At 44.4% G+C, this 59,422-nt stretch overlaps 1 protein-coding gene and 12 non-coding genes across 13 annotated transcripts; 11 read left to right on the top strand and 2 right to left on the bottom strand.

The window, feature by feature from the left end:
- The first annotated feature begins 14,506 nt into the window (after nt 1–14,506).
- trnak-uuu (transfer RNA lysine (anticodon UUU)) lies at nt 14,507–14,579 on the top strand. Its single transcript has one exon. It is a non-coding gene; the product is annotated as a tRNA-Lys (tRNA).
- A 2,431-nt stretch (nt 14,580–17,010) lies between these two features.
- Nucleotides 17,011–17,082, top strand: trnat-cgu (transfer RNA threonine (anticodon CGU)). The gene has a single exon. It is a non-coding gene; the product is annotated as a tRNA-Thr (tRNA).
- A 3,952-nt stretch (nt 17,083–21,034) lies between these two features.
- Nucleotides 21,035–21,128, top strand: trnai-uau (transfer RNA isoleucine (anticodon UAU)). Its single transcript has 2 exons — nt 21,035–21,072; nt 21,093–21,128. It is a non-coding gene; the product is annotated as a tRNA-Ile (tRNA).
- A 9,644-nt stretch (nt 21,129–30,772) lies between these two features.
- Nucleotides 30,773–30,865, top strand: trnar-ucu (transfer RNA arginine (anticodon UCU)). The gene is made up of 2 exons: nt 30,773–30,809; nt 30,830–30,865. It is a non-coding gene; the product is annotated as a tRNA-Arg (tRNA).
- A 7,268-nt stretch (nt 30,866–38,133) lies between these two features.
- On the top strand, nt 38,134–40,048 carry LOC148664210 (zona pellucida sperm-binding protein 3-like). The gene is made up of 7 exons (XM_088630901.1): nt 38,134–38,691; nt 38,792–38,907; nt 38,972–39,078; nt 39,158–39,332; nt 39,410–39,527; nt 39,726–39,826; nt 39,907–40,048. Exons 1-7 carry the CDS (start codon nt 38,134–38,136, stop codon nt 40,046–40,048), a joined length of 1,317 nt encoding a protein of 438 aa, XP_088487027.1.
- Nucleotides 40,049–42,505: 2,457 nt separating this feature from the next.
- On the top strand, nt 42,506–42,577 carry trnah-gug (transfer RNA histidin (anticodon GUG)). The gene has a single exon. It is a non-coding gene; the product is annotated as a tRNA-His (tRNA).
- A 755-nt stretch (nt 42,578–43,332) lies between these two features.
- trnaf-gaa (transfer RNA phenylalanine (anticodon GAA)) lies at nt 43,333–43,405 on the bottom strand. Its single transcript has one exon. It is a non-coding gene; the product is annotated as a tRNA-Phe (tRNA).
- A 1,024-nt stretch (nt 43,406–44,429) lies between these two features.
- On the top strand, nt 44,430–44,501 carry trnad-guc (transfer RNA aspartic acid (anticodon GUC)). Its single transcript has one exon. It is a non-coding gene; the product is annotated as a tRNA-Asp (tRNA).
- Nucleotides 44,502–44,913: 412 nt separating this feature from the next.
- Nucleotides 44,914–44,985, top strand: trnad-guc (transfer RNA aspartic acid (anticodon GUC)). The gene has a single exon. It is a non-coding gene; the product is annotated as a tRNA-Asp (tRNA).
- Nucleotides 44,986–45,397: 412 nt separating this feature from the next.
- On the top strand, nt 45,398–45,469 carry trnad-guc (transfer RNA aspartic acid (anticodon GUC)). The gene has a single exon. It is a non-coding gene; the product is annotated as a tRNA-Asp (tRNA).
- Nucleotides 45,470–45,881: 412 nt separating this feature from the next.
- trnad-guc (transfer RNA aspartic acid (anticodon GUC)) lies at nt 45,882–45,953 on the top strand. Its single transcript has one exon. It is a non-coding gene; the product is annotated as a tRNA-Asp (tRNA).
- Nucleotides 45,954–46,365: 412 nt separating this feature from the next.
- Nucleotides 46,366–46,437, top strand: trnad-guc (transfer RNA aspartic acid (anticodon GUC)). The gene has a single exon. It is a non-coding gene; the product is annotated as a tRNA-Asp (tRNA).
- A 616-nt stretch (nt 46,438–47,053) lies between these two features.
- trnav-cac (transfer RNA valine (anticodon CAC)) lies at nt 47,054–47,126 on the bottom strand. The gene has a single exon. It is a non-coding gene; the product is annotated as a tRNA-Val (tRNA).
- Between the last annotated feature and the right edge of the window lie 12,296 nt (nt 47,127–59,422).

The following is a 59,422-nucleotide window of genomic DNA, read 5'->3' as shown; positions in this document are numbered from 1 at the left end:
TGCTATTGGTAAAGATTAATGAATACAGTAAGTGTGAAGTTTGCACACACACGAGAGAAAAAAACCCGTTTTAATTCACTTCATTAAACTGACGGTGTGTATAGCAGAGGATGGTTTCGATCCATCGACATCTGGGTTATGGGCCCAGCACGCTTCCGCTGCGCCACTCTGCTGACAGCTGTCTTGGTGTGATTCAACACAACTGCTCTATCTTTGCTTTCTAAAAGTGTGCCCGAGATGAAAAGTCTAAACGGTAAACGCAGACGTCACTTTGAGCACTTGGTCTTTTATAGTACAAATATCACACGCTGCACTACATGGGCGTGTCTTCAAGATCGTTGTGAACCAAAGCTTCTGCTTTCCAAGGCAACTGATTCTTTCGTCGTTAATTCCCAAATCTTCAATGAGAATCAGTGAAATGAAAACCAAACACATGTACACACTCGCGTCCTAGCGTGAAAGAAAAAAGATGAAAGCATTTGAGAAATAACAAGAGTAGTCTGAACATCTCCAGCCTGTCAACTGCTCTACAAAGTGATCACTACCTCCACACCCAGTTTATAACACTGAAAATGATTCAGGAAGCATAGCAAAGGTCTAAAACCAGTGGTTGAAAAGCGTCTTGATACATAAAATGACAATTTCTCAAAAGTAATATCTTCATCTTTGAAATATTGTCATCCATATATTTTCGTTTTTCTCTTTTTTACATATCACGCTTTCGAGAAATAAACTGTCTTGTAATGAAGGCTGCATTAGAAAATGTGTATCTAGCTTTGTTCAATTAAAACCGGCACATCCCAGTGGGCAAAAGATGTAGAATATACGACTATTAAACCCATACCTTTTAAATTGTAATCAACAAATGGCTAATCATCATAAAAAAACACAACTAGTAAACTTTAGTTACAAATTCTAGTAACATGGCAATATATATATAGTAATGACAAACACAAACTAATTACATGAACACGCTAATATTTGACTCAAAACCACATTTCGATTCAAATATAAATTAAAAAATTTACAACTTCTATATTTCCACGAAAATATTATTAATGTATCACAAACGCTACTTTCTAAAAAAGACAGAATTAAACTGTTTGTTTTGTGTCTCATGGTGATCCTCCTCTCGATATGAATGAAATGTTTAATATGATCCCTCGAGAAAAAAAAAGAGTCCATTTCCGCCTGGAATGATTGATGCCCCATCAAACATTTTGTAATATCCCCGGAAGTTCATACAGTAGAATCCTGGTTCGTGGGTAAACAAGACTAAGGAAACGAGTTGGAAACTTGATGTCGAACTGGGATTTAGATCACCTGAAACATTACGCTACATTGGGCAGTATGTGCCAGAGAGTGGCTTTATCACTCAGACGTTGATCAAAAGCTCAGTAAACGGCGAAGCAGAGGCTTTTGTTCCGAATTTAGCTCAGGTCTGATTTTCTTGTTTTGGCCAAGATCTGAACTTTGAATTCAGCGACTACTTGGTCTGCTTTGTAATTCAAATATAGATACAAATGTCACGGTTTTTTTGTAAATATTGAAGAAAGATGTGAAGACGGGGGTTTGAATTTAATCTTTTCTGTAGGGGGTTTAGACTTCCAAGTCACAAACTGGGGTTTATGGCAGGAAAGGGGGTTAACTGATAAGGATTGCAGATGCCAGCTAGGAACCCCCCTGGGTGTAATGTTAAACTGACCATTTGCCCAGAACATCGTAAACTGGCCAAATACCATGAACCCCCCTCTTTACCATCGGACCGAGTGACGTCAGAAACGGAGAAGAAAACTGTATATAACCCAAAAGTTTGTAACAGTACGGGGAACAATACTTCGGTTTTGTTGTTTCTTGCGGGAAACAAGACTTCGGCTTTATTGTTCCTTGCATGCAATAAACTCATCTGTTTTACTTCATCTCGGGATCAAGAACCTTATTTCTTCTGTTACAACAAATTTGGCGTAGTCGGCAGGATGCTCCAGAAGGCGCAGAACTTCCCATCGGCAGGAGAGACGGTCAGCGCGCACATAACTAAGAGGTAAGGACTCCTCTTTTATTTAAAAGTCCCGACTCTCTCTGACCGATTGGGAAATCTCTGCTCCCTGCGAGAATCGCCCGAGATGACGGAGTAAACGTGAGTTTCTGAAATCCTCTGGCCCGGGGAAGGCACCGGTGTATGTAATGGGTTGTTTGCTGTAAGCCCAGAATTTGGTCTGGCAGGGGTTCCGCGGTATTGTGTACAGGCGTTCGAAGCTGGTGTATGCCTTAATTGCGCGTGGAGTTTTGAACGGGTTTTGGACCCTTACCGTGAAGTCAGGACTGGTGTGGGTCTTAATTGCACCCGGAGTTCTGAAGGTCAGAACTGGTTTGGGTCTTAATTGCACCCGGAGTTCTGAGGCTCTGAATCGGTGTGGGCCTTAATTGCGCCCGGGGTTCTAGAGCAAGTGGTGCATTAAATGCACGTAGTTCAGGACTGGTGTGGGTCTTAGTTGCACCCGGAGTTCTGAAGGTCAGAACTGGTGTGGGTCTTAATTGCACCCGGAGTTCTGTGGCTCGGGATCGGTGTGGGCCTTAATTGCGCCCGGGGTTCTGGAGCTGAGTGGTGCATTAAATGCACGTATAATCCAGGATTGGTGTGGGCTTTAATTACGCCCGGGGTCCTGAGATTAGCTACGCCTTGATCGTGCACAGATTGGCGTGGCGTGGTTTTTTTTTGTTTTAAAGGAAACAGGAGTAGAAGAGATATATGTATGTATGTATGTTTTTGGTGTTTTCCTTGTTTGTGAAATACATATACACACGCACGACACTAACATAAACACACCTCATAATAAAAGAGCAAAGCATTAAGTAGCAGGATTTAAAGGACGTTGAGACCCGAGAATCGCCCTGATTGAGCTCAGTGCGTAAGTCCACCCCGGGGCAAAAGCAGCGATGCTGGCGTTCTGGGGATGGTGAATTACTGATCAAGAAAGGGGGTTTTCGAGGTCTCGTTTCTTACCTGTGAACAGTGCGGTGTAAGTCCTCTCTAAAGTCTCGGAGAGGCATTTAGATCTGGAGGTAACAGACGCCCTTAGCTGAATGAGTGCAGGAATGCACAGGTTTTTCCAAGTGAAAACATCCCCCTACTGAATGAGCTGTTACCTCACACACGACAAAAGTAAATCTTAAAGAAACCAAACATGTGTGCTAATTGGGTGTTTGAGAAAGTGGTGGAAGTATCTGATTACATATCAGAAAAGTGTAAATTGACTGAAAGGGAAGAGAAATATAGGAAGAAGCTGAGTCTGTCAGAAGGAGTTTGGGGCGAAGATGCCTGTAAAAAAGCGTACGAACATTGGAACAAAAACAAAGATTTAGCTGCAGCCCTGGTGATCGGCCGACACCTGAGGTGGCAGATTAGCATGAAGGAGAAATCAGAATGGGATAGAAAAGAGAAGGAGTTCACAGAAAAAATAAAAGCGTTAAATGAGAGGAAAGATAATTTATTCGCGGCAAAAGAGGTACTAGAAAAAAAACTAAAAGAGGCAGTACAGGAGAATGAGAAATTAAAGAAGGAATTAACTCCTGGTCACGCTGCACTGGTTAATGTGCTACAGCCGGCGACTAAGTTATATCCTGCTCTCCCACAGGGGAACAAACAGGCAGGAAACGAAAATAATTGGGATCAATTCCCTCAGTGGCCATATGGAGAAGGGGGGTCTGATTGGGATAACACTTGGTATGAGTGTGATAAAGACGGATCAGGGTCTCCCCTGTTAGAGGGAGGGCGCCCGCAGGTCTGTACTCTCACTCGAAGTGGGAAAGGACTTGATGTAGCAGGGGCTGGTGCCGTTGATGACAGCGCCACTCTAACTCCGTCTCGCACCCCGCCGAGGGGGTCAGTTCTCGCACCTACCTTCCCTGAACCCCCAATACGATCAAATCCAAAACCGGAGGATATTGACCGGTGGGCTAGAGAAGTACCGCACCCAAAATTAGGGATGCAGCGAACCTGGAGTGCGCTTCAGGAATTAAAAGATACTTATGGTATCTCCCCCCTGACTGCCGCTATGATCCTCAGAAGGACAGGGGAAAAGCGTGTCAGAGAACTTAAACAATTGTGTGAGGATAACGGCAGGGGAGGGCGATGGGAATGGGTTTGGCGATGGCTTAAACAAAATTATCCACCAAAGACAGATTGGAAAAAGATATCTGCGTGTCAGCAAAAAGAAAGCGAGGATGTGGCTGACTTCACTGACCGCTTCGTCACACACTGGCTGGAATGCTCAGGACTGAGTGACGAAGATGATGTGAATAGCGACGCCTCTGCTGTAATTAAACAAATTTATTTGGGCGGTCTTAAGCCTGATATAGCCAAAGCCCTTCAGTTAAAAGAGCCCGAAATAGGGCAAGATACGACTAAACAATTTGAGGAAATAGTTAAAATGGCACGGCAAATCGAGAGAAATATGTATGCTAAGGTGCGGGCAATACAAACAGGGTGGACACCCCCCATACTGAAGGGTGGAGCTGGCCCTGACACCCGACTAAATCCAAAAAGCGAAATTACAACTCGGTGCCATTATTGTAAAAATTTCGGACATTGGCAAAAGAATTGCAAAAAGCGATTAGCCAGTGAGGGCAGGTTTGGAAGATACCGAGATCCCCCTTTCAATCCCTCGAATCGAGAGGGGCAAAAAAACCTGTTGTCACAATTACAGGATCTGAGCGAAGCAGACAAACGCGCTATCAGGGAGCTTTTAAACTAGGACTCCCCCTAGTGGCCTCCCTACGCCTATCTCAGGAACTGAGTGAAAAAGAGCTCAAATTACAATGCACGATTAATGGGATTCAAATGTCACTTTTATGGGACACTGGGGCTCAATTATCGTGTTTATCTGAACAGTCAGCCAAACGGTGTGGTGTCATGTTCACAGGGAAGGAGCTGGAGGCCACTGGTGTAGGGGGTAATAGAATAACACTCAGAGAAACTCAAGAACTCAAGATTAGACTAGGAGATGGGGAGGTAACATTTAATGCTGTCATGTGGGTAGGATCTACCCCAGATCTGTTGGGATGGGATGCTCTGAAATACCTACAAGGGGTTACATTAACCGTACATGAGGAGAGGGTGGAGGTAAACATCTGGTCCCTCCAAAAAGACGAACTAAAAGGGCATCCAATTTGGACTATGGATAAGGACGAATGCGGGCTTCTGGATATGGAACCCGCCACATTTACTGGGAAATCCCCGCCATACACAAAGCCATATAAAATCAACAAAGAGGCGGAGGAAGGGGTTCGACCAGTAATACAAAAACTATTGACTCAAGGCATTGTACGAAAAACACATAGTACAAGCAACAGTCCAATATGGCCCGTAAAGAAAGCCAGCGGAGCATGGCGATTCACAGTTGATTACTCAAAAGCTAATCAACACATCAACCGTCTCACCCCCTTAGTAGCAGACCCCTCTGCTATTTTTCAACTACTGACCCCTGAGCACCAGGTGTTTTCAGTAATTGACATGGCTAATGGGTTCTGGTCTGTTCCTCTACACCCAGAGGTACAAGATTGGTTCGCCTTTGTTGTAGATGGAGAACAATATACTTGGACCAGGTTACCACAGGGGTTTCATAACAGCCCCACCGTGTATCACATGGCACTTCGGAGGCATCTCCGGGAGCTGCCTCAAGTGTCCTCCGTCGTTATCCAATATGTGGATGATATTTTAATCGCGTCTCCTGACGAGGAAACCCACAAGAAGGACCTCCAAATTATTCTCAACCATTTGGTTAAAAAAGGACACAAGGCTAGTTATAGCAAAGCACAGTTATGCCTAGACACCGTAATTTACTTGGGACAAAAGATTAGTCAGGGAAAAAGGGAATTGACAGAAGATCGGGCCCAGGCAATCCGAACACACCCTAGTCCCAATACGGTGAGAGAGCTCCGATCATTTCTGGGTCTGTGCAATTTCAATAGAAATTGGGTTGATGCTTTTTCTGAAAGGGCCAAACCACTTACAGACCTATTAAAGGGGGGAGGGAGGTCCCTTGATCCTATTGCTTGGAGTCCTGAAGCTGAACATGCTTTTAATGATTTAAAACAAGCTCTGTTACAGGCTCCTGCATTGGGGTTTCCTCAGACAGATCAACCATTCTACCTCTACGTAAGTGAAAAGAATGGATTTTGGACAGCTGTACTAACACAGGAACATGGGGGTAGGTACCGCCCGGTAGGGTATTACTCTGGATCCTTGGACGAGGTAGCCAGGGGCTGGGGACCATGTCTACGAGCCGTTCAGGCCGTCTGTCTAGCAGTACAGGCAGTCAATAACATAGTGCTAGATCAACAACTGATTGTTCGATGCCCACATGCGGTACACACCCTCATGTCCCTGAATCGGGTCAGTCAGGTTAATGCGATACGATGGAGCAAGTGGCAGGTCTTGTTAGAGGCTCCAAATATTACCATTGAACGTGAAGGAGCTCTAAATCCAGCCACATTGTTACCTGACCCATCAGAAGCCTACATGTTAGAACACAGCTGTGATGTTTGGGCAATGGGAGAAGATGAGGGCATCAAAATAGCCGAGCAACCACTAAGGAATGAAGACCTCATCCTTTTCACTGATGGAACTTCATTCATAAATTCTAGTGGGGAGAGGAAAGCGGGTTGGGCTGTGACTACAGAACATGATATCCAATGTGGGGGAAGATTTGAGGTACCCACGTCAGCACAGCGAGCTGAACTGAAAGCTTTGGTGGAAGCCTGTAAATTAGCAAAAGGCAAGACCACCACAATATACACAGACTCACGATATGCATTTGGAGTATGCCATGATTTTGGAAGGTTATGGAGTAATAGGGATTTTTTAACCTCTGCTGGCACTCCAGTAAAGAATGCAGATCTGGTGTCTGAGCTGCTTGCGGCTCTCCAACTCCCAAAGCAGGTAGCTGTAGTCAAATGTAAGGGCCACAGCAGAGAGGACACTCCCGAGGCCAGGGGCAATAAGCTAGCAGACTGGACAGCACGTCAAGCTGCCCTGGGGCAATGGGAGGAGTGGGCTATAGAAAAACCTCTTCAGATTATTTCAGTTTGCACAGTGAACATACAGGCACTCCGGACGGAACAGCTCAGCGAGCTCCAGGCCCAGGCTCCAAGGATTGAGAAATGGACCTGGATGGAACGCAATGTGGGGCTGCAGAAGGATGGGACCTGGAGGTGCCAGCGTACAGGCAGACCCGCCTGTCCCAAGCAACTAATGCCCTACCTGGTGCAGCAAATACACTCCACAGGGCACCCAGGTGTTAGCCAAATGACTCGACGCTTTGCTCAGAGCTGGGTGGGCACAGGCTTCACACCCTTCGCAGCTGATGTGGTACAACGCTGTGGAGAGTGCCAAAAAGCCTCTGGAGCACCGCCGGTTCGGGCTCCTAATCTTCGACGTCCTGCACCCAAGGGGCCCTTTAGACACTGGCAAATAGACTATTGTTCACTGCCACCCTGTAAAGGGAAAACAGGCCTCCTAGTGATGGTGGACCAGTTTTCTAGATGGGTGGAGGCTGTCCCTGTCAAACGAGAGACTGCGCAGACAACTGCCAAATATCTCGTGACAGAAGTAATTCCCCGATGGGGACTCCCGTGTCGCATAGACTCAGACCAGGGCACACATTTTACTGGAAAAGTGTGTCAGGTGGTGGCAGACCTACTAGGGATCAAATGGGACTTGCATTGCCCTCATCACCCGCAGTCCTCCGGCATGGTGGAACGGGTGAACCGGACTTTGAAAGCTAAATTGACAAAGTACCACCTGGGAGGGATCCCCTGGGTGGATGCATTGCCCGCCGTACTGTGCAGCATCCGGGCTGGGACAAATCGAATAGTGGGGCTGAGCCCGTTTGAGGTGATCACGGGGCGTCCCATGAGACTGAGTGACTCTCCAGGACATGACAGAGTAGGCTTGAGTATACTAACTGATTCTCTGTTACAGTATTGCAAGTTGCTGACAGAGGCCACCCAAGGAGCCCGCGAGCAGGTCCTGGAGGCGTGGGGACCACCACCTGAAGGAGGGCACGACCTCATCCCAGGAGAGTGGGTGTGGATCAGGAAATTTCCTTCACAGGTTCTCCAGCCCAGGTGGGACGGACCCTACCAGATCCTGTTGACAACCGAGTCTGCGGTTCGAGTGGAAGGAAAAGATCGCTGGATCCACGCGTCACACTGCCGACGAGCCTCATCCCCAGACCCAGAATGAAATCATTTCTGTCAATAATGATAATTGTTGCTGTAGAACTATGTTCCGCAGGGATTAATGATCATCTCTCCCACAAAGGAGAACATGGAATTAATTCCTTTTTAGGCCTCTCCTATCTGACAGCTAAGAAAACCAACCAAAGTGCCTGCTGGGTGTGTGCCGCATTACCCAAATATGTACAGGGAGGACTTCCTATGGGGGCCATTCCTTGGCGTCTCGAGGAAGTCATAGGCATGATCATTTGGAGGGATAATTTAGGAGATTTTAATATGACAAACTATGGGGGTTGCCATAACACGACTTTAACCTGCACAACATTACAATATCTACAGGAGCGAGGCTTAGAGCCCACGAGTTTCACAGGCTCTTATGCTCCTAAATATAACAGAAGCCATACACCACCATACCTGACTCTAAATAAGGAACGTGAGGGAAACATATGTTTTCAGCACACTGATGGTCTGCACTTGGTTGGATGGAGTCGTTGCAACCTTACCATCGCTGCAAATATATCCACCTCTACCTTCCAAATTCCAGGATGGGATCGGCACACCCCACAGTTCGGTATAAGTTTCTTATTTTCAGAGGCATGGGGAGCGCCAAACGGAACATATTTCATTTGTGGAAAACGAGCCTACCCATGGTTGCCAGCCCAGTGGTCTGGCTCATGTTATTTAGGATATGTGGTTCCTCATATCCGTGTTCAAACCCACACCCCCTTCGGACCTAACCACAGACCACAAAGAAAATTGGCTGATTGGGAATATTATTTAGGTATAATATTTCCACAAGCCGGCATGAACTTTCTGAGTCGAGAGTTAATTCAAATGGCCTTGACTTTAGAAGAATTAGCAAATTCTACCTCATCTAGTCTGAAGGCTGTTAATGATGAGATGGTAGCCCTCAGAACAGTGGCCATGCAGAACCGACTAGCTTTAGATTATGTACTGGCGGCCCAAGGAGGAACTTGTGCAGTAATTGGCACTGAATGCTGCACATATATCCCTGATAATTCTGAGCACATCTCAGATCTGGCCCAACACATTTACAATGAGGGACAGAAATATCAGGACTATTATACTGAAAATTGGGGAATTGGATCTTGGGTAAAGTCTGTGTTTGGGGCCTGGGGCGGAACTTTTTTACAGTGTTTATTTGTAGGAATAGTATTGTTTATATGTATAATTGTAATCATCACGTGCACAAAAACATGTATCACATCTTGCCATAACCGTGGAACGTACAATGTCATGGCAATACATACCTGTTCGCCAAGAAAGGAAAGATCTGCCCTGACATTGTATGTATAAAAATAGGCTACACTGACGTATGCCATATTTTATAAGGGGGGAATGAAGAAAGATGTGAAGACAGGGGTTTGAATTTAATCTTTTCTGTAGGGGGTTTAGACTTCCAAGTCACAAACTGGGGTTTATGGCAGGAAAGGGGGTTAACTGATAAGGATTGCAGATGCCAGCTAGGAACCCCCCTGGGTGTAATGTTAAACTGACCATTTGCCCAGAACATCGTAAACTGGCCAAATACCATGAACCCCCCTCTTTACCATCGGACCGAGTGACGTCAGAAACGGAGAAGAAAACTGTATATAACCCAAAAGTTTGTAACAGTATGGGGAACAATACTTCGGTTTTGTTGTTTCTTGCGGGAAACAAGACTTCGGCTTTATTGTTCCTTGCATGCAATAAACTCATCTGTTTTACTTCATCTCGGGATCAAGAACCTTATTTCTTCTGTTACAACAATATAAAGGTGTTCTCTGTTTTCAAAGGATAGGCACTTAATTGGCTTTATGATTTGGTTTTGATTTTGTATCATTGTGTTATTAAGTTTGTGCTTTTTGTGTTTTTAACGTATCGTGAACTTATTTTTGAAACAAATGCTGACAAAGGCAAACATGGCACGCATCTGTTTATACCAGCGATTAACCAAGCACTGACTTTATTTAACAACCACACCAAAAACCAAACACAGGATCAACACACACGAGGAGACTGACGAACACGTACACACATTTAGGGTGGTAATTACCTAACAACACTCTACTTTTACAGGACTACACAGGGCACTAGAATTACTAGGACATTATTTACACAGGTAGGGTCAGCCGCTGGTCATCGTGCTGACCCTCAGACTCTTCCCGGCTACCACTCCCAGCATGCCCAGCGGTACTACGAGCGCCTAAGGGCGCTTCCTCCTTACCACCAGGCGAGGGCGTTACACTGCCCCCACCTGAAGCGTCTGGCGTCTCGCCGACGTCGAACACCCCCCTCAGGCTGTACTCGTATTCGGCCAACTGCTGCGGAACCCTGCGTGAGCGGCCGCTGCGCCACGGTGACGGCTGGAGATCCACGGACGCCCCACTATCGGCCGGCTCCGGCCCCGGCTGCTCCTCTGGAGCCTCCCCACACGGCTCCTCCTCCCGGGCCCGGTAGGGGGCCAGGCGGTCTCGGTGCAGGACCACCACTCTCCCCCGTGTTCGCAACCGGACACGGTAGCAGACCTCGCCCACCACCCCGAGTACCTCAGCGGGCCCCTCCCACGACGGCGCCAGCTTAGGGCTGAGGCCTTTGCGGCGGCGCGGGTTGTACACCTAAACCGAGTCCCCGGGCTGGAAGGCAGGCCCCCTGCAGCGCAGGTCGTAGTACCGCTTCTGCCGGACCCCCGCCTGTGTCAGGTGGGTCCGTGCAAAGCTGTGCACCCGCTGCATCCGCTGCCGCAGGTCCCACTCGTAGTCCGGTCCAGCCGGTGGTGCCGACCCATCTCCGGGCGGCGGGCCGAAGACCAGGTCCACCGGTGTTCGCATTTCCTAGCCCAGCATGAGCGAGGCCGGGGTGCACCCGGTGGATTCCTGGACCGCGGTCCGATACGCCCAGAGCGCAAGGGGGAGGTGGCGGTCCCAGTCCCGTTGGTGCCGGGACACCAGGGTGGCCAGCTGGGTGGCGAGCGTCCGATTAAACCGCTCTACCAACCCGTCGCTCTGGGGATGCAGCGGGGTGGTCCGCGTCTTAGTAATCCCCAGGCGCTGGCACACTCTGGCGAAGACCTGGGACTCGAAGTTACGCCCCTTGTCACTGTGTAACTCCTCCGGCACCCCCAGCCTGGCAAACATCCCCTCCAGCAGTGCATCGGCCACCGTGGGGGCACTCTGGTCCGGAAGGGCATAGGCCTCCGGCCACTTCGTAAAGTAATCCATGGCCACCAAGACGTAGCGGTTCCCGGCCTCGGTGCGCGGAAACGGGCCCAAAACGTCCACTCCCACCCGCTCCATAGGAGCCCCCACCTGGTGTTGTTGGAGGGGGGCCCGAGAGCGCTCGGGGGGACCCTTCTGCGCCACGCACACTGCACACGTTCGGCAGTACCGCTCCACGTCCCGGTGGCAAAGACCCCAATAAAAATGGCCTCGGAGACGCTGCAGGGTTTTTTTACCGCCGAAGTGCCCCACACCCGGCTGGCCGTGCAGCGCTCGGAGCACCGCCCCGCGGAGCGACCGAGGCACCACCAGCTGCCACCGTACCTCGCCACTGGAGGGTACCCGCCACCCCCGGCGCAGCACCCCGTCCTTTACCTCCAAGGCCTCCCACAGGGCGCAGAGGGCCTTGACGGACTTCGGGTGCGGGGCGAGCTCCTCTCGCGTAGACCGCACTCCTGCTGCCCTCCAGCGGAGCACCGGCCCCACGTCAGGATCAGCTGCCTGACGCTGCGCCAGGTCTGGCAGGCCCACCCCCAGCGGCCCCTCCCGGGCCGTGGCCGCGGCGCTCACCCCCGCCACGGTGCGGACAGCCTCCTCACGCTGCTCCCGCCGGGCGCAGTGATGGCAGTCCGCGGCCTCGCAGGGGCGCCGCGAGAGAGCGTCGGCATTGAGATGGCGAGACCCCGCACGGTGCACGACAGTGAAGTCGTACTCCTGCAGGATCTCTATCCATCGCGCCATCTGTCCCTCTGGCTCCTTAAAGTGGAGCAGCCAGGTGAGGGACGCATGGTCGGTCCTCAACCGGAACCGGGTCCCGAACAGGTACGGCCTGAAGTGGTGGACCGCCGCCATCACCGCCAGCAGCTCGCGACGGGTCACGCAGTAGTTCCGCTCAGGCCTAGTCAGAGCCCGACTATAGTAAGCCACTACGCGCTCCCCATCCGGCCCTTCCTGCGCCAACACCGCCCCCACCCCCGAGTCACGATGTAGTCCAGGGCGTCATCTATCCTCGGCAGGGGGTAGGAATCTTTCCGGGTGACCTCGTTCAGCTTGCGGTAGTTGACGCAGAACCTCCACGAGCCGTCTTTTTTTTTAACCAGTATGGCTGGCGCCGACCACAGGCTCGCGGAGGGCTCAATCACCCCCGCTGCGGCCATCTCCCGGATCTTTTCCTCGGCGGCGGTCCGCTTGGCATGGACCATGCGTCCCGGTGGGATGCGGATGGGCCGAGCGTCGCCGGTGTTGATCTCGTGTTGGACCAGCGCCGCCGCCAGGTGGCCGGCCATCTCCGCCCGGCTCCAGCCATTCGTCCGGGCCGCGAGCTGGAACTGCGCCTCATAGGTCTCCCAAGGCACCTCACCATCGTAGCGACCTGGTCGCACCCACGCCGATGGGTGTGGGAACCGCTGATCGGCTCCGGCAGGGAGAGCATCCTCTCTCCGGGGCAGCCGCCCCAATTCTACTGGCGGGACCACTACTGGGTAGCCCTGGAACTAAAGAACAGTGGAGACGCGATTAACCAAGCACTGACTTTATTTAACAACCACACCAAAAAAAAAAACCAAACACAGGATCTACACACACATGAGGAGACTGACGAACACGTACACACAGTTAGGGTGGTAATTACCTAACATCACACTCTACTTTTACAGGACTACACAGGGCACTAGAATTACTAGGACATTATTTACACAGGTAGGGTCACCCGCTGGTCATCGTGCTGACCCTCAGACTCTTCCCGGCTACCACTCCCAGCATGCCCAGCGGTACTACGAGCGCCTAGGGGCGCTTCCTCCTCACCACCAGGCGAGGGCGTTACACTATGCATAGAAAAACAGCACTACTGATGATTTTCATGGACCGATGCACACTTGTTCTGTACAACTCGAGTGATAAAGCCCTGTCTGCAAATATTGTAGAAGAAAATAAAAGGGTGAAACAACGCCCCAACCACAGGAATGGTAACAGGAAGGATCGTGTTCTTATTTGATAAGTCCTTTTGAGATGTCTTGTCAATGCACACAGGCGTTAGAGCTGAATAATTTACTTTTAGTGGTGTTTTTAAACAAAGATGGAACATGTTATTTCTATACCAGGAAGAAAGGAGCAGATTTTAACTTTAAGAGGCAAAAACGACACCTTATCAAAGCTAAAATTAATTAAAATGACATCACAACAAAAGAGTGGAGCCTTGAGTGAATAAGATTAGTTTTCATTGGATGTCTGTGTCTCCATAACTTTGTAGGTGAGAGAGAGGATTGTGACAATTTGCAAGTGCTTCTCGGAAGTGCGTTGGTGGTACAGGCGCCTTCCAAATAATTGAGTCGGGTTTGAATCCCAGCCAGTGCAAACCCAAATCTTTTCAAGATAATTTGTGGTCCGCTAACACATCTTTTGAAACACTACAACAGGTAACTCCCCGTGTGAAACATCATGAACATCTGTTAAAGCCTGAGTTTTACATACTCTAACGTAAATAAACGTTAGTGTCTCCGGTGTGTGAGCCAATTTCTCCAAAAAAATATTTGTTAGTCTGCCGGGAGGCTGTGCAAGGTGTTATAAAATAGAATTTCTAAAAGACAGGCTCCCTAAGCTTAACATCAAGGCAGAATAAATGCTGTTTTCTCTACAGAAATGCTCTTTACATTTCAGCACTGTTGCAACTCCCTTTATAAAGGGTGTGCACACGTATACTACCAAGGCATTGAAAGTTTTTTTTAATTATTGTTCCAAAAAAATGTTCCATTTGTTTTCTTTTTAATTTTGTTGATTAAAAGATTTTATTAAATGTGAAAAAAATCTGAATGTGAAAAAAGGTCAAAATGCTATTGGAAAAAAAAAAACAGTAATGTGAGGAAAGATGGATTGTGGGAGCCCCTTAACTACGCATGTCATGCTGTATTTCTCACTCATTCTACTGGGAGTGGTGCCGTCGCTTCTGGATAAAGTCTGTCAGTGGTCATTCCAGACGGGTCCGGTATGACTGCTCTTCGGCACAAGAGACAGGTGACTTGCGAGGATCCCGACAGTGTCGACTTTCTTTCAGAGCCCGGGTAGCTCAGTCGGTAGAGCATCAGACTTTTAATCTGAGGGCCCAGGGTTCAAGTCCCTGTTCGGGCGGTTGTACTGTTCTTAAGTCTATTGTGAATGTCATTCTAAATAGTCTTTTATCTTTCACTCTTCTAGCTGTACTGTGGTTATTTTAAATGTCCATTACTTGTATTTACAGTAGTGTATTTAGTGTTTCATTTCACAAACCGAAAATGTTCAAGTAGATCTTGTCACTCTACTCCACGTAATCATCTAAATTAAATCACAGTAGAGTACAGAACACGCAGTGAGGAGCTCACACAGTGAGTACTCTTGAATACGACAAGAGGAAAGGCACACTGCACATCTGTAGAACATCACGTCCGAGTTTACAGTGACGACAGAGGTTGGAAGCGACGTAGTTTTTTAATACTCGCTCGCTGAAGATCTCTCAAGAAACCTCGGTGGAGATTTAACGGGTGTCTAATAATCACGTTCAAAAAGGTGAATATAAGTTTTTTTTAACAAGGTAGCCTTAATGGCAACACGGTGTGAGTAGATCTTAAAGCAGCTGCAGACAGAGTACCCGTAATGGCAAAACAGTGGTTTGAGTTCGGCTTTTCTTATTTCTTCTGCAGAACCAGTGGTATCGGATTATACTGATCCGCATAAGAAGCGCTTTCGGTTTATGATCATTTTTATTGAGCACTGCTCTAAGTACCACAGGCCAGATGGCTGGTGGTCTAAGGCGTTGCGTTCAGGTCGCAGTTAACCCTGGAGACGTTTGTTAAAATCTCACTTCTAATAAAGAGGTCTTTCTCGTTAGAGAAGAAACGATAGAAGCCTTAAGCGGGAAAAAAATCACAACATCTCGCATTTCACGTGTTTAATGTTAACTGTCTCAGTGGTTGCCTCGCAGATTGATGGCTCTTCTCCCTCGCAGGTTGACGGCAAACTTCTTCAGAGAGGGAGTCTCCCACGCACGGCTTTTCTTTATCAAGAGCTGAGACAACAGAAACAGACTTCAAACTGACATGAATTACTTCTTGAGCGTTTATGACCGTCTTTAAAAGCTGAGAGCAGGTGAAAAAGTCTTTGGAAATGAGGAAATGACTGCTGACAGTAAACAGAGCTGACAATCAGCTGCAGACAAGTGCTCCTCGTTAGTATAGTGCTGAGTACCCACGCTTGTTGCGCGGGAGACTGGGGTACGTTTCTGTGACAGGGCGCTGGTTTAATTTTTTAACAACCTGACTTCACTTAAAAAGTGTTTACTGTGTACTACGTTTCGGACTAGTTAGTGCGGTAGAATATGGAGATCATCTCCAGCTTTGAGCTCAACTGCAACAAGAAGTCATGCTAAATGTAGTATAGTGAGTAGACATCGCGAGACAACAGAACGAGAGTAGAAGGCAGGAATATAAGGTGTAAGGGCGTGATCTGTGTAGTTAACAAAATAGTTAAAATAATATAAAAACTTCTCTAAATTTAGATACACAACATTTATGGTGACCAGAGATGAGTGCTTGACGGACTCAAAGCGAGCAGATCACTGCAGATTTTAGTTCTCTTGCTGGTAGAAACGAACTTTTGAATTTTCGGACTTTTCGTTTAGCTTGCGCCATGGAAGATATGGCAGCCGCGCCGAGAAGCTTTGCTTATGCCCAGCTTTTTCCACCGCTTCTACTGAACCTCGGAGCTCCGTATTTGTATACGGAATACAAGATATGGATGGAGTCGTACAGATTTTTTTTAAATAGCCGGTGGATCTACAGAAGCTCAGGATGCCGTGAGACGTGCTACATTACTGCACTGTATCGGGGCTTCCGTGCAGCGGATTTTCGCCAACCTCCCTGGAGAAAAAGACTGTAGCTGCCTTAGACGCTTCCTTTACACCGCGGAGAAATGTGGTTTTGGAACGGCATAAATTTAGGCAGAGAACTTAGTCTCAGGACGAATCTGTTGATGCTTTTGTGACTGCACTAAGAGAACTGGCTAAATCTTGTGACTTTGGAGTATTGGAAACTGACATGTTAAGAGATCAACTTGTGGAAAAATGTGCACATAAGAGACTATAAATTGCTGCAGGAAGAAGGGCTGACTTTAAAAAGAGCTCTTACAGTCGCTAGAATTCATGAAGCAGCTCAAGCAGAATCAAGAATGCTTTCTGACCACAGTGACAAAGTGACACTGAACGGGGCGCTCGCTCAAACTTTACAAACAAAAGCCGAGCAGCAGGACGCAGTCATGCTAGAGAAATAGAAGAACAGGAGACGGCTGACATTACATGTTACAGGTGCGGACTAACAATGCACAAAGCAGATGAATGCGGAGCGTGAACAGCAAAATGTCTACACTGCAAGAAAACAGGACATTGTGCACATGTCTGCAGAACATCACGTCCGAGTTTAAGGACAAGTATCCCTTTTATTGTTGTTGCTGCCTCCGGTTTACATTTGGCGATGTAAACCGGATTCAGAAAAAAATAATTTGAACAACCTTATTCCCATGCTTACTTGAAGGCGCGGTGGCCAAGTGGTAAGGCGTCGGTCTCGTAAACCGAAGAGCGTGGGTTCAAACCCCACCCGTGCCATTTTCATTTGTCACCGCTTTCCTTTAGTTTCAAAGTCTTAAAAAAACTCGCAATGTAGGGATCTCAATAGTAAGAGAACATAACTTTCGCCAGTGATTAGTATTCTTCCATATCCTGCCTTGTTTTTTAGTCGACAAAGCTTATCTCTCTTCACCCCATCTTCCGAATGATCGCCTCAGCATTGGGAAGGAACGTGCGCTTGGTACAGCCCCCGACTCCATGGTCTGATCACAAACAGATCTGGTGAGCTGTCAGTCAGGTTGGAAGTAACGTTTGAAAGCACTAAAAATCTGACTTAGGAACGAGAAGACCGTGTTTTTTTTTATACGAGTAAACGATAAAATAATATACTGCCTGCAAGACTATCTCAAGTTCAAGTTCAAGTCCAAGTTTATTGTCATTATACTCATACACAGGTATATGGTATAACGAAATGCTATTTAGCTAGCTCTCGGACATAAGTAGTACAAAGAAAAAAACACAACATCAATACAATTGTATAACAAAAGAAAGACAACAGCCGATGTGCAAAAAACAACAACAGGCAGTGTGCAAAACAACAAAAATGTAACAGGTTATGTGCAAAAACATGCATCAAAAGAATGAAATAAAGGGATAGAAATGATGGGGAGTGAGCTTTTGACATGTATGGTAGAGATAGATTTTCAATGTGTGTTTGGGTTTTTGGTAAGAAAGAAGGCACTGTGAGGTTCAGATCATAGGTGAGAGGTGAGGAGAGAGTGAGAGAGGCTGGGAGTTTAATAGTTTGATAGTGCGGGGGTAAAATTATTTTCGAGTCTGGTAGTCCGGACCCAAATGCTCCGGTACCGTTTTCCATGTCATGCTAAACGCCACAAATTGTGTTCGTCCAGTCGTATCTATCGCCCTAAAGTTACGGAAAATCGCATGCGACTGGTGCAATCAGCACACATTTTTTCAGGATAGTCGAGCAGTTTAAAACAGCAAATTCACAGTTTCTTATAAGCTTTGTGTTTCACTCTCCAAATAGAGGCATAGGTTCAAATCCCACTCCCGACAGTCAGGCGTTTTACCCTGTCTTTTTTACCTGCCTTTACACTGTTTCAGTCTTGTTGTGCTCACTGACAATCACAGTACGAGGAAAACGGAGAAACTGCTTAGCAAAAACATAACGGACAGAAAAAAGCTTCGTAAATACGTGAATGTGATTAGCAGCAGTAAGGTATGCATTCAAATGTTTAAGGCTGATTTATAAAAGCAGCAGAAGAAAGGTGCAGCCTTTGTGAGAATTCGCGGGTTTTTATGCTGCTTGGACTTCTTTCAAGCATATGAGGTGACCCCCGTTTTTTTTTCATTTTCAAACTTCAGAACCGAATAACAAAGAGGTTTCATGAGTGACAGCATTCCGTTCCAAATACCGTTTCCACGATGTATTCAGCGACGGGAATGAAATATTTTAATGCTGGCTCAAATGCGAGGAATTTCAGAAAAACCTGGAAAAGCAATGCTTGCAGTAAACGACAAATTTAAAGCGTGTAGTCAGCATGAACAGAACAACGCAATGCTCTGTAAAAACGATCTGAAGCCGCAATTACTCTTTTATCTCGGGCAGTTCATTCCGATACGATGTTTCCGCAGAATAAATGAAATGCCAAACTCCAAACATGTTGTTGCCATTATTATTACTCCTGCTACTGTAGTTTTAAGCTTTAATCAGAGGGTATGTAATGTTGTAAAGGGGCTGGACTACTATGTTCAGTCCAAATTCCATTATGTGAATTTATGCTTTTTTAATATAAGCATTAACAATACAATGCGTGCTCAAAAACCGTTACTTATTAGCTTAAGAAGCGGCAGTGTTTTGACAAAGTGTGGTATTCGAACAGTAAATGCTGAAGTGTTTAATACTTGCTTGTGAGCAGATCTCCCTCGATTTAGACAAACTCTTGTTCGGCCGATGATTTCAGATCAAAATCTGAATCAAGTGGAAAGAAAGCTGAATTACGCTGGGTACTGGGTATCACTGTTACGCCATCAGGTCATGCTAGGAGGATTGGGGGGATGAAATTGACACAGAGGGACCCAATGTGGGGACTGAACCCACAGTTCTGAGATTAAGAGATTCTTGCTCTATGGACTGCGCCTATATAACTCTTGTGCTACAGCAGTAATGTTTCTGGGTGTGGATGAACATGACATAATAGACTGACAGCAGGAACACGTGGCCCACAGGCAGTGACAGTATCGCTATATTTGGCTGCAGTATATTGTGTTGAGAGCAGCAATAACTTTCCTGCAGAGATGGGAGTGCCTTTAATAAAGCTCTTTCAATCAGACAGAATAACAGGAACTGACCTAAAGTTTCGGCTGTGGATCCATCTCCACATGGGGGAAAGAGACAGTAAAATAGCGATGAAGAAACAGAAAGATTTGTGCTCGCTGCAAAGTAGGAAAGAGGTGGTCAGACACATAAAACAGCTTGGTGATAATTTCAAGCGACAGTTTTATGTTATTTAGTACACGGATTTCTCTTCATGTTCCTTAAGATGTGTAATTTGTATGTTGGTTGTATGAGAACAGTTTCTTCTCAAGTCCTGTCAATTGACAGTGAAGAGCTAGCTGGTGCACATCTTCAAGAAGACTCTCTTTAAGGCAATTACAATTTTCTCGAACAAATCTGTGTCATATATTTTTTAAATAGTTTAGCTAATGAGCAACGAGAGTATAAATGAATTCTCCCACCCTCCATTTGAAGATAAAACTCCATGTGCGAGTCTAAGTTTCCTTGAAGCTACTGATGTTCGTCATTATTGGACATTCCCGGTGATATTGACTAAGGAGCTCAATTTTGACGTGTCGTAGTTCAACATGTGCAAAACACTCGTATCCCCTGCAAATATCGGCAAGGTCAGTGATATTCTCAACAATTTGTGCCATTGCAATTCGTGCAATTCGTGCCATACTTTTTCTAAATGTATTCTGACATGCCAGGATCAGAGGGTCATATTTAAAAAACTGGTGCATTAAAATTTCTTGTACTTCAGGATTTTGATAGTTTGTTACATTGTCTTTCACACGTCGGTGTCAGAACTGTGAGACATTTTCATAATCGGGGGGAAGGCCGTAGCAATAAGCAGAAAGTGCAGTCACCTTTTCCCAGTGTAAGTCCGTGTTGTGGTGAGTTTTTAAAATTGGTTTGCGATTTTCTGAAATATTTCCATACAAAAATATAATTTGGACAGTCGCTATTTGGATATTCCCTTTCAGTGAAGATGTCTACAGTATTCCAGCCGGATTAGTACTGATTGAAGAGAGCCATCTACAGGCGAAAGGTGACATAACATCACAGCAGCACCATTTAAGGTGGAACGAAAAACACGCATAAGAAGCTACTGTAACTTCAGCCTCGTAGCAGACCCTGGGAGGCACGCTCAAAATAATCATCTTTCCCAGTACTTCAGAGTCATATTTAGATCGCTTTACTGCAATTTTATTTGATTGATGGGAGATGTGAATCCATCGAGCCTGTACTGCGCTTTCACGTTGAAATTGAAGCCATTTCTCCTGCTTTCTCTCAGTGTCCGGGCTGCAATTGCGTGTAAAGGAGGCGACTTGAAAATGAAACGTGTAATCACCTTACAGAGGGTCTTCACGACGGGGTGCGTCAGCTAGTTCTCCATTATTGTCAGTTTACTGGACTTCTGAAGAAACCTATCTACAACGAAGATACAAACTGCAAAGTTTAAGGCACATGAAGAGAAATCTGTTTGCTGAATGACTCAAAAAATGACGATACAAATAATCTGCCAGGCTGATTTACTTGTCCGACCACCTCCCTCCGTCCCCCTTTGCTGTTAGCACAATTCTTTCAGTTTCTTTTCTTGTATTTTCCTTGCTATTTTAGTGTTCCCCATGTATAGATGGATCCACAACCGAAACCATTTTCACCCTGTGTTTCTGCACACCTTGCACAGTTCCAGTGGTGCAATCGGTCAGCGTGCGGTACTTATACAGCAGTGCACAGCGGAGTCATGCCGAGGTTGTGAGTTCAAGTCTCACCTGGAGCAGTGTCTTTAGCTACTGAGAGCAACTGTCGAGTTTAGATACTATCAGGTATCTGATGGAGATAAATTAACATCAAACGAAGAAGCAAAGGTTTACTTCGAGTCACAATCAAATAAGGCTCCACAGCTGAAACATTGTTTCCTTCTCTTTTCAGCATGGAATAAACCTATACTTTTTCCTTTGAAGCCCATGCATGCTGACGCAGCTCCCTACTTAAATTACCATCAGCTGTGTACCTCCAGCTGAACTGTACACAAATATATGAGAGGTCTACTGAGACGAGAGGAGCTCTCGCATTAGACTCTGTGTTTTTGTTGTTCCCCAGATTTGTTTTTAATGTTCTTTTTCTTTTGAAGTTGTTGCGTTTGTTTGATTTTTCGTAGTTGTTAGACTACTACAGGGATTTACCTAGGTTCCTGGAAGACTTCTTGTTTTGTGTTTGTTGTGTTTCCGGGTTACAACAATTTTTTTTTTCTATTGATAGGACCCCACGCATTACTATGGGAGTAGTTAACTTTAGTTCTTACATTGCACCTGAAATTACCACATAAACTACTTCTCTGTTTCCTTTTTTTAAAAAGGCACAAGTGGTTTGTTTTTCCTTGCTGCTGATTGGTAGCTACAATGGGTCAATTGCAATAAACTTATATTCAATAAACTCCGCTGAAATTTGTCAGCAACTCTGTACTAAACCTGTTCTCAATTGTAATAAACCTAAAATAACAGCTGCTGCCCATTAGATGTTACTGCATTAGGAGTCTAGCTTAAACCACCTCTTCTTAGGTTTTAAGCAACTCAGTAGCGGACTAAGCAGAACAATTGATCACATTAGAACTGTCTTGAATGTAATGGAAATAATGTACTCATTAAGTAACAAGGTTATGCACCACTTGCTTGAAAATTATAATTATATTTAACTAAAATTGCTTTCCAGATGACATAAATATTCACAATGAATGTTTTTATTACACGTATAGATTAATAAAAGTGTTATTTATTAATAATTAAGTTCCATGTATATTTTTATTAGTAGCTGTATTACAAGTAATGCATATACAGTCTTTATTATAGTTAGTTTTCAGTTATCCTGGGGAGGGAAGAGAATGGAAATTAAGGAAATAAAAATTTAAAGGGCTTTTAAGTCTTCAATGTGTTCTGTCATAGCTGTGTGTTGTCATACCTGGGTGTTAATTTAGTATATTTGTTGTATTATTTATTGTGATTTGACACTAAACTTGTGTTTCTCAGGAGAAAGCAGTAAGATTTTTTTTTGAGGGTACAGAAAATTGTATTGTACGGCCAAATGTAAGGTTACGTTAAGAAAGCATTATTGTTACCTTTTGCAACATTATTTATTTAAGACGGTGGATCGGAATAGTGTCCCTTATGTATCTGTGACTGTGGTCCAACAATGTGTGGGAAGAAGATGGAGATGGAACAAGAGGCTTATTCAGTCGATAGAAAGGTTGTGTAGGACTGAACACGCTACGGTTATGGTATTGGGTTTAAGAGCATTACGATCCTACAGTCTCCTGATCTGTAATCAGATGAGTTATCCAATGCACCACTGGCCCTTGTACCGCATTCCTCAAGTGAACCACTGTGAGCTTGCGTCGCTACAATCATACATCGCCCCAGTCCAAATTTTCTCAATTAGGTGTATGTTTTCTATGTGAATTTAGTTAATAAGTCTTTCATTTTGTCTGTGTTAAAAATTGCATCTCTTTAAAACAGACAAACGAGTTTATGTCGCGCTGAAATTCACACATGAGGGAATTCAAATGAAAGAAATCACAGAAAAGATATCGCGCTAAAAAAGAAATCCAGAGTGGAGACGCTGGTGATAGAAAACAGAGCTTCATACGATGCATGAGATGCTTTACCTCTGAACTAAACTCAACTCTTTAATCGTGTTAGGAAGAGTGAATAGCCAACAGTGTACATTTTAAAAATCAAAGCAAGACAATGAGACACGAAGAGAATTCGGAACACGAGCTTCTCCTTCATTGTTTAACGAGCTTTTGATGAACGCCTAAGTGAAAGACAAATTCACTATTTTCACTTTGTGATTAAAAAACACTTTTATCACACGTTAAGCACTCCTGATGGTGTCGAATAGTTATCTTTTCTACCCTCATCATTTGAGGATCCCCAGCTAAAATATATTTTTAAACTACAACAAAATTGCAATATTTTGAATACAATTTAATCGCCTAAGTGATATTGATTTAGGCGCTCAACTATTGACTTGTGCCAAAAGTTTGAAATCTCTGCAACTATCAGGATGCTTAAGGACATCCAAAGAAACCCCATCACATTTAGGGGAGACGGTGTTGAGGTCGGATTAATTTGAAATGCGTCTCTGGGGACTTTTGATTTACCAACGTTATCTTTAACTGAAGGATACGCTGACTGACTGTGCCATAGAAACTAATGCACATCACCTTTCTTCTACATTCACAGGTTTTTGGCTAAAGACAAAAAAATCGTTTTCGTTTCCTTGCCAGCGGGCAGTAATTCATCTGCACTGACAAAACAGATGAGTATTTTATCTTTCGCAATTTGTATGGATTTTTTTAAAAACAAGTTGTTTCAAAAATTAAATGAACACTTCCATTAAATTTAATGTAGAAGCATGTTGCTGTCCATAATGATAAACTGTGCAGCAAGACAGAAAGGGAGGCACCACTGGGGTTCAAACCCACAATCTCCTGTTTACTAGGCAGGTGTTTTAACCAGCTAAGCCACAGCATTCTCTCATTCTAGTGTTAATCCCACATCAGCAGTGTCAGCTTGTCGGCACGCCCATCTCCATTTGGTGGTTTGAGCTGACGCTGCCATGACATTCCCATTAAATGCGACCTGCATCGGAGAACTAAGCCACGGCACTGGCATCAAATATCCCTTTTACAGCCACTTGCACACATCTCAATTGCTCTGAGACACCTGCATTCAGTGTGCGCTGAGCCTGCTCGCTGAGCAAGTGACGAGAAATGGCTTATGTCCAAGGAGCTCAATTTTCTTTTTATGTTCAACGGGGTGTCCACTACAGCCGGCACTGAAGTGCAGCACAGGCTCTGTGGTTTGACATCTCCCAAGGTAAATGTTGAAATTGTAGGTGGAAGAGGAAAATTACCCTCGTGTATGGGGAAAGAGCCAACTCATGTCCGGAAGGGGCTAAAGTGTGTATGGAGGTGGCCTAGTGGTTAAAGCAATAACTTCTTAATACATTATCCTCTGCGAAGTAGGTTTGAACCCCATCCTCCTTGAGGAAGGGCTTTGACACATTTTGACCTTTTTAAACTTGGTGTGCTTTCGTTTCGTTTCTTCACTCCTATACTGTAACAGTAATATTTCTAGATGTGCATGAACATGGTAGGCTGACAGCAGGAACATGTGGCCCATAAGCAGTGACAATATCAGAGGTGTCTGCAGTGTGTTGGTTTGTGAGCAACAGTAAAATAACTTGACGTGGAAGCAGGTGTGCCTGCATTAACACAGCTCCATCGAGCGGAAAAAGTAACACAAGAACAGACTTAAATTCAACAGCGAGTTTCTGTAGCTGAAAACAGAAACTACTCTTCGTGATGATTGAATTCACAACCTCGGCATAACTCCGCTTTAAAAGCACCCCAACCTGACCAATTGCGCTACATTCTGAATCATTAAGAATTCATTGTAAAACCAACAGAAAGTACAAACTTCTATAACTACAGTCCTAGTTATATAACAATTGTAAGTATAAGGATAAACTACTGCAAGGCAGTGGTCCACCTGAGCAAATAAGGTCGTAATAATGTTGACACCCCAAAACATAGATACTATGTAACGTGCTGTTCCTGGACAGATAGCCCTCCTGCACATCAAACAGTCCGATGTAGTAACTGTGAATTCGGGGTTAGTGTAGTTATCTGACCATTGACAAAGTACAACTATTTTTTACGGCGCAAGTTAAGTGAAAGTGTTCAAAAACTTTTTATCCAAACCTTTTATCCAAAACTGAGGGGGGTGGGACTGTTCAGTTGAGGGTGCGATTTTGGCATGCCAGTAACATTTTCAGAAAACGTCCTAGAGTTACAAAAACACTTACTTTGTGTATAAAGTGCATTGTGTACACACTGTAAGTTCACAATGTGAGAAATACTGCTCAATATGGGATCCTGTCCAGGAATATCAGGGCTGTAGGGGGTCAGATCTATAGATGTAGTAAACACATTAGTGGAGACGGTGTGTCTGCTCTCTGTGAGAGAGCCGGACAGGAAGAATAATCTGTGGTCTGGGAAGAAGAGACCCTCGTTGGAAGACCGGCATCCTCACAGGAGAGAATGAAAAAAAAACTTTTTCAGGGACGCTGATTTTTCTCCTTGGGGGAATTAAAAGCACTTCTAGGGAGTGGCCTCGTGGCGTAATGGTAGCGCATCTGACACCACATCAGAAAGTTGTGTGTTCAAATCATGTTGAGATTGGCTGATGTATTTTCAGGTTCTGAACCCAGACATTACACCATGCAGTCCAGTTTTATCTGTATACCACATAGATAATCGAAATGAAATAACAGAGCTGTACAAAACACGCATTCAAGAGATTGCACAGCAAGTCATTTTGAACACGACAAGAGAAAAGGCACACTACACATCCGTGAAACATCACGTCCGACTTTAGAGACAGTTACATCACAGAATGGAAGTTTCAGGCCCCTTTTTTATTACAGGTTCAAGCTAACCTGAAAGTTACAGAGTTTTAGGTCACTTTTGTATTAAATAAAATAAATATTATTTGCCCTTTTTTAAATTGTGGATGAAATCCACTCCCATGTATCAAGACCTTACAGTATATTCATGTTAATTAAAATGACTAACGCTATTGGACATTAGCTGGTGCTTTTTATAACGATTTGCTATTTCATGCAGGAAAGAAAGGAAACCTGACCCAATGTTTGCGTTCAGGTGCGGTTCATTCACATAATGGACATCTATTTCTGAGGAGCCTGATTTAAAATCACACGAATCCGGTAGAATTCGAACCTACAATCTCATGATGTAGAATCAGATGCGTTATCCATTAAACCACTGGCCAATCATGTAACTGAATTGCACCATGGTGAGTTCAGCACTGCAATACTAGTAATACACCACCCCATCTAAAATTTCTAAGTGAGAAACGTGTTTTCTACATTTTTATCAGTTTTAAAATATCATATCTTTAAAACAGACAAAGGGTTTGTGTGTTACTCTGAAATTCTGATTGATTTAGAATTCAAAGAAAAAATGTTTTCTTCAACAACGCAGTGAAATTATGACATCTTCACTCAACTTCTCTCTTGTAGTAAAGCAGACCTTGCAGTGTGAGCATTTGCTACAGTAAATTAGGTCATGTATCATGTTAAATCACTTCTTCAAAACAAAACATTTCCTGGTGCACGTTTTATCCATGAAAAAAATACATTTTTCCCTTACATGCTTTCTCGTTTTTTTTCCATCAGAGTACAGAAAGAAGAAAAAAGGGAAAAGCAGTGTCGCAAAAGAACTCCGTCACCCTTGGGAGATGTCAAGCTCATCGGATATGAAAAGTGCCCAATAAAAGCAACTTCTCTTCATTTATCTTAGCTTCAGGGGTGCTATTGTGTGTGAGGAGGCAACTTGCTCAGCCAGCAGACTCAGCGCTTACTGAATACAGGTATGTTTTGAGTGTCATGCTGATCGTCTTATAAATGCAAAAGAAACTTTTAAAGCTGATAAAGTAATTTGCATGTGGCTACAACATCCCTGGAAGAGAGATTTTATCAGTTGCACATAATCTGTATTTTTTACTTTTTTTTCAGCACTGGAAATATATATTTTTAAGTTTTCTTAAGAAGATCTCATGAAGTATTGACAGGACCTACCTTTAGCACTCAGTAGCGATATTAATGGAGTAGAAATGTAAGATAAATTGATGATCTGAGCTAAAATAGTCCTTACGCGCCTCATGTAACAGTTTTCGTATTAATAGCAAGTAATATTCTTTTTCAACCCCAAACGTTGCTATTGCATTAAGCTTTGTGCGACTATTAGAGGTTTCGGTAGCTTCTGGAGAGCGCACTTTTCCAAACTGAAACCTATAAGAACATTATTCAAGGTACACAGAATCCCAGAATCGTTCATCGGGACTAGGATTAATATCAATGGAAAGTACTTCAAAATAAAAGATTTAACTGAAATATTAAAAGAATAGAAAAGCATTTAAAATAGAAAAAATCAGTTCAGATGATATTTAATTTTTGAGAAATGGGCACATACATCAGCTCAGTGAGCAGTGCGAGGTGCTCTCCTGGAGATGATGTTAAATTAGTTAAAATCATGTGATAGTTGAAAAAGCTTAATACTTAGTGAAACAGCCGTCACAAATGGTTGTGTTTGTGATTATGCCACTTCTCTACTATAGCAGCGTCGATAAGAGACCCTCTGAAAGCAGTAAAGCACTGCACAACTGAATTCGTTGCTATTTGGAGAAATCCACAAACTCGTGTTTTTCATGTGCTTTAAAAGACAGCCATACTCACCGACAAAATAACGACACTGTAGCTGATTTTTTCCAAAGCACAGTTGACCTTTCTGAGCCAAATGATGAAGCTCACCCAGTGAATACTATAGCAGAAGGTGGAGGAAAGTGCAACTTTGTAACTACTGCATTCACAGGAACAACTGCAAGAAGCAGAATCAATTTCCCATCGAATGGTGGTGTTGTCTGAGGTACGCGATGTGAACGTGTGCAGAGAATCCCACACTCTCTTCAAAACTTGGACAAAGTATTTCTGATGGAGCGCTGTGCACAAAGATTGAATAAGCTTTGCTCCTGCCAATGATTCTGCGTGAAACAGCACAGCATTCAAGTTTCACAGACAAATGCACCATGCCTACAAAACCAATTTTAAAAACAATTGCGGCACACTACGATTCACACTGACTCAAAAGTGATCACGGCAGATGTTGTTCCCTGCAAGGGACCAAAGAGCATTGCTGTTGGGAACAAAAAATTAGGCTTTTTTATGCCTTGATGTTAAGCTGACAAAGACTATCTTGAAACACCTTGAAACACCTAGTTCAGTCTCTCGACAGACTGTCAAGCAAAGCTTTTACCCATTGAAGTCGCAATAGAAGGAAGGTCTTAACCCACTGTAGTGTTTCATAGCCAAAATGTAATGTAGTGGCTCTCTGAAGGCACCAGTTCTGTAGGGTTTGGGCATTTACTGAGACAATTATTAATTGTAGCAGTAAATCACAAAGTTGATTCTTTCGATGGCTTTAGAATCCAACCATGCGACATAACTCAAACAACACACACACAGAGGTACTAATACACGAGGATACATTTATTAATTAAAAAATATGCATATAAAACTAACAGATCTTATCGAGAGGGTTATCAGAATACAAAAGGTATATATTCAGTCAGTTACAAAGAGTTACATATATCAAGAGGACATATGTTCAGTATATCATTCATTAAGACCGTTTCGTAAATGAACTTGGTTATAACTTCTACATTAGATACTCAAAACAAGTACATAATTCTTAGGAATTAAATTGATATCAACTGGTTGGGATAACAATTGAATTCTCGAGCTGTAATGCATTGAAGTTGAATACTCATCCAATCTCTGGGGATTCAGATCTCCTGCGGGCACAAAGAAACAGTTGCAGGCTGTTGCTGTCCAATCCGCGCTCTCTGGCTCGGTGCCATGCTGTGCTGTGCGGCTTGCGACGGTGCGCTGCTGATGTTCACTGACCGGCTAGTTAGTGTTGGCTTTAACTAGCAAAGTTTGCGCACAGGAGAAAAGATGACTGTGGGTCCCAGCAAGTCAGGAAGAGGACCGGTTCGTTCCTGATGAAGAGCTAGTTCTGAATAGTGATTCAGCTGTCCACAGTTCCGACCTGTTCACGAGGCCTGCTGCTGGTGCTAACCTCGGGTGGATCCTCTGGTTATTCTCTGGCAACCTCCGCTCTAGACTCTTAGAACAAAGGAAAGTTCTGGCACTTGGACACACTGGCTGTTCCGTGGTTGTCATGGGCTGAGTCTCAGGATGGTCAGGAGGCGCGCTGCGAGAATGTCCTGCCCTTGGGAGCCTTCTGCTCCTGGGCCGTCCTGCCCTGGAATTCTCCTTTGAATTCCCTTTAGAACAGTCCACAGAATCCTCTCCAGAATCTTACTGAATCTTACTGAACCTTACTGAATCTCACTGAATCCCTTCTGGATCTTACTGAATCTCTCGAATCTCACTGAATCTCACAGGCTCTCTGTGTTTCCTGTTTTTACCTGGAGGAACTTCAGCTCATTGATTGGCTGAAAGTTCCATGGGCATCAGAGTCCCACGTGGGTTACTCGGCCCTACCAGTCCCTGATTGGTTGATCAAGGTGAGATATGAGTCACTTACTCCTGACACTTAGGAATGCAGTCCAGATGTCCAACTGGCACTCCCTAGACAGATAGGCGCCAATGGATGACCATTGATCATGATAGCCAGGCTTAGCTAAGTGCATCCCCCTTTGGGAGCTGTCCTAGGACCTTAAATCACACTGCAGAATAGTTTCTCTGTGGCTGCACCACAGAGATGAACAGAGAAATGGGGCCTCATTTGGGAAGGCTCAGAACACTTAATCCTTTCTTATTAATAAGCCTTGCCGCTACACCACCAACACTTAGCAGCGGCAAGATTCAAACCTAACCCAGCGAAGAAAATGGACCACAAACCCAGCACTTAGACCACCCAGCCACACTCCCAACACCTTACTCTTTTGGAGAACGTCGGGTGGGTTCAGCTCTTGTTGTGTGACGCCTGGAAATGACTGCATCTTCGTTTTCCGAGATGTTTCCTATCACATCTTTCTCAGCTCTGAATATAGTGCTTCTTTGGAGCAGGCTTCAGACCTTTTATTTTATTTATAAAGGAGGGCGCATTCAGAAACATGTAATTCCTGTTTTAGAAATGCTTTGGGCGGTGTGATTTATATAATGCACAAACAGTATTCTGATTGTATACTGTAGACCGGTGTAGCAATCATACTGGACGTGACTGGGATTCTGAAATTTCTTGAAAAGGTATTCAGGGCTGCTTGAATCTATAATTAAAAAGTGACCCGAAACTTCCAACCTTCCAATCACTGATGTCGCTCTCCCTTAACCTGTACGTGATGTTTTGCAGATGTGCAATGTGCCTCTACTGCTGTATTAAAAACGACCTCTGTTGTTGGGTGGAGTTGAAGGAGAACTAACTGCACAGAAAAAGTACGTAACGATAAAATATTTCTGCGCGTGAAAAACATCAATCGTTCAGCATTTCTAAAATGTTTAATTGAATTGACATAGAAATCCTCTCCTTAAACTTCGAAAAGAATTATCTGTTGAGCCAGCAGGCGTAACACTGCAGTTGCCTGTTTCTCACAGGTGTTTGAAGTTGTGGATAACATTTAGCAGGTTTGGCACCGTGGCTTAGCTGGTTAAGATGCCTCACTAAAAACCAGGAGACCCTGGGTGCGAATCCCAGCGGTATCTATTTGTAGACAACAGGCCACTCATTGTCAATATTTATGGAGCTTAATTTAAAGACAACGGGAGAAGCATGAGTTACAGCTTTCTGTAGCTGTTTTATATAATTCTGTATCGCTTGGCTCTGTGGCGCAATGGAGAGCGCATTGGACTTCTAGGCTTTGATAGAATGAAGTAATTCAAAGGTTGTGGGTTCGAGTCCCACCAGAGTCATGTATCATTTTGATTCAACCTTTCAAAATCCTCTAGGGATTAGTGTTGATCAAGTCAAATAATGGACTTGATCAACATCTAGTCCACAGTTGAAAATGAACCAGGAGCCACAAGAAAGATATTAGCACTGGACTGTGATCACATTACTCCTGTCCTGGAGTCCTTGCACTGGCTTCCTGTCAACTTCAAAATCCTCATGCTCACCTATAAGGCTCTCCATGGCTTGGCACCTCAGTACCTGTCTGGGTTATCGCCCTACTCCCCACCTCTCAACCTTCGCTCTTCTAATTCTGGTCTCCTATCTGTCCCCCAGTCCATCTACTCTCTATGGGTGACAGGGCCTTCTCCTGTTTTGCCCCAAAGCTCTGGATCTTTATCCCCAAGGATATCAGAGAGTCACCTTCTCTAAACTCCTTCAAATCCAGACTCAAAACCCTCTTCTTTAGAACAGCCTTTAATGAACTATTCTTTACTCTCTGTTCCTACTGTATTTAATACCACCATCTATTGTCTCCTCAAACTGTGTATTCTCATCCTGCTTATCTTGTGTATTTTTTTAACTTTATTGGTTTCATTCTGTAAAGCACTTTGAAAAGCCACCTTTAAAGACACTATATAATGTAAAGATTATTATTATTAATAATAATAATAATAATAATAATGAGCAGTGCATTTAACACTGAGCACATGTGGTCCTTCTTTGCAAAGGATTGCAAAGGTTGGGAATTAGCCTTTCACTCGTGTTGTTGAAGACTGTATCCTGGCTTTGTTGCAGGAAATGTCTGGATGCCATCACTGGATCAAGGAGAGGATCAGGGTTTAGGGAAGTCTTTTTGATGCCTGACACTGTGTGTTTCCTGGTTGTAACGGGTGTCATTCTGGACCTAAACAACAGAGAACACCGTTGAAATCGCTGAACTGCCTAGCGGACACTTTGTTGCCTTCTTCTGACCTGTATTTAATGCGATTCTCTGAAAACATGGCATGTTATATCTGTTCTACCTTTATGGAGGGTACACTCATAAGAATCATAGATTCGATCACAAGCATCTAAAAATGAGCCTGAGAAAATGACATCACGCTATAAGGCTGAATGGCACAAATTCTCCTGTTACTTCTGCAGCGAATGTGTGTTTTTTGCTTCTTAACACTGAGCTAGTTGGAGATATTTGGCAGCAGTGGGATTCCAACTCACACCCCCAAAGAGACTAGAGCTTTAATCCAGCTCTAAATTAAAAACTGGGTGACTTGTAAGGGCTGGTAGGAGAGGAAAGGTATAAATGCTTCTTTTTTGGACAAAGTCTTTATCTTTACTAAAAGAAGGAAAGAAATATTTGATTATTATTTTTTCATCAGTTGTTTTGATCAAATTATTGTAACGCAGTGCCATATTAAGGTATAATATGTACATGAACGTCATGTCTGAGTCGATGATGGCAGCTGAGTATCGCTGGAGGACAGTTCATCATGAGTGGGTAAGCCTGCATAATGAGGGAGAAGAGATCGGCCTCTCTGACGCAGTGTCCAGTGACACTAACCTTCTGTCCTACTGTTCTCTGCTAATGTAGAGGGTGAATGTTTATTTAGGTGAATGTAAGGTTTCATTCTTGTAAAATATTTCCGAGCACTTTTGTTGTTGCTGAAAATTAATCCTATGCATTTGAATGAATTCCAATATTGTCACCTAATTCCATACATTGTTTCATCAAACTAGAATATTTAGAGGAGCTCAATTGCATTTATGAATTGCATAGTGATAGTATTTCTTTCCATTTAAATACTTCAGTCAATAATGTAGCGAAGGTGCTCCTGTTTTCACCATTATAAGAACTGTGATGCACCAGTAATATTTACTCTCATAAAAGTATTGTAATTGTATTGTTCTGTTCTGTAACAATCTTGAGTGACACAAACCTTCTGTTTTACAGCACTACACTTCTCCAGAGGCCAGTTCAGCACACAAGGATCCTCAGTCAAACAAACACTGCAATCGCTTGATAAACGCCATTTCTCATCCTTTCTCTTAGTGTCGGTGCTACTATTGTATGCAAAGGAGGCGACTTGACAATGAAATCTTAAAGAGAGTCTTCATGAAGGTGTGCGTCGGCAAGCTCTCCACTGGCAATTGACTGGGCTTGTGAAGAAATCAATCTCATTCAACAACCATACAAATTGCACAGCTTAAGGCACATGAAGCGAAATCTGTGAGCTGATTGACACAAAACAATGTCACTTCACATTATCTGCAAAGTTGTTTTGCTTGTCTGACCACCTCTTCCTACTTTACAGTGAGCACATATATTTCAGTTTCTTTCCCCCATGTGGAGATGTATCCACTGCCAAAACTGCTGTCTGATTATTTAAATTATCTGTAAAACTGTTACATGACTTCATCTAATTGTAAATTTATAAGACGGTCTATGAGACATTTGTGAGAGTAGCTGAATCCCAGGGCTGGTATGGAATCACATACAGACAGAGTCCCACTGCTCAGAGCTACAGACTGGTCAAATGGTCACTATTGTAGACTCGACCATCGGGCCATCGGCTACAAATAATCAATATACTGATCATAGTGTCACTACTGGTGTTTATTACATAAATACTATATATAAATAATAAGATAATTCCACACTCATGTGTGTTATAATACATTTATAAACATTTTGGGAGGCTGACATACAGTAAAGAAAGTAATACTGAAGGGCTGGAAGTCCTGAAAAGGGTTAATAGAACCTTCTTGCTTTTGACCTGGAACAGAGCCCACAACCGCCAGATCAGTGACCCCTGAGCCCAGTTCACAGAGAGGAGAACCAGGGGCTCTTCTATGTCTCTAAGAGGGCTGGGAGGAAGGATAAAAGGGGGAAATGTGACATGAGTCCAGGCTGTTCTGTCTGATATTGTTCATGTAGGAGCACTGATTGTCTGAATATCTTCTGGTTCTGGATTGTGAGGATAGAGAGCAGTACGGAGTTGAGATCCTGTCTGAGTGTGAGTCTGAGCTGTGAATCTGACTGAGAAAAGAATAATGATTTTTTATTCTGCCTGAGAATTTTCCTGAGAATTTTTCTTCTTTCCCAAGTGGTGTTACATCCCCTTCAGATACTCTACACAGACTGCCAGAGAGAAGAGGAGAGAGAGATGGACAGATAAGAGCACACACAGCAAGAGACACATATGTCTTGATTTACTTTGAAGCAAGTGTTCATTTCTTTTCAGGAACAAGTTGTTTTTGAACTTCAAGAAATTCATACAACTTCTGAAAGATAAAATACAAATCTTGCTTCTCAGGACAGAAGAAATGCTGCAAAAAAATGCCAGTGATTTGTGAAAAGCAACGGGAATGTGTCCCTCTGCAGCTGTTAAACAAAGGGCTGGTGGGTCAAACGCACTCAGGGACGTGCTTCAGATTGTGATGATGTAAACATAATCTCCGCTAAAAATTGAAGGAATTTCTTTGCAAACCCTTTTGAATGTTGCAGGAAATCTTCGTGTTTTACTCGTGTGCAACTAAAACAAGTAAACAATTCAGTACCTAAATCAATATCCAGGAAAACCATCCTCACGTGTGGAATTTTTCTTTAACTGGCTGTTGGGAGAATTCATTTATACACCCGTTGTATCCTTAGCAAAAATATTTTAAAATTAGAACACAGATTTGTTGGAGAATTTGACAATCCTTGACAATCATTATTAAATGAGCATTATAGAAATGTGCGTTGATATTTTTAATATGTACCTTAATTGTAATATATATATATAATTGCTTTGATATGGATGTTCATTTGAAGGAATTGAGGAAACTATGAAGGATCGCAGAACAACCAAAGATACATTTGGGCATCTGCTATTGGTAAAGATTAACGAATACAGTAAGTGTGAACGAGAGAAAAAGATCAGTTTAAATTCACTTCATTAGACTGACAGTGTGTATAGCAATGGATGGTTCCGATACATCGACCTCCGGGTTATGGGCCCAGCACGCTTCCGCTGCGCCACTCTGCTGACAGCTGTGATAGTGTGATTCAACACAACTGCTCTATCTTTGCTTTCTAAAAGTGCGCCCGAGATGAAAAGTTTCAACGGCAAACACAGACGTCACTTTGAGCACTTGGTCTTTTATAGTACGAATCATCACACGCTGCTCTACATGGGCGTGTCTTCAAGATCGTTGAGAACCAAACCTTCTGCTTTCCGAGGCAACTGATTCTTTCCTTGTTAATTCACAAATCTTCAATGGGAATCAGTGAAACGAAAACCAAACACATGTACACACTCGCGTCCTAGCCTGAAAGAAAAATGATGGAAGCATTTGAGGAATAACAAGAGTAGTCTGAACAGCTCCAGTCTATCAACTGCTCTACAAAGTGATCGCTACTTCCACACCAAGTTTATAACGCTGAAAATGATTCAGGAAGCACAGCAAAGTTCTAAAAGCAGTGGTTGAAAAGCGTCTAGATACATAAAATGACAGTTTCTCAAAAGTAAAATCTTAAGCTTTTAAATATTGTCATCCATATATTTTCGTTTTTCTCTTTTTTACATAACACGCTTTCGAGAAATAGACTGTCTTGTAATGAAGGCTGCATTAGAAAATGTGTGTCTAAATTAAAATCGGGTTTATGACTTCTGCGTTTTTCAGCTTTCTTAGCGCTTGGGTCTCGATTCAGATATTGCAATGAAAGCAACAGGGGAGTAAGTTTTCCTTTTCTAAATCAAAGGTGATCTGCTCACAAGGAAGTATAAAAACTTCAGCGTTTACTTTTTGAAGACCGCAAATTGTCGAAACACTATTGCTTCATAAGCTAATAAGTAAGGTTTCTGAGCACGCATTGTATTACTAATGCTGTTATTAATAAAAAAAAAAAGCTTAAATTCACATAATGGAATTTGGACGGCTCAAAGTAGTCTATTCTTTGTACAACTTTACTTGCCCGCTGAGTAGAGTTTAAAGCAACGGCAGCAGAAGTAGCAGTAATAGCAACAACGTGGTTAGAGTGTCACAATACACTCTATGAAATTATTGCGGCTTCAGATCGTTTTGTTCTGTTGAAGCTGCCTACAGGCTCTGAATTGCTGACATTGGCTGTGATCTTTTTTCAGGTTTCATGTAATTCTTCACATATTTGAAATATTTAATTCGGGTTCGCCTAATACACGGTGCAAACCGTACCTGCAGCAGAATGCTGTGGCACATGAAACCGTTTTGTTTATCGGTTGTAAGGATTTAGGAGCGTACTACAAATCGAGCAAGCGAAAAGAAAATTAAACAGGAGTCACTTTTTGGATTGCTAATTCATTGTGCTCTGTTCGTCTAGGTTCAAATCCTATCCTTGTCGTGGTTAAGGCCTGAGACGTGTGTGTTTTTTCTAAACGGTGTTTGCATTTGTTTCCTCTTTACTCCTGTAAACTCAGGATTTTTTTTCCTTGGTGGCAACAAAACGCTTCTGTAAATGGTAGACTCTGCTTTCAAATTAGCTGCACCAGGCATTCGGATACAGAAAAACACAGGGATTTAAAATTCAGGAATATGAATGGCCAATTGCTTACAGCTAGGGTTTTAACGTTTTCTTATTTAGCGATTTGTGTATCAATCTTTTAACAATTCATTAAAATGCTAACAATATGTAAAATCAAAACAACAGCACCGTTAAATGCCGGGGAGACAGGTAGTTTTTTTTTTCATCAGATGCCAATCTCTAATGCTGTGTGTGAGAGCTTACGTACCTTTCCTTTTCTCACATTTTCTGACAACTATTCCAAAGGGGCACCCTGTCAGCTCCTAATACTTTTTAAAAGTCTGCCTGCATGTTTGATTATTGTCGTTTTATTTAGAAAAAGTTCAATATTGATCATAACTAAAGAAAATTAGGATCACGAATAAAAAAAGGGCTGAAGATACGAGTCGCTCTTGAATCAGAGCTGGGCGACACGGGCTTCTGTTCTGATATGATTGTACGAGAAGCAGGAGGAATCTCTTCTCTCCTATGGAGCATGAGCTGAATCAGGAGTGAGACATTTCGTATGCTCGTGCATATGTTAACACATGACCTACATCGTAAAACTAAATTAAAAACTAACATTAAGTTGTCAAAGACATTCATTTATATACAAACAAGAGACAGACATAGTAATGATTCTACATTAACTTGTCCTGCACTGATCAGACTAATTGAAATGTATGAAAGCCCGTTTCCGCCAGGGAGTTACAAAAAAACGCGCTATGGTATCGCAGAATTCCGACTCAGTAACTCAGAATTGCGACTTAGTAACTCACAACTCCGACTTTATATCTCACATTTGCAACTTCGAAATAGCCCATATTTCATTGTCTGTCCTTTTGTTATTGTAACGGATTCGGGTTCTAGCTAGCAAGACCTGGGTTTGAGCCAATACAGTGAGGCACGAAGTACGGTGGGAGCGGCGAGGGCACAAGCCCTAGAACCCGAATTCGTTAAAATAACAAAAGGACAGACAATGAAATATGGGCTTTTCGAAGTCGCAAATGTGAGAGATAAAGTCAAAATTCTGAGTTTTTATGTCGCAATTCTATGATTCTAAGTCACAATTTTGAGATACCATAGTGCGTTTTTTTTACTCCCTGGCGGAAACGGGCTTCCATAGGTTCTCAGTGCTGCGAAGCAAAAGCAATCTCTGGAAAATCAGACAAATTATTATCAGATCATGTCAAAAGCTGATCAGTATTTCTTTACTGGGAAGCAAAGAAATGCTTGTATTACACATTTTAATATGACATGCAATTACACATGAAAAATAGTAAAATTATTTTCATTGCGGTACGTGTTGATAGATCAGCCCCCTCGATAAAAGAAAGTGTGGACGGACGTGTCGCATGTTCTGTACTCTGTCTGACAGCGAGTTTAACACACTTTCCTCGGAAATTAGAAACTAATTGAACAATAAATTAATCTGAGCAAATTTTACACGTGTGGGTGATTTAATTCTGTCGAAATTGCGTGGAACTCCTCCGCTGAGGTCAGATACACACGGGAAAATGTTCAGGCGGCTTCACGGAGTCCCGCCTCAGACTGGAATCAGGTTCTAATTAGACGCTGAGAACAATCCGGGTCTCTGTATGTAATTGATTGTGTTGATTGAGCGGTAGTGTGATCAGGTGTGCGGTAGCAGGTCCTGCCAGTATAAAAACCTAGTCACCGCATTCACACTTTATGCTTTCTTTCTTCAACACAGTTTTGTGGTTTACTTATTTTACTCCTGTAGCATTTGAGCGGGACGTTAATTTGGCGATGCGCTCGTTTCTCTTTATGCTGTGCCTGTACACAGGGGCCGGGCTCCCCGCACTGGTCTCCGCCGGGCCGGCTGGCTGGGACTCTCGGGAATTGGCGCTCCAGGCCGACCTCCCGGCTCCTGAAGACGCAGCCCAGTTGGAGGACTTGAACCTGGCAGATGCGCCCTCCGAAGACCTGTCTGCAAGCGAGAACGACTCGCAGTCCTTGGCTCCCGACTTTCGCCGCCTTCCCGTGTCCAGAGACGCGTACTCGTCCTACTTCGACAAGGAGACGATGAAGCCCGAAGCCGGCAGCCGCCCCTTACCCGCCTACATCAAGAGCGTCCTGTTTCCTCCCCAGCGAGGGCGGCAGCCGGCTCGCCCGGCCATCGGGGGCACCCGAGGAGTGGCTGTGTGGTGTGACTCCAGCAGGATGTATGTGAGGGTCAGTCGGCTCCTGTTCGGCTTCAGCTGTCGGCCATCGGAGGTGACCTTGGGCAACTGCAGCGTCAGCCGAACCACACGCCGTTACTTCTACTTCATCTACGGGCTTCACGAGTGCGGCACCCAGCGACCGGTAAGCGGTCTTCATCTACAGGCAGTGTATCGATGTGAGCTGTAGGGCCAGTATCGGGGTTGCCTTTCCTGGGAATATCCCTTCCTCTGTGACCCTACAGGTTGTCCAGGGCCGCCTGGTGTACTCCAACACTCTCCGCTATGCCCCGCCCTCCTCCAGTGCACCTGTGCATTGCTTCATTCCCTTCTCTGTGCCGGTCAAGTGCTCCTACAACAGGTAGGCAGGGCTCTGCTGCTGCTGGGAAAGTGTCCAGAAGCCCCTCATCCCCTCTGTCCTGCAGGTTCCACTACTCCTACAAGGTTGGCTATGTCCCCACATGGGCCAGGAGAAGGACCTTCTTCAAGGACCTGAAGAACAAGCACAGCTTTGTCCTGCTCACCACCAACTGTAAGCTCCTTGAGCGAGTGGCTCCACCTGCCTGCAGGGGGTGCTGTGTGCAGGTGTAATGCTGCCTCTCTCTCCCCAGCCCACTGGGTCCGGCTCTCTCCTAAGGATGAGTACTTCCTGGGTCAGCCCATGTACTTCCAGGCCACTGCCTACTTTGCCACAGCGGAGCAGAGGCTGTACATCCACTCGTGTTACGTAACGGAGAAACCGGACCAGCACTCCCAGCCCCGTTTCCCCGTGATCGACAACTTGGGGTACGGCCCCTTCTGGGAGGGGAGGTGGGCAGGAGCTCTGAGAGCCTGCAGGGGTTCATCCTTGTCCTTGTCCCCAGGTGCATGGTGGACAGCAAGGCAGATGGCTGCCTGTCCAGGTTTGTCCCCTCCAAGCAGAAGGATGTGCTCCGCTTCACAATTGATGCCTTCCTCTTCCAGAAGAAGCTGTCCAGGAAGGTACTGCTCTCAAAGGCTGCTCAGCCTTCTCGCTCTACTGATCCATTGTCTGCTTTTTCATCCATGATCTAGATGTGAACCAGACTGTGGCAGCTGTAGTGCCTAGAGCTGCCAGCTTGCCTTCACTGATGGCAGAAGGTCCTTCTCTGTCCCTCTATTGGCCTTGATCTCTTAATGCTGTGACCTTCCCTCTTGCAGCATGAACTGACTGAGCTGTACATGCACTGTGTCATGGCTGTGGCTCCTGCTAAAGCAACACCAGGGACCAAGTCCTGCACCTACAACAGGGAGGCTAAGAGGTACTTCTGCAAGGAGCCTGCTGAGGGTGCTCTGGGACATGCCAGGTTTAGGCCTCACCTGTCCTCCTCCTCTCCTCCAGGTGGGAGGAGCTGTATGGTGACCATGAGGTCTGTGCCTGCTGTGAGTCCAGGTGTGCTGGCAGTCGGAATGAAGGTGGGTCTGGTTCTCTATCCCTTGTGGATGCATCTCTGCCCAAGAGACAACCATGCTTGGACAACTGAGGAATGATCCCGTGCTGGACAAAGGGACTGTGTAGATGAGTAGACTGTGGGTCTCTGGGTATAGCGGATCCCTCACTCCTGGGTGCTGCTTGTCCACAGGTACCAGGAGCCTGGTGACCAGCAGTCGAGTGGCTGTGGCACCAGTAGAAGCTCCTCTGGATGTGGGAGCTGACTGGACTGAGGATGAGGAAGGAGACCCTCAGAGCTCCAGTGAAGATGCTGAGAGCACCAGTGAGGATGTGGAGGGAGCAGAGGACTTTGGAGATGTTGGCCAGTGGACAGGTAGGGTCTGACAGGAGGAGCTCCTGTAGGGGTGGTGTCCTGCAGTGTAGCTGGATTGTTCTCCTTCCTCCCCAGGTGCCTGAATGAAGGCTCCAGCCTGGCCCTTGTGACTCTCCTGCCTCCACTCGCCTTGTAATGGCAACATCTCAATAAAGCTGTGAAAGACCCTTCTGCCTGCCCTTGTTTCTTTATGGTTTATAGGTTTGAATGGGGTGGAGGAATTCAAGGGAAGTATTTGTGGGGGTTCCCCTTTCAAGAATGCTTCCCGTATTGCTGCCAATGAGGACTGAAAATGGCTGGAGTAATAAAGCATTGTACTGGGGGAAGATAGCCGCACTATTCCTTGGGCAGGTCATTGTGACTTTTTTACTGGGGGAGAGACAGAGGTGTTCAATATACTGGCAGTCCTCCCGTTTCTGAGAGGGGTAGTGCTTATGGAGTGTGAGTTGCTACTGTAGTGCCCAGTAAGAGTGAGATCTGATGTCCTATTCTAGGCTGCACAAACTGACTAAAAGAAACACAAGGAAGGGATTGTCAACAGGGGCTTGGTGTAAAGTAGGCCTTCCCTTCCTTAGCAGAGGAACAATACTGGTGCACAAACATCAGTGAATAATGGTACAGTTAGAATCTTGGAGGTCTTGTCTTATGGGTGTTGGTTTCACAGTATTGGACAGTCACGGGAAGTATTAGGATTGAAACTGGAGATCCCAGTACTTGATCCGGAAGACAAGTGTTCACAACCACCTCTACCAGCAGCACAGACTGTGTAGATTGAGACTGAACGCTTACTACACAAAGCCTCTCCACTGTTTCAGTGTCCCATGTCCTGAATTACAAGTGAATTCTAGTCTCCTGTTGTGACTACCTATAATTTGCACAAATCCTGCTGGCCCACTGTTAATTTTTAGCCCTACTGCCTATTTCATTTAGCCCTATTAAAGTTTCAAGGATTTAGGATAAACTATATAATGGTTCCAAAGGTGGCTTCACAAAGCACTTGAAATAATTACAATAAGAATACACAGGATAAAACAATTCCAATAGACAGAGGAGACCATGAATGGTGGTACTAAGGAAAGTAGAAGCAGAGGGGTAAAGAATGGAACCAGTTCAGTAAAGGCTCTTCTACAGAACAAGGTGTTGAGTCTGAATTTGAAGGAGTTTAGGGAAGGTGACTCTGGTATCCTTGGGGTGAGAGTTCCAGAGCTTGGGGGCATAACAGGAGAAGGCCTTGTCACTCATACAGTGTAGATGGGCGTGGGGGACAGGTAGGAGACCAGAATAAGAAGAGCGAAGGTTCTGAGGTGGGGAGTAGGGTGATAATAGATCAAACTGCTACTGAGGTGCAACTGAAATGTGACGGCATGTTCTACAATTTATGCAAGAAAGGGTAATGTTAGGCTTTTATGGACCGTTGGTACAACAGCAGTGCTCAAGGATTCATTTCTAATATTGAGGACAATGGGTTATATACCCATCGTTCTTACCAAAGGATCAGAGACCTTTTGCTATATAAAAAGAATCCTTTCCACCACTAATTTATACAGGTTTGGTTCATTTGGGTTTTATCAGTTAAACATTTAAGTGAAGTCATTGTCCTGCTCGCGGCCGAGCCCGACACACGGTACCGTCTGGTTTCTGTCGCTGGGCGCTCACCCTGTGGTCCATATGGGTCCTAATGCCCCAGTATATGGTAGTGGCAATTTCCCTAAGGAAACAAATACTCCACATTAGTCTGAATGCCACATTCTTCATTGGTCCCATTACATCACAGAAAAACAAAACTACTCACTCTTTAATCTCGTCTAATCCAAGACGCACCGAATATCACAGTCTTCTTTTAACACGCGTGCTGTGATTCCTCTATGTAGCAGAAATGACAACCGAGGAGACGAGAGATTATTTCAGCATTTCGCGTCTGAACGGAAAACACAAACGACCAACTTGGAATGACTTGCTTTTGACGCTTTTCAAAGCGTTCTTTGTGCACGACGACTGCGCCACCAAGCAAACTACATAAATATGAGAAAACACGCAAGAGAGTTGTCACTCAGAGTGTCGAAGGGTCGATGTATACTGGGGCTCAGTTGAAATGCAACGTCAGGACTTTTCCGAATTATGTCACACGAAGAGAGCACAGCCCTTTCCGCCCTGCCACGTGTGTCTCGGTAACTCGCTGTGATCGTATAGTGGTCAGTACTTTGCGTTGTGGCCGCAACAACCCCGGTTCGAATCCGGGTCACGGCAGAATAGGGGCGTCTGCTTTTACTACTCGCACGAATGAAGGCAAAAAAAAGCCAATCGATGTGAACGAACGGCGCTTTACAGAGGAGTACTGCCTGACTGATCGTTCATGAACGACAGAGGCCACTCCGACCTCTTCTCGGTGTTCTTCAATGACTTACTAAGGATCTTCTTCACATTCGCCCATGCAGGGGAAGCCAGTTACACCAAAGCAAACGCAGGAAAGTGCATTTCAAGCAGAGACCAGGAGGGACTTGTTTACACCGAGAGTGGGCGGAGAATGGAACAATGCGCCCAGCCCTGTTGCTGGAGCCGATTCTTGATGAGCTCTTGGGCTCACTAAGAGGCCCCCGCTGGATGCTAATCTTTCTGTTGTACTTGCAGGTCCTGCGCTGCTTTTGAGCCGACAGAGCTCGTCCTGGTCTGTCGGCACAGCCCAATTGCAAATGATCGGCTCCGCGTACAGAAGGAACGTGCGTTTGGTACAAGAGTGCACGAAGGCACCGGAAATACATTGGGAACAAATGACCGGTCGCTCAAGACCTCTGTGAAGTACAGGAGTGTGCAAAACGAGGCTGTTTCCGCCCAGTCTCGAACCGGGGACCTTTCGCGTGTTAGGCGAACGTGATAGCCGCTACACTACGGAAACCTGCAGGGACTGCTGCTGTTGTCTCGCTTGCGTTTCGGGCTGAGAAAGGGACGCGTCACTTTAGGCAGGGGGCGCTGGAGAGAGGAACAAAGGGCGCGATGAAACAAAATGCCGAAACCCGGGATCGAACCAGGGACCTTTAGATCTTCAGTCTAACGCTCTCCCAACTGAGCTATTTCGGCGGTGCGCAAAGCCCACAGCCACCTGCTCCAGCCTTCCTGTGTTGTGGCATGAGCGCACCAAGAGTAGCGGGAGAGTGTTGCAGGAACGTCACTCAGAAGGAAAGCCACCCAGCTGCGCCCTCTGAGCTCTGTCCAGCGCATCTTCCTCGCATGGACTCCTGCCTGCGACGGGCAGGAAACAATTAGCAAGAACAGAACGACACCCCATGGGTGTCTCATGACCGCACCTTAGGTTGTGACACGTGCAGGTGTGAGGGGTTGCCGGGTTACTTTGGAGCAGAGCTTGGGCGGAGGGGGGGCGGGAAAGTAGACAAAGAGGTGACACCTCAAGGTCTGCACGATCACAGCTCTCCGCCACCCCAGGCTTCCGCTCGATAAGCTACTGGACACACCCGCCCCTCCTCACACAGACCGTCGAAAAGCCCCCGAGTGGGAGGGCTCTCTCTTCCTCCCAGGAGCTCTTGGACACGACGCACAGACAGGGCGCGGGGAGCCGCCGCCTGCAAACACGGCTCCAGGCAGGACTCCACCCCGCAGGAGCCGCAGAGCAGAGGAGATGAGGGCAGCTTAGATCCTGTGCAGAGACCTGAGCTGTTGTTGCTGTGGATGCTGTCTTTTCTGCACTCGGGGTAGGAGTGAATGTTGAGTTGCCCTTAGAAATGAAGCAGAGCACTTCAACGGCACGGGTGTGTGTGTGTGTGCGCCCTGGTGATTCTGGGAGACAGATCGAACCTGGGCTAAAAGAGAGGGGGCTTAGCCCTCTTCCATTTGCTAGTTCAAAGTTGTACAACCCATTTGTATCTGCTAGGCGGCGCAGTCGTCGTGCACAAAGAACGCTTTGAAAAGCGTCAAAGGCAAGTCATTCCGAGTTGGTCGTTTGTGTTTTCCGTTCAGACGCGAAATGCTGAAATGATCTCTCGGCTCCTCGGTTGTCATTTCTGCTCCGTAAAGGGATCACAGCACGCGTCGGCTTCCAGCATGCTTGGTCGGGACACGATGCCGGGGGTTGGAAAGAGCGATGTCTTCCTCGTTAGTATAGTGGCAAGTATCCCCGCCTGTCACGCGGGAGACCGGGGTTCGATTCCCCGACGGGGAGTAGCTTTTCTTTCACCTCCTTAGAGAAATGACTGCCTTTCACTTCTCTGTTTTCTTTCACAGCGTCGTGCACCTTTTCATTGCTCTCGCTTTCAGAGCCTCCGCACGGCACACGACTCGACATCAGGAAGCACATTGAAGTGAAAGCAGGAAGCGCTGCGACATGCACTGTGCAGATCCCGCCACACTAAGAGGTGAGTGGGTCTGTTCGATGCACAAAGAACGCTTTGAGAAGCGTCAAAGGCAAGTCATTCCGAGTTGGTCGTTTGTGTTTTCCGTTCAGACGCGAAATGCTGAAATGATCTCTCGGCTCCTCGGTTGTCATTTCTGCTCCGTAAAGGAATCACAGCACGCGTCGGCTTCCAGCACGGTGGGTCGGGACACGATGCCGGGGGTCGGAGAGAGCGATGTCTTCCTCGTTAGTATAGTGGCAAGTATCCCCGCCTGTCACGCGGGAGACCGGGGTTCGATTCCCCGACGGGGAGTAGCTTTTCTTTCACCTCCTTAGAGAAATGACTGCCTTTCACTTCTCTGTTTTCTTTCACAGCGTCGTGCACCTTTTCATTGCTCTCGCTTTCAGAGCCTCCGCACGGCACACGACTCGACATCAGGAAGCACATTGAAGTGAAAGCAGGAAGCGCTGCGACATGCACTGTGCAGATCCCGCCACACTAAGAGGTGAGTGGGTCTGTTCGATGCACAAAGAACGCTTTGAGAAGCGTCAAAGGCAAGTCATTCCGAGTTGGTCGTTTGTGTTTTCCGTTCAGACGCGAAATGCTGAAATGATCTCTCGGCTCCTCGGTTGTCATTTCTGCTCCGTAAAGGAATCACAGCACGCGTCGGCTTCCAGCACGGTGGGTCGGGACACGATGCCGGGGGTCGGAGAGAGCGATGTCTTCCTCGTTAGTATAGTGGCAAGTATCCCCGCCTGTCACGCGGGAGACCGGGGTTCGATTCCCCGACGGGGAGTAGCTTTTCTTTCACCTCCTTAGAGAAATGACTGCCTTTCACTTCTCTGTTTTCTTTCACAGCGTCGTGCACCTTTTCATTGCTCTCGCTTTCAGAGCCTCCGCACGGCACACGACTCGACATCAGGAAGCACATTGAAGTGAAAGCAGGAAGCACTGCGACATGCACTGTGCAGATCCCGCCACACTAAGAGGTGAGTGGGTCTGTTCGATGCACAAAGAACGCTTTGAGAAGCGTCAAAGGCAAGTCATTCCGAGTTGGTCGTTTGTGTTTTCCGTTCAGACGCGAAATGCTGAAATGATCTCTCGGCTCCTCGGTTGTCATTTCTGCTCCGTAAAGGAATCACAGCACGCGTCGGCTTCCAGCACGGTGGGTCGGGACACGATGCCGGGGGTCGGAGAGAGCGATGTCTTCCTCGTTAGTATAGTGGCAAGTATCCCCGCCTGTCACGCGGGAGACCGGGGTTCGATTCCCCGACGGGGAGTAGCTTTTCTTTCACCTCCTTAGAGAAATGACTGCCTTTCACTTCTCTGTTTTCTTTCACAGCGTCGTGCACCTTTTCATTGCTCTCGCTTTCAGAGCCTCCGCACGGCACACGACTCGACATCAGGAAGCACATTGAAGTGAAAGCAGGAAGCGCTGCGACATGCACTGTGCAGATCCTGCCACACTAAGAGGTGAGTGGGTCTGTTCGATGCACAAAGAACGCTTTGAGAAGCGTCAAAGGCAAGTCATTCCGAGTTGGTCGTTTGTGTTTTCCGTTCAGACGCGAAATGCTGAAATGATCTCTCGGCTCCTCGGTTGTCATTTCTGCTCCGTAAAGGAATCACAGCACGCGTCGGCTTCCAGCACGGTGGGTCGGGACACGATGCCGGGGGTCGGAGAGAGCGATGTCTTCCTCGTTAGTATAGTGGCAAGTATCCCCGCCTGTCACGCGGGAGACCGGGGTTCGATTCCCCGACGGGGAGTAGCTTTTCTTTCACCTCCTTAGAGAAATGACTGCCTTTCACTTCTCTGTTTTCTTTCACAGCGTCGTGCACCTTTTCATTGCTCTCGCTTTCAGAGCCTCCGCACGGCACACGACTCGACATCAGGAAGCACATTGAAGTGAAAGCAGGAAGCGCTGCGACATGCACTGTGCAGATCCCGCCACACTAAGAGGTGAGTGGGTCTGTTCGATGCACAAAGAACGCTTTGAGAAGCGTCAAAGGCAAGTCATTCCGAGTTGGTCGTTTGTGTTTTCCGTTCAGACGCGAAATGCTGAAATGATCTCTCGGCTCCTCGGTTGTCATTTCTGCTCCGTAAAGGAATCACAGCACGCGTCGGCTTCCAGCACGGTGGGTCGGGACACGATGCCGGGGGTCGGAGAGAGCGATGTCTTCCTCGTTAGTATAGGACCTGTCACCTGTCCCCACCTGTCACGCGGGAGACTGGGGTACATCAGGACGCGCATTGAAGTGAAAGCAGGATGCGCTGTGACATGCACTGTGCAGATCCCGCCACACTAAGAGGTGAGTGGGTCTGTTCGATCACAGCGCTAGACGAATCCCCAATCCCCTTTTGTGCCTGGCGACAAAAGATGTCTGTTTCCGCCCGGTTTCGAACCGGGGACCTTTCGCGTGTGAGGCAAACGTGATAACCACTACACTACGGAAACGGTGGTAAGACGTGCCCAGCGGCCCAGCGCTGAGCTTCGCCAATGCGATTCAGCTGCTTCCAGTGCCTTTATTGGAGTGCGCTGATGGACCGTGCTCTCTCTCCAGAGACCAGCACGCCTGTCATGGACGGAGCAGGAAAGGCGGCGCCACATTCTACAGCCCTCTCCACGCAATCGACGAAATCGGGCTACTGAAGTGGAGAAAATCGCCTCTCCAGAAAGTGCAAATATCATCTTGGAGACTATTAATCCTATTGCCGAAGGTCAGCCCTGTCTACCAGAGTAACCCTCCCACAGCGATGATCAGCTCGTCTCACACGCGAGAAGTTTCGGCTGGAAACAAGCGCCCCCTCTTCTCGCACGTTTTGCACGTTCGAGTAGTTTTAATGCGGCTCCTTCGTACACGGTGCTGATCTTTGGAAAGCAGGAGGCAAAACTGACACGTTCCCATACCGGGAGTCGATCCCGGGCTGCTTGGGTGAAAACCAGGAATCCTAACCGCTAAACCATATGGGAGCACACAACCCTGCTGTTCCGGGCATCATGCAAGCAAACTACATAAATATGAGAACACGCAAGAGAGTTGTCACTCAGAGTGTCGAAGGGTCGATGTATACTGGGGCTCAGTTGAAATGCAACGTCAGGACTTTTCCGAATTATGTCACACGAAGAGAGCACATCCTTTTCCGCCCTGCTACATGTGTATCGGTAACTCGCCGTGATCGTATAGTGGTCAGTACTTTGCGTTGTGGCCGCAACAACCCCGGTTTGAATCCGGGTCACGGCAGAATAGGGGCGTCTGCTTTTACTACTTGCACGAATGAAGGCAAGAAAAAGCCAATCGATGTGAACGAACGGCGCTTTACAGAGGAGTACTGCCTGACTGGATCGTTGATGAACGACAGAGGCCACTTCGACCTCTTCTCGGTTTTCTTCAATGACTTACTAAAGATCTTCTTCACATTCGCCCATGCAGGGGAAGCCAGTTACACCAAAGCAAACGCAGGAAAGTGCAATTCAAGCAGAGACCAGGAGGGACTTGTTTACACCGAGAGTGGGCGGAGAATGGAACAATGCGCCCAGCCCTGTTGCTGGAGCCGATTCTTGATGAGATCTTGGGCTCACTAAGAGGCCCCCGCTGGATGCTAATCTTTCTGTTGTACTTGCAGGTCCTGCGCTGCTTTTGAGCCGACAGAGCTCGTCCTGGTCTGTCGGCACAGCCCAATTGCAAATGATCGGCTCCGGTTACAGAAGAAACGTGCGTTTGGTACTGTTGTAACAGAAGGAATAAGGTTCTTGATCCCAAGATGAAGTAAAACAGATGAGTGTATTGCATGCAAGGAACAATAAAGCCGAAGTCTTGTTTCCCGCAAGAAACAACAAAACCGAAGTATTGTTCGATGTGCCGGTACAAACTTTTAGGTTATATAGTCCTTGCTTGCTGCTTCAGACGTCATTCAATGTTATGGTAAGGGGGGGGGTCATGGTATTTGGCCAGTTAAGAGGCCCTGGCCAAATGGTCAGTTTAAGATTATGCCCCCAGGGGGTTCCTTGTTCGCATCTGGAATCCTTATCAGTTAACCCCCTTTCCTGCCATAAACCCCTGTTGCTTAGAAGTCTAATTTTCAGGCAGAACTGACTTAAGTTAACCCTTTTTACATCTTATCTCTTACTTCATTCCCCCCTTATAAAATATGGCATACGTCAGGACTGCCTATTTTTACACATACAATGTCAGGGCAGATCTTTCCTTTTTAGATGTACAGGCATGCATTACCATGACATTGTGTGTTCCACAGTTACAACAATATGTTATTGATGTTTTTGTACAAGTGATAGTTACAATTATACATATAAAACAACCGTTATCCTACAAATACATAAAGTCCTACTCCAGGACCCAAACGCAGACCTCAGCCATGTGGAGATCTATCGTCAGGATCTTGGAACAGCAATACTGACCCAACTCCGATTATAATTTTTTGGCTTATAGATATGCCAACACCCGGAATGTATTGATACCATATCCCCAGAAATGCTCCTCAGGCCTAACAAGCACACTGTTGGTCTTAGGAAACATCAGACACAGAAACGGTAACAACATCCTTCTTTCTGTTCACTCAGTCTCTGGTGCCGTGGGTCGGTGAAAGTGCGATACGCGGATCCAGCGATCTCATCCTGTCACTCAGATGGCACAGTCAGTAGTTGGTGGCACTTGATATGGTCCCTCCCAGCAGGATTGCAACGTCTGGCAGGGTATCTCTTCTTCACCTACACCCACTCTCCAGGTATCTGGTCGTGTCTCCCCTCTACTGGAGGTCCCCAAGCGTCCGGCACCTGTTCACGAGCCCTGTGCACTGCTTCAGTTAAGAAACCTACAATACTTTAATAGAGAGTTAGTTAATTCATCAGTGCGTTAGCCAAACTTGGCTTCCAGGGAGTTTCTTTGGCTGCCCGTGATGATCTCAAATGGGCTCAGTCTCACAGTTCTGTTTGCTCCAGCCCGCAAACCGCACAGGACTGCAGGTAGAGCATCTACCCACGGTGTTCCTTCAGTTGATATTTCCTTAGTTGGTCTTTCAGACTGTGGGTGATGGGGGCAATGTGACTTCTAACTTACCCCTAGTGAGGCAATTACAGCCTGGCACACCTTCCCAGTGTAGTATGCCCCTAGATCAGTATCCAAGGGGAAGGGCAGTCCGTACCACGGGATCATCTTTGTCATACACTTGGGTATGTGCCAGCCCACATCCCATCATTATACAACCCCACATTTTTACACATTTGTTCTAACCACTATTAAACATCTATTAAAGCCCTCAACCTGAATTCTCCCCTTTCCCCAATAGAGGTTTCACAGGGGTCTCAGACTCCCGCTCTCCCAGTGCCGCTCGTCTGGCATCTGCATCTGCATGGTTGTTACCTTGAGTTACTGGAATTCTTTATTTATTGTGTTATTTACACCTTACTCAAGCTGCTTCTGTCGGCAGCTGTAAAACTACAAATCAGTTCAGAGACAAGCCCAGTATTCTCAACTGGAGTCCCTGCCGTTGTGAGAGAATCCTATTTCTCCATAGCCATCCAGAATTGTGGCCTACATGCAACAAATACATACATTATATACATATACAGTAACCCTTTGTCCACACTTACATATAAAGGAATGGTTGATCCATCTGAGGAAACCCCAGTCTCAGCACCTGTAAGAGAGCTTGTTTCAAATTATTACAGGCGGCTTTTGCTGCTGGAACCAAGGCAATCTTGTCCTTGTACTGCACTCCCCCCTTAAGCAGATCTGTTAAAAGTTGTGCTCACCCCGTAAAAACATTGCACCCTGGCCCTGTTAAAATTCCACAATGCTCGACACAAAAGGGCCTTATTATAACTGCTTAATATTAGACACTCTAAAGCTGAAGCAACTCAGACTTGTGGGTTTCCTCGTCAGGGGAAGAACTCAGAATACCATCAACATACTGAGTGATCACAGTCAGTTGAAGCCACGTGATACCCTGTTCTGGATAGTCATTCTTTGTAATGCATAATATTCCAACCCAATAGATCTGGGATAAAACCACCCATTAAAATCTGGTACTCGGCAAGTAAAACTTGCTGCCCCAATACTCCTGTGGCTTCCTGCCGTCTCCCCATATACATTACTCTATAGCACACTGTTGAACAGAGGAGTGAAACAAGCATGACAGTAGTGCTCCAGTATCCCCTAACAGAGAAACCAACACTCCATTAACAATACATTTTTATCCACTGGACTGGGACAGACTTAAGGAGGCTACAAGGGATTTACAGGATCTAATCGTTAGGTAAACAGATCTTCTCACAAGACGTTATTCTCCCCAGTCTCGATTCTAAACCTACAGCGTTTCAGCATGTCTGGTTTCGAGACATTCGAAAAAATCCAAATTGTTTCCACTATTGCAACTAATTGTATAAAAATACAAAAACTGTTTATCTAACTACTTTTACGTCCACCTGTACTGTACTTATACGTTTCAGACGCTCTTATATTTTCCAATCTCCTTACAGATGCAGCCATTCAAAGTGCGCGGTACAGACACATACCAGAGGTAATTGGCTACGGCGTCGTGCATCGTGACGCGCGATGACGCAAAATACCGCGGTATGTGATTGGTTGACCGACAGGGGCACTCGTGGTCCGTTGGTCTGTCGTAGAAAGACTTACTGTAAACGTCTTTACTGTGCCCGTTGTAGATATTGAATTTTACCACTGAAGGGAAATCTTAGTAGCTGAGCATAAAAAGAATAGGAGCATACTGTAACGCGTGTGAAGGACATAAACGATATTAATTTTGGAACATAAACATACAGTATATAGCTGGTCTTGGTACTTTAAAGAAAAAAATACACACCAGTATTCCATTTCTCCCTAAACATTGTAAACTTCGAAGTCTTTAACTAACGTGATACCGGAGTCAACAAGCATACTTTTAGAATTTGATTAAAAGGGAATATAATATGGAATCGCGTATCTCAAGAATTTAATAACGGTATGATTATATCCATGTACTGCGACAGGGCTCTGTAGGGCTGTTTCGCCTACGTGTTCATGCGAGCTGTTTTGTAGCCCACTGGTCTAGGTGCGTGACTACCAACTGGCAGGTTGTGTGTTCGAATCCAGCTGGTGCTGGACTTTTCATTTTTATTTATTAATTTTTTAATCGCGTAACATAAACATATTACCGTATGCAAACTGTACTGTATACAGTATGAATATGTATATTTAATGTCTTAACTGTGCCCATTTAAGTATTGAATATTCATATCTAATTTTACCACTGAAGGGAAATATTATTACATGGGGATTCAGTTGTCTGAAAAAACGCGTTTATTTCGGGCTGAAAAACACGTTTTGAAAAGTGTGCTGTTACTGCCCCATAACTTACATGGGGTTGACCAAACTTGCAGAAACATGTTTATTTCTGCTGAGAAACACGTTTTGACCCTTTCTGCACACTGGGGTTAAGAGCTGAGTGTGTGGGCTCTTCTGAGCATAAAAAGAATAGGAGCATACTGTAACGCGTGTGAAGGCCATAAACGATATTACTTTTGGAACATAAACATACAGAATATGGCTGGTCTCGGTACTTTAAAGAAAAAAATACACACCAGTATTCCATTTCTTCCTAAACATTGTAAGCTTCGAAGTCTTTAACTAACGCGATACCGGAGTCAACAAGCATACTTTTAGAATTTGATTAAAAGGGAATATAATATGGAATCGCGTATCTCAAGAAATTAATAACGATATAATTATATTCATGTTGCAAAAGAACTGCAACGGACATAAAAACTCCCTTGCTTTTAACAGAGCGTTCCATAATTTCTAACTACGAAAATGCCAGGTGAAAGGATTTGTAAACATATTTTGTTAAAGCAAGTCAGTTTTTTCCGCAACACATAAAATACATTTTTCCAAGAAAGTTTAGCCTTTGTCACTAATGAAACCACTAAATAAAGACATAAATATAGAAATCTTAAGATTTGTTTTATTTAATGTTGGTAGCAGGATGAACTGTCAGAGTGTATATTTTGTCGCAGAGTTGCTGCAAGATGTTAACAGTGAAAAAGGTATTTAGAAATGAGTTATTTCAAGATGAAAAAGAAAACATACACGAAACATGGTTTCATTATGACCAGAATCGGTCTTGAGATATTTTTAACTTGATTTACAGTATTTGAAAGGTATGTCTTAACACCGATACTACAGTGCTTAAGTACTGCTCACGTATATGTTTCTAGGTTTATATTATGCATTTCATACGGTCAAATTACTTTTTGAGCAACTAATAAGAAGCGCGAAACGGTATGTGTTTTAGTTTCGTTTTGTGCTGGGACCTGTGGATTGATTAGAGATATCAAGTACATACAAGTCATTTTTTAAATGTTGTAGTTCGTCTTGAAAAAATGTTACGAGTACATCATCTATCAACAATTACACAGGTTCTGTTTTCATATTGCGGATTTTGGTTACGTAATATTATTTTCTAGATTTCACGTTGTGAATATATAATTTGGGCAAACAGAGCCGCAAAGAAGTACATTATTGGTTGTTGTTTTTTTTTTGCAGTTTTATCTAGAACAAGCGATGCTTAAACCTTTGTCTGATTCTTGTGAAACTATCCACACGACAGTTACAGTACCTAGGAGTTGACTTCAGTGATGTCACTGATGGGATGTTTCTAAAAATCCATCCTCTGTAAAACGTCTTCTCTAGTTGTCCTGCATATGTATTCGCTAATGAAGCTGTGTGTTCTGAGCCTGGATCTCTACATTTCTGTATGAACCAGCTTAGAGGGCTAAAGACAGCTTGTGTTTAAATTGAGTGTAAGGCAATTTATGCTTCTAAAGTCATGGTCAGCATTTATTTTTGTACTGTGCTGTAAACTTGTTCTGTTAAAGTCACATTATTTTATAGCGTTTTTATAGTGTTATCAAATCCAGTGGCGCTGTGTGTTAGTTTCCTGACTCCCATGTCACATGGTCTGTGATTGAAACCTGTAAAACCGGTTTAATTCGTCACAGCCAGCACTCTTCAGGTGTGAGGGTCTTCTGCTCAGAATGAAACGCTAAAATGTTTGTGTATATTCTAATGGTAGTGGGGGCAGGGTGTGTGGGAACAGGTTTGGTTGAAATTGCATTGGAGATCTATGTTCTTCACACCTGAAACATTTTCTCTGAAAGCATTTTCTTCGCAGTTTAACCGATCTTGTTACAGCATGTCACAGTTTACTATTATTAACCATATTAATTTTAAGTGCTTAATGTAAAATCTTGTAAAAATATATTTTCATTGTTCAAATATACATTAAGTCTGACTATCATATAATAAGTTAAATACAAAACTAAAGAAAAAATAGGGTTAAATATAATTCAAAATATTTTGCTAACAATGTTAACTGTTGATGAATAACAAAATGTATTAACTAAGGAGTAGGATGGCACAGTTGTTAGTATGTTTTTTGTTTTGTTTCTTTTTCATAAATACAACAGTAGTACCTGATGTCTCAGTGGCTTTCAAAATTAAATTATGCATGCAAACCTGTGAACTAGAAAGATAACTAAGATATCCATCCATTATATTCCATAATATCCATGAAATATATGGCGCTGAAATATGTGTGACGCAGTGGTGGCCTGACACGGTGAGGTGCCCTGGCAGCTGTATGATGCAGTGGTGGCCTGGCACGGTGAGGTGCGCTGACAGCTGTGTGATGCAGTGGTGGTCGGGTATGTAGAGGTGTCGTGCGAGGCATGCTTTTTGCACGCATGAAGTAAATCCCACGATCGCTTTTGAACTTGGACAAAGTACTTCCAAAGGAGCGCTATGCGCAAAGATTTAACAAGCTCAACCCCCGCCGACGATTTGTTGTGAAGAAGCAGAACATTCAAGTTTCACAGACAGAAGCAGCACGCCAGCACAGCCAACATTAAAACGGAGGGCACACTACGATTTGCATTGACACAAAAGTGATCTGGGCAGACGTCGTTCCCTGCATAACGCAAAAAGTGGCAAAGCGCTTTTGGGTTGAGAGGACGCAAGAAGGTTTTTGTTTTGTGCCTTGATGTCAAGCTGAGAAAGTATCTTTAAACACTTTGCTTAGTTTCTCGAGAGACTGCCAAAAAGCAGTTCCCTCCCTTTCGTCTGAAGCCAGCTGAAAGGGGGTCTCGACAGAAGCACCTGGAAGCGGTGGGATTCGAACCCACACCCCTGAAGAGACTGGAGCCTTAATCCAGTGCCTTAGACCGCTCAGCCACACAACCCCCTGCGTGCTGTCTCTTTGTCTCATTACTTGCCTGGAGGAAGCCGGGTGGGTTTTGCTCTTGTCGCCCGACTTAGTGGCGTTATGACCGTGGAACTGACTGCACCTGCTTTTTCTGAGATGCTTCCCCTCTCATGGCGAGATCTCGACTTCTTTAACACCTCTGGATAAAGATCTTCTGTGGAGCAGGTTTCAGACCTCTGCGTACAGCACCCTTGATGTCATTTTATTTTTACAGCAGCCGCATCTGGAAAGTTGTGTCTTTTACGTTTTATTTGAACAACAAAACTACATACAATACAAACAAGAGCACATATAACGTATCAAGAAAACCATCAAGGGCACATGCTATAATACAATTACACTTTATGAAAAACGATTACACAAAGGTATTCGGGTTTGCTTGAACCTTTAAAAAAAAGTGATCGTAAACTACCCAGCTTACAATCTCTGAGGTAGTTGTCACTAAACTCTAACGTGATGTGCCGTGTGCCTTTACTTTTGTAAAAAAAATGGTATCGGGAAAATTAAAGTCGAAACCCAAAACAGTAACATATTTAAGAGTAAATGCCTCTTAATAGCTAGCAAGCGCTCCTAGTTAGTAAAGTTGTTTGTGTCCCTGCCTGTCACGCGGGAAACCGGGGTTTGATTACCGACGGGGAGACAGCTAGTTTTTTTTATGACCAGATTCCAGTCTTTAATGCTGTGTGTGAGAGTTTACGTAACTTTCCTTTTCTCACATTTTCTGACGACTATTCCGAAGGAGCGCCCTGTCAGCTCCTAATACTTTTCAAAAATCTGCCTGCATGTTTGATTAGTTTTGTTTTACTTAGAAAAAGTTCAATATCGATCATAACTAAAGAAAATTATGATCAGAAACAAAAACAAAATGTTGAAGATGCAACTCGATCTTGAATCAGAGCTGGGTGACATGGGCTAACTTGTCCTGCACTGATCAGACTAATTGAAATGGTCTGATTCAGAGCCTGTGCAGCTTGTGCTAATACAACAACACCAGTATTGAACCCTCAGCACCATACTGACTACTGAGCACAAGTTCAGCTGCTCTCCAGCTTTGTTACGCATGTTTTTTTATTGCAAATGGAGCTGATCTCCAGACAGTGCAGTGTTAGTCAGCAGCCTCTACTAGTAATACATCGCCCCTGTCCAAAATCTCTAGGTAAAAAAAACACATTTTATACATTTGTCTGTTTAAAGATATAATCTCTTTAAAAAAGACAAAGGGTTTGTGTGTCAATTGTTTCGAATTAATTTCGAACGCAAAGAAAAGTAGTTTTCTTCCAAGAAATCACACATTTGTCGCATCCTCCATACTATACTTCTCTCTTGTAGTAGTAAAGCATTTTGATTTAAACTGAACAATATATTAAATGTTTCATCTATACACTTACGATTAACATAGGCAGCCTTGAACGGATTGCGGAAATCAAATATACAGATGGATTCAGAGTGTGCTTTCCAACTTTTGTGTAACATTTTCCTTTGATAGGGCGGAGTTGTTTTTAAAATCTGGATTAAATAAAAAGGAGTGACGTCAGTGTAAAACAGCTTTCCTTCATGGGGAACAACAGTTGTGTTCCATATTTCTAATTATTTTGGTTTCAAGATAGCAATTTAGTATGAAACATAAAAGCCAGCTGGATAAATCTGTTACACGTCATTTACAATGGTCTTTCAACTAATAGCCCGTGCAGGGATCAAACCCCAACTGTTGTTGCGAGTTGCATAAGGCTCTGCAACATGCAGATGAGAAACTAACCTCCGCTTCTTCATTATATACACAGTGAGCTATATTTGCGAGCCTACTGCCCCCTGCGGGCTCTGTATTTGATTGCGGTACAAGACCGGCCGTGGAGGTAAAGTGAGACGGGTGTGTACATTAAAAGGCTCATAGCGTCCCTGGGAAGGCTCAAACCACCACCCTTTTTGTTAACAACCGAGCCACAAAGACTCATGTACAGCTTAACACTCCTCGGTCTCAGTGAAAGTGATACACTCCGTAAAATTTCTGGAGAATCATTTGTCAATTTCCCTACGGGATTAATAAAGTATTATCTATCTCTCTTAAAGGAAAATCGCCAACAGTGGCCGATATCTATTGGAGTTTTTTTCATTCTATACTGCAATTTCTGAAGGGTACAGGCTTGGGGAATTGGACCTTATGGTGAAGGCTGCGGGCTCAGCAGCAGCAGAACCTGATCAGTATCGGTTGACTCCGATATACTTTGACAACTTAACTTCTTGATTTAGAGACATTTACCTTAGTGTCGGTATACTAAGATGTTTTGGTAACGAGGAAGGACGGACAAAGCAAATTGGCAGAATGTGTGCTATTTTGTTGACTACAAGTCCTCACATGCCAGAGGGTCAATATTAAAAAAAAACGTAACAGTATAATCTCTTGTACTTCACAATTTAATAGTGTCTGTTACATTGTGTCTCACACCTCAGTCTCAGAATTGTGAGACGAGTTTGTAATCAGGAGGGAGGGCCATAGCAATTCAGCAGAAATTGCATTCACCTTTTCCCAATGCATTCTCACATGCCATTTTCTCACATGCCATGCTCAGAGGCTCATATTTTTAAAATGGTACCGTAAAATGTCCTGAAGTTCAGGATTTTGACAGTCTGTTATATTGTGTCTCACACCTTGATGTCAGAAATATGAGATAATTTTAAAATCAGGAGGGAGGGCCCTAGAAATATAGCAAACATTGCATTTACCATTTGACAATGTATTCTCTCGTGCCATGTTCAGAGGGTCGTATTTAAAAAAAATGGTACAGTACAATGTCCTGAAGTTCAGGATTTTGATAGTCTTTTCCATTGTCTATCACACATCTGTGTCAGAATTTTTAGACATTTTTATAACCAGGAGGTAGGTTCGATCACCCTCTGCTCATCCTCAGTTAACCATTTAGTCTCATATGCCATGTTCTAAATGTCCCATTTAAAACGGCTATATTAAAATTTCTTGTAAAATGCAAGAGTTTGAGACTTTTTATGATCAGAAGGCAAGGTCGTGGAAAATATGCAGGAAGTGCCAGTGAATTTACGTTTTGCCTTTGTCTTATTTACTCGTGGTATAACATGCCAGTTTGTTTTATTGTGAGTTGTGTTTCTGAAATGTGTTTCATACAAAAATGCAATTTGGACAGTCTCTACTTACATATTCCCCTTTACTGAGGAAATGTACAATAATACATCCGGATAAGTATTTTTTAAAATGACTGTAGAGAGCCATCTACAGGCGAAAGACGACATAACATCACAGCAGTAGCATTTAAGATGGAACGAAAAACACAAAGCAGCAGCTGGCGAATAAGAAGCCAACTTCAGCCTCGTTAATGCAATAGCATTAGGTGAGGTGGAAAAATATTTCTTGCTCTGAACCTTAACATTTTTATAGGAGGTGTTCTAGGACCTCTTGCCTCAGAAAAAAAACTGCCAGTACATCACTTATTTCTACTCCATCAATAGCAGCAGTGTTATCAGTACTGAGCCCTAAATGTAGGTCCTATCATCATATAAAAAGTCGAAAGTATCGACTGCATTCAACTGATAAAATGTATCTTCTATGAGAGTTATATCTTTATCCAAAATACATCGGAAACAAATTTGCACGTTTTTTGGGGGGGATCCTGAAGACTGAGACTCAAAACTTTTTTTTCCTTCTTTCCAGGAGGAAGGATTATTCAGATGCAAACATTGTCCCAAAATCGATGTACTCTTCAATGATATTCAAATCCTCAAATTCTTCATCTGAATGTCGATATTGAAATATGATATCGTACAAATTGTGGTTTTCTTTTTAAAGCAAATTTTATGCTTTAAATTAAATAAATTGTATTTATTATGAATGTGCCGGAATTTTTTCAATACTTTAGAGGGTTCTGCCATTTTAGATGTTGTTCCTGTCTGATTTATCAAATGTGTCATTTAAATCTCCCGTCATTTCTATATCAGCCTGAAGGCCTTGAAGTAAAGATTGCAATTCATCCAAAAATGCAATTCATCCAAAAAAAGTTTCCCACTGGTGATACATACAAGGAAATGAATGTACATTTTCCCCCCAAATCAACAAATTTAAAATCAAATACCTCCCTCATCTGCAGGTGGAGAGAATAATGTCAGAATAAATACAGGTTTAAAAGTCAGGAGCATTGATCGTCCTATTTTAAAATGACACTAAAATGCTCACAATATATTAAAAAGCTCTGTAAAATAATAAAAAAAATAAAACAAGGTAAAAAGAAATAATACACAGTTATAAAGCTCAGGAATTATCAATGGGAAGTTACAATGGGTTAATATGATTTAAAAAATAAAATGTTTGAAAAAAACCACTTACAATATGCTAAAAATGGCAAGAATACTTAAAACAGGTGTGTAAAATTTAAAAAAATAAATAAAACAAGTTAAAAATAAATACTAAATGGGTTTAAAATTCAGGAATGTGATTGGTCAGATGCTTACAAT

This window comes from Lepisosteus platostomus, chromosome 5, assembly GCF_059453375.1.
Source record: "Lepisosteus platostomus isolate fLepPlt1 chromosome 5, fLepPlt1.hap1, whole genome shotgun sequence".
NCBI lineage: Eukaryota > Metazoa > Chordata > Actinopteri > Semionotiformes > Lepisosteidae > Lepisosteus > Lepisosteus platostomus.
The sequence above is the reverse complement of the archived record's forward strand: the minus strand, read 5'-3'. Positions and strand labels throughout refer to the sequence as shown.

Coding starts and splice junctions, on each gene's coding strand:
- LOC148664210 (XM_088630901.1), top strand. CDS start 38,134: ATGCGCTCGTTTCTCTTTATGCTGTGCCTGTACACAGGGGCCGGGCTC. Junction 38,692..38,791: donor AGTGCGGCACCCAGCGACCG/GTAAGCGGTCTT, acceptor GTGACCCTACAG/GTTGTCCAGGGCCGCCTGGT. Junction 39,333..39,409: donor CCCGTGATCGACAACTTGGG/GTACGGCCCCTT, acceptor CCTTGTCCCCAG/GTGCATGGTGGACAGCAAGG.